We start from the raw sequence: 72089 nt of genomic DNA, 5'->3' as shown, positions 1-72089 counted from the left end.
AGGTGTACTGTATTTTCCAATAATACTATAGAGATAGGTGTACTGTATTTTCCAATAATACTAGAGATAAGTGTACTGTATTTTCCAATAATACTGTATTTTCCAATAGTACTGGAGATAAGTGAACTGTATTTTCCAATAATACTAGAGATAAGTGTACAGTATTTTCCAATAATACTAGAGATAAGTGTACTGTATTTTCCAATAATACTAGAGATAAGTGTACTGTATTTTCCAATAATACTGGAGATAAATGTACTGTATTTTTAAATAATACTTGAGATAAGTGTACTGTATTTCCAATAATACTGGAGATAAGTGTACTGTATTTCCCAATAATACTGGAGATAAGTGTACTGTATTTTCCATTAATACTGCAGGGATAAGTGTACTGTATTTTCCATTAATATTGGAGATAAGTGTACTGTATTTTCCAATAATACTAGAGATAAGTGTACTGTATTTTCCAATAATATTGGAGATATAAAGTGAATTGTATTTTCCAATGTGGAAAGCATATTTGAAGTCTATTATTTTGCTTTCCCAATTATATATTAGCAATAAGTGCTACTACTAAAATGACAACGAACCACTCTGACTACTGATAAAAAGAGTTTTGATGTCTGTATAGACTTATCAGGTGGCCTTTTTAATGATCCAGATATGGCAATATCTGGTCTCTGAAAACCACAAATATTGACTTATCCGCGGGCGCGGAACGTTTTGAGTGAACTTTGCTAGTAGGCAGAACATGTGGTTCGCCGGTGCTAAATTATCACAGATAACTAACGCGCATTTAGGAGACGCGCAAAAGTTGAAATTGTTATTACGGTTTGGGCGAGCGATTTAGTAAGAGCCTTCCTTTTGCCTCCTTCGGACAGGAAGATGGTCACACCGTGACTATCAGTTCCTCTAGTTATGTATCCGCCTAACTGATCGTTGCTTGAGGTGAAAATGCGGTCACCGTACTTAATCCTTGAATCTCTTCTCAAGTTTGAGATGAAGGATGATAGACGATCATTGACGATTTGGATCGTCTCGTTAAGGTTAGGATAACCAGGGACAGGGATAATAAGGGATATACAGATCGAATCTTTGCTTCTGTTGTTTCCAGGAGTTTGTATATGACTTGTTTGTATTTAGAAAGCAAATCATCGGCACTAGTCCTCTGCCAGAAGATGTCCTGGTGTCCTACATGTAGGAGTACAATCTCAGGTTTTAAGTTCCGCACTTTGGATAGTAGACTGCCCTTTGAAAGGATGTCGTCAACTGAGAACGCTCTGTACTTGTTTATGTCAAACTGTCCACTGAATCTATCGCTATCGAAATCATCGAAGAGGTCGTCGTATACAATTAATTAATTAATGTATATGATGTAATGTATAATATTAGGTTATGATCAGCCCAATTTGTACGTGGCACGCGTAGTGTATTGATGTGTACACGAGTATAGTTTACCTTTGCTTACAATTTCTTGAATTACAGATACAAGTTAAGTTCTACGGCAATTGAATTGAATTCCAAGTGTTTCCCGTATTTAATGCATAATTTATCAATTGAAATATTATTATCATGAAGATTGAAGTGAGCTGATTGGATCTTATATGTTATACTTAAATTTATAGTAAATGTGGAATGGAAATCTAGCGTCCGCCAAAACGAAACAACGGGCGCAATTCTTGTTATAACGAAATTATGGTAGCAACAGCCAATAAAGTTACAGCCCTCCATCCACTGCTTCGAAAGTCTTCTCTAGCACATATGAGACTTCAAGTAAAATATGATGATCACCACCCCCTTGGAACCCCATAATCTGAGTCGGCGGGTTTTATTATGACTGGTAAAATTTTTGACCGGGAAAAATATGGCGGAATTTTCCAAAACCCACCACTATATCCCAGTCATAAGATTCCCGAGTAAGGTAGCTTAAAATTAAACACATCAGAAATGTCAGTAAAACGATTTTAATTAGCTGCAGTGATGCATTACAACATTCATACGGCATTTGAGAATTATTTTGTATTGTGAAGCAATAAAATTATCCATTCATAATCATCCACTATTTAGAATTTGTAAAGTCCCAGCTAAGTTGCTTTTCTATAATGTTTGTCACTATTATAATACTGAGCGTCTATCGAAGGGGGAGCAATGTAAAATCTGATCAACGTGAATTGTTGACTACCAGCGAAGAACGTTTCTCAACAAACTGATCACAAAAACAACAAAACTGATTTGAACTTTGTATCCATCAGCTGTATCATCTTCTGCATCTTCTTCTTTTACGGCGGCATCATCGCCTGCACCATCGACTACTCCTGCACCATCGTCTGCACCATCGACTACTTCTGCACCATCGCCTGCACCATCGACTACTCCTGCACCATCGCCTGCACCATCGACTACTCCTGCACCATCGCCTGCACCATCGACTACTCCTGCACCATCGCCTGCACCATCGACTACTCCTGCACCATCGCCTGCACCATCGACTACTCCTGCACCATCATCTGTTGTTGAAGAAGTCGATGCAGAAGAAGTCGATGCAGAAGAAGTCGATGTAGAAGGAGTCGAATCGGCGGCACTATCGACTACTCCTGCACCATCGCCTGCACCATCGACTACTCCTGCACCATCGCCTGCACCATCGACTACTCCTGCACCATCGCCTGCACCATCGACTACTTCTGCACCATCGCCTGCACCATCGACTACTCCTGCACCATCGCCTGCACCATCGACTACTCCTGCACCATCGCCTGCACCATCGACTACTCCTGCACCATCGCCTGCACCATCGACTACTCCTGCACCATCGCCTGCACCATCGACTACTCCTGCACCATCGCCTGCACCATCGACTACTCCTGCACCATCGCCTGCACCATCGACTACTCCTGCACCATCGCCTGCACCATCGACTACTCCTGCACCATCGCCTGCACCATCGACTACTCCTGCACCATCGCCTGCACCATCGACTACTCCTGCACCATCGCCTGCACCATCGACTACTCCTGCACCATCGCCTGCACCATCGACTACTCCTGCACCATCGCCTGCACCATCGACTACTCCTGCACCATCGCCTGCACCATCGACTACTCCTGCACCATCGCCTGCACCATCGACTACTCCTGCACCATCGCCTGCACCATCGACTACTCCTGCACCATCGCCTGCACCATCGACTACTCCTGCACCATCGCCTGCACCATCGACTACTCCTGCACCATCGCCTGCACCATCGACTACTCCTGCACCATCGCCTGCACCATCGACTACTCCTGCACCATCGCCTGCACCATCGACTACTCCTGCACCATCGCCTGCACCATCGACTACTTCTGCACCATCGCCTGCACCATCGACTACTCCTGCACCATCGCCTGCACCATCGACTACTCCTGCACCATCGCCTGCACCATCGACTACTCCTGCACCATCGCCTGCACCATCGACTACTCCTGCACCATCGCCTGCACCATCGACTACTCCTGCACCATCGCCTGCACCATCGACTACTCCTGCACCATCGCCTGCACCATCGACTACTCCTGCACCATCGCCTGCACCATCGCCTGCACCATCGACTACTCCTGCACCATCGCCTGCACCATCGACTACTCCTGCACCATCGCCTGCACCATCCTGAGCCCTCAGCAGGGCTACAAGAAGTGTGAGAAGGAGTATTGACCACAGCTTCATGACTGACCTACAATGTTGATCCGTTAGATTGAATTATAAAAAGATATAATTTAAATAGCGCCACGTTAATAGGATGACTGCAGATAACTGTGAAAGCAACAAGAATTGCGCCGGTTAGCGGACGCTAGATTTCCATAGCCTGTGCGGTGATATGCAGTTAAAAGGACATCTGTCCGATAGCGACTCTTGTCCGACTCATGTTACCAGAATATATAGAAAAAACTTGTCCGAAATTTCTGAGTTTGAAATTACATTTAAATATTTCAAATATTTCAAATATAAAAATGAATAAAATATTATATTTTCGTGATAATTAATAATAAGTGATTATGCTCATATTCAATATGCTATCGGTTACTGATTATTAAAAGAAATGTCGGTAGAGACTATCAAAAGTTTAAAACCATAAACGTTAAAATGAATATTCAGAAATGGGAAATAACTTAATAAGGTTGGGGACATAAAATGAGATTGAGATAGAAAATAATTTATATACCAAGTGCCGTACGTGACGTCGACTAAGTGCAACTTTGGAATTTACAAAAAAGACCCACCCCCTTCGCGGTACTACTACTAACTGTTTTTTCGGAAAATATTTAGGACACCCACCCCTTTTGCGGTACTAACTGTTGAGAAATCACGGACTAACTTTGTCTTGGTATATAAAATAAGATACCCACCCATAAATTGCTTTAAACAGTTCATTAAACATTGGGAAATGGGAAAATTATACCCATTTTTTAGGTAGAGGTTTTGTTTTAAATGTAGTCAAATAAAATGAAAAGTTTTTAAACAAGGAACCAATTTTTTTTAAACCCAAAAAAACCCATTCCCAAAATTGAAATTTGAGGTAAAATGGGTTTTTTGGGGTTGGACACAGGTTGTCAGAATTATTGGCGTGTTTGAAATTTTATGTGTATTTTATGATGAAATCAATATTTTTCGACGGGTCATAACTTTACTTCTGAATATCGAAATTACAAAATTCAAAAACTGGTCTGTAGACAATCGTTTGACCATTTTCTTAATTTCAAAATTTTGAGTTGATGTACCTCAAAACCCATAATTTAGGCCGTTATTTAAAGGGTCGATTCCATACTTGGTTAGATTTACGAAGGAGTAAGGAATTTATGTGTAATTTGATTTCGGTGAATTTTTTCTGAAATTATTCTTTAGACTAAAGTGCAAAGCTCTTCAGGCGATAGCGAAACATATTATAGAAAACTATAGATTTTATAAAAGCTCTCTTTCTCCTCTAACTGACGCAATAATATATAGTCGGGCGGACTCATCACCTTAGATGGTGAGAGGTTCTTTAATAAGACCTAATGATTAAATGAGACCCACTAAAGGTACTAAATTAACCGGACTGCTAGCGAGGAGTCGAGAGTGGGAATAAAATAAAAGCGGAATAAATTCTAAGATAACGAAAAAAACACTTTCTTAGGACTTAGAGGGTGAGAGGTTCTTTAATAAGACCTAATGATTAAATTTGACCCACTAAAGGTACTAAATTAACCGGACTGCTAGCGAGGAGTCAAAAGTGGGAATAAAATAAAAGCGGAATAAATTCTAAGATAACGAAAAACTGGTACAGAAAGCTAAAGTCCTAACACGGAGTCTAGGAAAAACCTGTGAACCAAATAAGCAGAATGGCACCCGTGCATGAAGTGTTAAAATATATACCGTTCTAGAATGCCTCCGCAAGCTTTTGCTCCTTTGTAATGCACGTGTTAAAGAGTGTAGTAAAAAGATAAAAAGAATAAAGCTATAAAAATGAACGAAGCGGTGAAAATCTTAGAGGGTGAGAGGTTCTTTAATAAGACCTAATGATTAAATGAGACCCACTAAAGGTACTAAATTAACCGGACTGCTAGCGAGGAGTCGAGAGTGGGAATAAAATAAAAGCGGAATAAATTCTAATATAACGAAAAACACCCTTTCTTAGAGGGTGAGAGGTTCTTTAATAACACCTAATCATTAAATTTGACCCACTAAAGGTACTAAATTAACCGGACTGCTAGCGAGGAGTCGAGAGTAGGAATCAAATAAAAGCGGAATAAATTCTAAGATAACGGAAAAACACCCTTTCTTAGAGGGTGAGAGGTTCTTTAATAAGACCTAATGATTAAATGAGACCCACTAAAGGTACTAAATTAACCGGACTGCTAGCGAGGAGTCGAGAGTGGGAATAAAATAAAAGCGGAATAAATTCTAATATAACGAAAAAAACACTTTCTTAGAGGGTGAGAGGTTCTTTAATAAGACCTAATAATTAAATGAGACCCACTAAAGGTACTAAATTAACCGGACTGCAAGCGAGGAGTCGAGAGTGGGAATAAAATAAAATCGGAATAAACTCTAAGATAACGAAAAACTGGTACATAAAGCTAAAGTCCTAACACGGAGTCTAGGAAAAACCTGTGAACCAAATAAGCAGAATGGCACCCGTGCATGAAGTGTTAAAATATATACCGTTCTAGAATGCCTCCGCAAGCTTTTGCTCCTTTGTAATGCACGTGTTAGTAAGTGTACAGCAGGGTGTCAGAATTATTGGCGTGTTTGAAATTTTATGTGTATTTTATGATGAAATCAATATTTTTTGACGGGTCATAACTTTACTTCTGAATATCAGAATTACAAAATTCAAAAACTGGCCTGTAGACAATCGTTTGAACTTTTTCTTAATTTCAGAATTTTATGTTGATGTACCTAAAAACCCATAATTTAGGCCGTTATTTAAAGGGTCGATTCCATACTTGGTTAGATTTACGAAGGAGTAATATAAGGGATTTATGTGTGATTTTTTTTCGGTGAATTTTTTCTGAATTTATTCTTCAGACTAAAGTGCACAGCTCTTCAGGCGATAGCGAAACATATAGAAAACTATAGATTTTATAAAAGCTCTCTTTCTCCTCTAACTGACGCAATAAAATATAGTCGGGCGGACTCATCCCGGAATTCAGGGGAAGCAGCCGAAGGCTTCAAGTCCAATAATCCAAGATTTTCTCTTTTGTCGTGATTTTCGACGAAATTTAACTTCTTTCGGACTTTGTTTTTAAACTGAATTGTAGTATGAAGGATTATCTCTCGAATGATCAAGACATCATAGGAAACTGACCCTCAGAAGTCAAGTAATGATCGTTTCTAAAAGCTTGGGTAAGCTAAAATTTTACGCAAAATTGTCTACGCGCCAATAATTATGACACCCTGCTGTAGTAAAATGATAAAAAGAATAAAGTTATAAAAATGAACGAAGCGGTGAAAATCTTAGAGGGTGAGAGGTTCTTTAATAAGACCTAATGATTAAATGAGACCCACTAAAGGTACTAAATTAACCGGACTGCTAGCGAGGAGTCGAGAGTGGGAATAAAATAAAAGCGGAATAAATTCTAATATAACGAAAAAAACACTTTCTTAGAGGGTGAGAGGTTCTTTAATAAGACCTAATGATTAAGTGAGACCCACTAAAGGTACTAAATTAACCGGACTGCTAGCGAGGAGTCGAGAGTGGGAATAAAATAAAAGCGGAATAAATTCTAATATAACGAAAAAAACACTTTCTTAGAGGGTGAGAGGTTCTTTAATAAGACCTAATAATTAAATGAGACCCACTAAAGGTACTAAATTAACCGGACTGCTAGCGAGGAGTCGAGAGTGGGAATAAAATAAAAGCGGAATAAATTCTAATATAACGAAAAAAACACTTTCTTAGAGGGTGAGAGGTTCTTTAATAAGACCTAATAATTAAATGAGACCCACTAAAGGTACTAAATTAACCGGACTGCTGCTAGCGAGGAGTCGAGAGTGGGAATAAAATAAAATCGGAATAAATTCTAAGATAACGAAAAACTGGTACATAAAGCTAAAGTCCTAACACAGAGTCTAGGAAAAACCTGTGAACCAAGTAAGCAGAATGGCACCCGTGCATGAAGTGTTAACATATATACCGTTCTAGAATGCCTCCGCAAACTTTTGCTCCTTTGTAATGCACGTGTTAGTAAGTGTAGTAAAAAGATAAAAAGAATAAAGCTATAAAAATGTACGAAGCGGTGAAAATCTTAGAGGGTGAGAGGTTCTTTAATAAGACCTAATGATTAAATGAGACCCACTTAAGGTACTAAATTAACCATACTGCTAGCGAGGAGTCGAGAGTGGGAATAAAATAAAAGCGGAATAAATTCTGAGATAACGAAAAACTGGTACAGAAAGCTAAAGTCCTAACACGGAGTCTAGGAAAAACCTGTGAACCAAATAAAGAAATAAGCAGAATGGCACCCGTGCATGAAGTGTTAAAATATATACCGTTCTAGAATGCCTCCGCAAACTTTTGCTCCTTAATTGTAATTATAATGCAAGTGTTAGTAAGTGTAGTAAAAAGATAAAAAGAATAAAGCTATAAAAATGAACGAAGCGGTGAAAATCTTAGAGGGTGAGAGGTTCTTTAATAAGACCTAATGATTAAATGAGACCCACTAAAGGTACTAATTTAACCGGACTGCTAGCGAAGAGTCGAGAGTGGGAATAAAATAAAAGCGGAATAAATTCTAAGATAACGAAAAACTAGTACAGAAAGCTTAAGTCCTAACACGGAGTCTAAGAAAAACCTGTTAACCAAATAAGCAGAATGCGCGGGGCCAGGAAGAGTTTTAGCAGAGTTTTAGCGCGTCTTAGAATTCAATAATGCACGCGCTAATTCTGCACGTGTGAAATTAAAATGTATGTTCCATGCCAACGTTTAATGTCATTGGATTTGTTTACCTAATTTGCTCGTGGGCGGTCGTACATTGTACATGCAAAGAGAATTTTCTGAATTATAAGTAAGATGGCACATGCCACCCAGCACCTCAACTACTGGCAGAGATTAAAGGCCCTTATAGATCTGATGTCATTGCAAAGAAGAAGAGAACGGTATATTTATATTACAGTTCGTTTACCCAACGTAACAAATTACGATCGTGGGAAGCAAAAGTTGCAACTATTGTTTTTGCATACACGTGGCAGCGAAGGATGTCAATATATGTGAGGTGTGGTCTTCCCCTTCGACGATGTCCTTGAAGGGGTTCCCAGAAGAGAAGTTGATGACTCAGAAGTTCTTCATGTCTGGCTAGATGACCTGCGAGTCTCATCCTCCGTTCAGCTATCTTATCAGATGCTCTGATGAGGTGTCCATATATACCTTGGCGTTAGTCTGCCGCTCTTTAAGTTATAGAATTCGTGACAAAACTCGTGCCTTCGGCACTCGTTTGGTCAGGAGTTCTATAACTTAATACCTTATATAATAGCGTCTATTAAAATCGAGAAGAAACAATGAGAAACGAAATAAATATTTTGTTCCTTATTGCCATTTCTACACCATACCTACTACCTAGCTATTTTATAATTTCAGTCACGAATTCATGTACGCAGGGGCCTCTGTGAATACACGGTGTAACGATATTAATTGCACCGGTTTTTTCCTATCCAGGGAGTGCGATTACAAAAATAATTCCACTGTTTTGAGAGCAACCGAAAACATATTCGGTGCGATCACAAAACTAATCGCACTGATTTTCTGAAAGACACTATGAATATGATATATTAATAGCTTAAAGGCCCTAGATCTGAATTCTGATGTCATTGCACAGAAGAAGAGAACGGTATATTTATATTAATAATCAACATGTTGAAAGTTCTGCATTGCAAATGCAAGTGCCCTTATGATATTGGTATCCAGTTCTCGGTGACATCTCAGACGGGTGGGCGACAATTGACATTTGACCCCCGTCAATTACAAATTAACCCCCCGATAATTTACCCCCCAACAATTGACCCTCCGAAAATTGACCCCCCGACAATTGAGTCTTGACCCCCCCGACAATTAACCCCCCGACAATTGAGTCTTGACCCCCCCGACAATTGACCCCCCGACAATTGACCCCCCGACAATTGAGTCTTGACCCCCGTCAATTACAAATTAACCCCCCGATAATTTACCCCCCAACAATTGACCCTCCGAAAATTGACCCCCCGACAATTGAGTCTTGACCCCCCCGACAATTAACCCCCCGACAATTGAGTCTTGACCCCCCCCCCCCCCGACAATTGACCCCCAGATAATTGACCCCCGACAATTGCACCCCCGAAAATATAATTTAATACAATTAACCCTAACCATAACCCTAACCCTAACCCTAACCCTAACCCTAACCCTAACCCTAACCCTAACCCTAACCCTAACCCTAACCCTAACCCTAACCCTAACCCTAACCCTAACCCTAACCCTAACCCTAACCCTAACCCTAACCCTAACCCTAACCCTAACCCTAACCCTAACCCTAACCCTAACCCTAACCCTAACCCTAACCCTAACCCTAACCCTAACCCTAACCCTAACCCTAACCCTAACCCTAACCCTAACCCTAACCCTAACCCTAACCCTAACCCTAACCCTAACCCTAACCCTAACCCTAACCCTAACCCTAACCCTAACCCTAACCCTAACCCTAACCCTAACCCTAACCCTAACCCTAACCCTAACCCTAACCCTAACCCTAACCCTAACCCTAACCCTAACCCTAACCCTAACCCTAACCCTAACCCTAACCCTAACCCTAACCCTAACCCTAACCCTAACCCTAACCCTAACCCTAACCCTAACCCTAACCCTAACCCTAACCCTAACCCTAACCCTAACCCTAACCCTAACTAGGTAGTGCGCCATCGACAGTGAGCCGCGCGTGCCGACTGTAGGATGGTTTTTTAGCGCTAATTTCGGCCAGCACAATTTTCTTCAAACAAATAAATATTGAGTATCCTTCCCGACCTCCAATTGCAACAAAAATTGGTAAGCTTACTCATAGACTTACAAGGAAAGTGTCCGAAAAATTTAAAGCATATCCAATTAACAGACATTATGTTACAGCTAAAAGCAGCGTATTTTGCCCCATTTTGATCACTGTATCAACTCCGATATCCACCAAATTTTTCGGACAGTTGTAAAAGCCCTATTGCATATTGGAAGGTCGTCGCCAATTTTCAGAACTGGATCTTCTTTAGGATGACCATAAAAATAATACGACAAAAATGTAATTTTGTACGATTGGTTCAAGATTCGCAGAATTGTCACAATACATTTGTCAAACCTCCCTTGCAAATACATTGCAATTCATGTTTTGCCTAAAAGGTGCCAATTTGTATGTGTCCCGCTCTCTGAGAAAAACTGTACAAAAATTTTAAAATTCGAGCAAGTTTTTTTTGATCGTGCATTATTTCGTATACTCATTCCTGAACTAATCATATCTAACAATCACAAACCTTCCCCAATTAGGGCTTTAATTGTCGCGTACAAATTGGTGGACGGAGTCAATTAGTGATCAAATGGGGACTAAATACGCTGCTTTTCTCAGAAACATAATGTCTGATGTTGCCATTCTTAAACTTTGCGACCTTTTTCCTTGTAGGTTATATAAGCTTACATTTTTGTGAATCGAGTCGACGTAGAGTTACATAATTATCTATTTTTTGCAAAAAATTGTGCGTCGCTTAGATATAACCATTTATATGCCAAATAATCGAACTTATTTTTCATACTGGATGGACTTACTGCCTTTTCTGAGAAAACGTGGACTTACTTCCTTTTCTGAGAAAAATCTCTGTTCAATATTTTTCTGAGAAGGAAGTAAGTCCAAGCTTTTTACTAAATTTTTGAGGTTGGGATCTATGTATTTTGGATTATATTGTAAAATATAAACAATTAGGTAAATATAAATTGCTCCATATCATATAATAAATGTTTTTGAATAATAGTATGCCCTTATTTAGGCAAACTTGCCAATTTTGAACGATTTCAGTGCATTAAATGATATCTTATCGATATTTTGATGAAAATGAACTTGATCTAAAAGATATACCTAAACTAAACATTCTCTGCGATTATAACAGCTCAATAACTGCTCCAATGTTTATGTTTTGCAACTAAAATACATCCGGCGTTTTTGAAAATCGGCCACCAAATTTTTTTTGGAGGCCTAAATGAAAATTTGTATCACGTACGTAAGGTTGAAATGTAATTATACATCGATTCTGAAAATTTCAAGCGAAAATATCAATCGGCAGTATTAGTAACTGTAAAGTTATGTTCTTTTTGGGAAATCGCTTTCTAAAATTCCGTTTTTAGCATGCTTTTATAGGAAGTAAGTCCAGCTACTTCTTCCTGTCACAGATAATTTATCTCAGAAAAGGCAGTAAGTCCACGGAATTACTTCCTTATCTCAGAAAATTTTCAAGATTTTCTCAGAAAAGGCAGTAAGTCCGGACTTACGTCCTTCTCTCAGAAAATAATTGGCCAAAACCGAACATAATGTTTCTCAACAGGGACTTACTTCCTTAGGAATTGCATGCAACAATGTTTCTATACATTAATATGTAGCTCATGTTGTAGAGAATTTTCTACTGAAAGTTTTGATACCAATATTGTCATATTTCGAAAATTTGGACTTACTGCCTTTTCTGAGAAAACGGCAGCATGGTCAAAAGGCAGTTGTGCCCAGTAATAGTATAGCTAAGTCCAGCAGTCAACGTAATTAAGCACTACATGACAACTCATTGCATTTGCAGTCACTGGCACTGGGAGACTTTGGGACCGGATCCGGCCCCCAAAGAGGGGTCAGATCACGTCACCAATTAGTGACGTATAATTAGTGATGTGATCCATGGATTGAATTTAATTGACATAGAAATGGGCTAGATCTGGGGTAGAGTTCACATGTCAATTCTGCCATATAATAGCCTGACTGACAATTTTCTCGACTGACTGACAATGTTTCTTCTTTTCCCCATTTAGATTTATTATTGAAGCTTGTAATTACAATAACTAATGCTCCTGTAAATACTTTAATTAATTGTTTGTTCCGTTATTCTTTTTCCTTCCTCTTTTCCTTGTCATCCCCTTTAGTTTTAAGATTCTTGCTATAAATGGCTACAGCTAACACTATTAATGCTAAGTACCAAACAACAAGTGGGAGGTGGATCGTTGGTATACCTTTAAATCGATTTAACACCGCAATTCCAGTCGCAAGCCTGGGACCACTACTAGCATAGTCACAACATCTACAAAGCTGCCATATAGCCTGACTGACAATTTTCTCGACTGACTGACAATGTTTCTTCTTTTTCCCCATTTAGAATACAAAGATTAGTACATTTTAGCTTATGATTAATATTATATTTTTACCTATAGTTTACCTAGATTCTGTAATTCATAGCTGTACATTAAGAAGTAAACATGATCTGACTGCTCGACTCGTAGATCACATAAGGGACGGGAGCTCTTGCTAAAGGGGGGGGGGGGGGGGGGGGGGGGGGGGGGTTCTCGTATCAAGGATGTGAGACGTACGTGTCAAAGGCATGCAAGGGGAGTGAGCCGATTTAGTGTTCTAGGTATAAATATTGGGCGATAGAAGGTAGTAGTATCGCATTCTATCACCAGTCATGCCTACCTACTTAGGGTCAGCCATTGTAGACAGTGAGGTGAGGGTTCCTCCCACATCCTTTAGAGTTCTGGAATCATTTCGCCAGTATTCTTCAGGATCCGGAGTTCCCTCGGACCTCTAACATGGTGGAGGGGTTTCACAGAGGTTTCAAAACCCGAGTGAATCGCCCAAAGCCCTCTGTTCAAGAATATTTTCGTGCTATCAAGGAGCAACAGGTTGTTACAGATTATCATCTGGATCGGCTTGCTGTTGGAAAGACTCCTTCCAAAAAGAAGAGGATTTCCAGCAGTATTCTGTACGACCTTTGTTCCTTCTACACGACATACCCAACAAAGATTGAGTACTTGTTCGCTGTTGCGAAATACTTTGGTAATAATATTGAGTAATTTGTTGTATTCTGAAGTATTATATTATTAATCGATTTAACATTTTATAACCAGCCAATACATTGTCTCAATTTAAAACATGTTCACTTCTTAATTTGTAGCTTCTATGTACAGAGTTGTCATATGAACTCTACCCCAGATCTAGCCCATTTCTAGGTCAATTATATTCAATCCATGGATCACATCACTAATTATACGCCACAAGCTTCAAGCTTGCATGTTAATTACTTGATGACGTATATGGTGGATCATATCACTCCGGCCCCAAAGTCTGGCAGCCGTCACTGGACCTCGATCATGGAATGTAATCCAAACACATATGCACACCATCGAGGATCCTATGCAATTCAAAACAGTTTTAACGAACTTTGTCAAGTCATTTCCGGACGAGCCTCCATGCTCCAGCTCCAGGATACAGCCGTCGGAATGGAAACTCCTTGCTGGATTGGAGTGGTGATAAAACAGTTTCTATACTGTCCGGGGGGTCGACTTCTTCGATGTATGTAATGTCCCGATAGAGGATTCTATGAAGCCAAACAAAGTAACAAACTCAAAGTAAGTATATGGCCCAAGCATATGAACTTGTTATCCCAATTCCTAGTCAGAGATACTGATAATGCGTTTGACGGATGTTACTCGTCTAAATTTCTTCGAAGTAGCGCGCGCCGCTTTCTTCTCGAAATGTTCTCTCGACAAAATCTGAGAGAAATAAAATTCTAGGAGGAATGGAACAGATGTGAACAGCAAATAAGATTGGTCAGTTATATGCAATATGGCACATGTTTCAGCTCAATTATGTTACGGCATTTAGCATTGGCAAAGATACAACTACAAGCAAGCGACATCTATCAAAATCGAGTATTGAACTAATGCATAATGAGTAATGCCAATAAGAAATGGCTGCGAATTCACCAAAGTTTGCTAGAATCTATTCAGCGCGTTAATAGATATACCATGTGATATATGCGTCATCTCAGATGATGCAATTCTGACGTCGTAATTGGCTTAAAAATATATCACGTGGCAAATCACGTGGGGCAGTTTTGGCCAATTGTAATCGCGTGTCTTGGAGTACAGCGCTCACTTTGAGCGTGATCAAATTCTGGCCTTGTAATTGGTTGCGCGTGTACGTCACGTGACGTAGCTCGTAGCCAATGTCATTCTACTGCACAAATTTGACACACGCTGCAACCCCTTTTGCTTCGCGTGCACGAGAGGTATACAACGTGTAGCAAGCACAAATCTGCAGGAAAACTCCTCGTTTTTCTATGGTCTGGCCCGATGGCACGTGCTACGAAGTAGCGCGCGCCGGGCCAGACCGTTAACAATGGTCAAAAGAAGCGTGTGATATGAATTAGGATACCTTACAAGACATATTTATAACGTACGAAATGTGGCGGTTTTCCGAAAATTTCGCCATATTTTCGGACCGCCAAAATTTCGGTCGTCGTAATAGAATCCGTCGCATTATCTTTTAGCTTATTTCAATGACTGTGCCTTCACTGCTTTATTTTGTTTCTAAAAAGTAATATCAAGTAAAATAAATAAATAAATTCTGGCATCTTGGGACAAATTATTACCACACCAATGACGAATTGAATGTCAAGCAATACAGTTTAAATTTGCATTAAAATACATGTATGTGCTAACATGAAAGTCTTACAGTCTTAATACAGACTATAAGTTTGAACATGATTTTAACGAATTTCAGAAATTTCCTTACTGCTTACTGTCACAAAAAATGATGAAAAATACCCTTATTTTCTGTGACGTCCGAAATTTGACGGTTTTTGTTCAATTTCGCCATATTTTCGGACCGCCAAAATTTCGGTCGTCGCAAATTAGGCCGCCATAAATATGTCTTGTAAGGTAATCTGCTGCTTGATGATCACTTCGCACTTCGACATACGTGACGTGAACCGACCCGACGAATCACTTAAGACTCGCGCTACTGACACCCGGGAATGGTAATGCACGGATACAGTTAACGCCGTGTAGCAAGAGCTTTAGAGGATCCTGCCCGCTGCAGGTATGCTGAGTGGCAGATGCGACAAGCGCACTTCTTCCAGCGGACATCAAGATGGCAGTCTGGCCATCAGAGTTATTCAGGACACTCTCCCTTTTAACTAGAAACATGTTGATGTCACAGTTTCTAGCCTACTTCTGCTGTAAGAACCTTCTCACAGCTTAATGACTTACGGTTCTGTGTACTGGGGCACAAAACCCCCCTATTTCACTCTCCCTCACTGTCTGTGTGTGGCTGCAGACCCTCAGTGCTCTTATCAGTCATTTTTGGTTGCTTGAGACCTTGGACTTGTTGCTAGTGGGCTACCAACCCCTAGCTTTACTCTGGTACTCGCAAAGTTTTTTGCCACGCACCTGTTTATCAACATTACAACGAACTAAACAACTACAGCACTAGGGTTTCAGCCCCTACCTGTCCTTCTGATAGTCCAGCTCATGATGATGCTGCACCTTTAAACCCTTCGGGGAGAGATGCAGCTGATGGTATCTGTGTTAAAAGAAGGACCATCAAAAAACCAAAAATCAACAAAAAAAATCTCAGAATCCTTTTACCTTTCTATTTACAATGTAAGATCTCTCACTGAAAAATGGAAGCAATGGGAACTTGTGTGCAAAGCCAAAGCCTTCGACATACCTGTGATTGCACTTCAAGAGCATCGTATTAAGAAGACTCCTTATATAATGCGTGATGGCTACAAGTTCCTCCTAGCATCTCCTCCCCCTAAAAGTAGAACGCTCCTCGGACTTGGCTTCCTTCTTTCCCCTTGGGCCCAACGCTGCTACATCGACCATAACGTCTTCTCAGACAGGATAATGTCTGTTTCTTTTACCGGTGAAGTTTGCACACACTTAGTTACTTGTCATTCACCTACTATAATGTGTCTACAGACCTTGAAGTTGAACAGTTCTATGCAGAGTTTACTTCTTGTGTCCGATCTTTTCCACCTCATGACGTAGTAGCTATAGCTGGCGACCTGAATGCTCACCTTGGAAAAGACACCTGCAACACCAACGCGTTTTATGAATGTACTAACCGAAACGGGTACAGCATCTTCTCGACTTTGCAAAAGAAAACGCGTTCAACATCGGTGCGCTAAAGTTTAACAAAAAGCATTCTAAAAAGGTGACTTGGACAGCACCAAATGGTCAACTGCATCAGAATGACCACATCCTCATTCGCTCAAAATGGCAGAATTCACTTAAAAACTGTGAGTCATACATTAATCCTTCGGTTCAATCTGACCATCGGATTTTCACAGCGACTATCAAGCTGTCAATAAGGACCAACATCGTCCGACCTAAGGTTATCAAATATGACTGGGAGGAGTTAAAAAGTAACATTGCAACTTCAACAGCCTTCCAACTCCAGCTCCAGAACAGGTTCACTGCCTTAATGGATGAAGAGAACGAGACTGATGACCTCGTCCAACACAACCAGTATGCATACACCAACATGATAAGTGCTATTAATGACACAGCAGAGAGAGTACTTCCCAAAAGGAAGAAGACTAGTCTAACTGATCAGATTTCATCTAATCCTGAGTACCGGGCTGCTGTCAAGGCACGTGATGCTGCGTTGAAACATAGTCACGAAAGGAAGACACGAGCTGCTACTAAAGCCCTACGTGATGCCACCCTTGAAGTCAGGAAGGTCGAAACCAGCATAATACAAGAAGCGTTTGTTAATAAGACAATTGATCAAGTAGATCAGCTGTTTATTCCGCAACCCGCAAACCACTCAGGGTATGCAGCATGGCAGACGAAGTCAAACAGCTCTGGTATTGCGTGGAAGCTTATAAATGACCTTACCAATCGTAAGCCTAAATCTATGTCTCCATTACCTGGATACAGAAACAAGGCAGATCGAGCAAAGGCGTGGACTGACCACTACAGCAAACTGCTTTACAATCCTGCTGACAACATCAGAATGGGTAGCTTCGAAGTCCAAAAGCCAGAACTCCCAATTGAAACGTCACCGTTCTCAGCAGATGAACTATCTACAGCTCTCAAGCAGACAAAGGACACGTACGGTCATAACGGAATTCCTTCTCTGCTGTACAAGTGTGTTGACTTGGACACTACTTTACTATCTCTGTTCAACAACATGCTAGCTACTGGTAAAGCCCCAGAAGAGCTTCTTGTCACTGCCATTCTTCCTATACCCAAAGGAGCTAAAAAGTTCTGTCCTGAAAACAGCAGAGGAATCTCCATCCTCCCTGTTGCCACGAAAATCTACAACAGGCTGCTTCTAAACCGAATCAGGAGCCACATAGAACCTCGCCTCCGATACAACCAGAATGGTTTCCGGCCTGGAAGAGGGACTCGTTAACAGATTCTGGCTCTTAGACGTATCATCGAAGGGGTTGTGAACTTCCAGCTTTCTTGTGTCATCTCCTTCATTGATTTCTCAAAGGCCTTTGACTGCATCTTCAGATCTCACCTTCCCGACATCCTGGCTTCCTACGGCTTTCCTAAAAAAATCATAAAAGCCATTATGTCACTCTACATCAACACTAAGGCTAAAATCATGACCCTTGAAGGTATAACCTTAGAAATAGAATTCCTTACCAACCTCGGAATTCTCCAGGGCGATGTTCTTGCGCCTCTCATTTTTATCATCGTCCTGGATTTCATACTAAGACTGGCAATAGGGCCACGTGATGGGTTAAAAGTTGGCAGTAACTACATTGCTGATTTGGACTTCGCCGATGACCTAGCAACAATTACTGACAGCTTCAACGAAAATGGCCGCCTTTGCCAAAGCATTTCTGACATAGCAGCCCGTTATGGTCTCCTCATTAACATCGAAAAGACCAAATACATGTCCTACAACATCCCGCGACCTGTCAACTCAGACGAAAGAGTCTTTATTAACGGCATCCCTTTAGAAGAAGTTCATGACTTTAAGTACCAAGGATCCTTTATAGCATCAACAAGCAGAGACATCAATGTCAGGAAAGGCCTCGCATGGAAAGCTTTACAGAGCCTGGATGCTTTTTGGAAATCTAATATGTCCAGGAAGATCAAGACTAAGATTTTTCGAACTGCAGTAGAACCTGTTCTGCCATGTATGGCGCAGAAACCTGGACTCTTAAAAAGGCTGATATTAGAGCACTAGACGGTGTTTATACTAGAATGCTACGAAGGGTCTTTGGTATCTCATGGAAATCACATACACCTAACTCCGTTCTTTACAGAAAGATTCCATCGGTGACAGATACTATAAAGACACGAAGACTTCGTTCTGCAGGACATGTCTACCGTCTACACTCTACAGGACCAACCTGCTCAACAACTTCTTTTTTGGCAACCATCCTATGGCCAGCGTTATCGAGGACGACCACATAAGACCTTCCCGGACTTTCTACTTGAAGACACTGGAATGGAACCTGACCAGCTGCGTTTGCTCATGTGTGATAGAGATAAATGGAGAGAATTGTTGACACGAAACTCGTTCCAGATTTCATCTGGATCGACCTAGGCAGGTAGGCAAGAAGGATAGGAACTGACCTTAACTTGGAAATATGACAGGATCTGGTGTCGCACTACAGTACCTGGACAGTACGGCGACACGAACTCAAGTGCGAAAGAGGGAGTACGTGTCGGAGTACGTGTCGCACTACAGAGTCGTTTACCCAACGTAACAAATTACAATCGTGGGAAGAAAAAGTTGCAACTATTGTTTTTGCATACACGTGGCAGCGAAGGATGTCAATATATGTGAGGTGTGGTCTTTCCCTTCGACGATGTCCTTGAAGGGGTTCCCAGAAGAAAAGTTGATGACTCAGAAGTTCTTCATGTCTGGCTAGATGACCTGCGAGTCTCATCCTCCGTTCAGCTATCTTATCAGATGCTCTGATGAGGTGTCCATATAGTCTGCCGCTCTTTAAGTTATAGAATTCGTGACAAAACTCGTGCCTTCGGCACTCGTTTGGTCAGGAGTTCTATAACTTAATACCTTATATAATAGCGTCTATTAAAATCGAGAAAAAAAAAAAAAGAAACGAAATAAATATTTTGTTCCTTATTGCCATTTCTACACCATACCTACTACCTAGCTATTTTATAATTTCAGTCACGAATTCATGTACGCAGCTAGGGGCCTCTGTGAATACACGGTGTAACGATATTAATTGCACCGGTTTTTTCCAGGGAGTGCGATTACAAAACTAATTCCACTGTTTTAGGAGCAACCGAAAACATATTCGGTGCGATCACAAAACTAATCGCACTGATTTTCTGAAAGATACTATGATATATTAATACCTTTCAGAGGTGATTTAACGGGTGATACTTGGGTGGTCTGAAAATCCACAGCAGGCAAGCAAAACATTCAAACAATCATCACAACTGTAGTTTATTATAGGGACGGGCTGATTCTTGGTCCATCCCATCCTAGCGATTAAATATCATCTTACTTATAATTCAAAAGATTCTTTTTGTATGTATGTATGTACGACCGCCCACGTACATACAATTACATATGCAATTACATATTTCTCATCTATTTGCACGTGGCCACGTGCAAATAGATGAGAAATATGTAATTGCAAAGTAACCATGGTGACGAGGGTTGTTAAACGCACGTGCACGTGCAATGATTGTTTTAACGTCATTTTGATCGGTTTTGTGGTAATTACGTTGTGTTTAGTGCGAGCTACATTTTAATCGGCTGTATCTTCGGTTGTAACGGATATTTTTTATGCAATTTAAACTTACTAACAAAAAATACTATTAGCTTCCTCCCTGTGACCAGGATGATGATTAATCACTCTACACTCGACTGTCACGTGACTTTTTCAAACCGTTCTCTAGCTGGTCCTGATTCCAGATTCGGAATGACCAAGATTACCGTTACTTAGACACCTAAAAGTAAATGGCTGTCAATAAAATAATAAATAAAAATGGTATAAATTTCAAGAAACCAGGGTAGAAAATAAAACCATTTGCACTCATAGTAAGGGGAAAAGTGGTCGATTTAAGGGTTCCGTTGGATTTAAATGTTCACAAGGATTTAGCAACGGAATATGGTATTTAGAACCCCTACGAACATAATTAGACTTGTCACCAATTTTGTATCTCGACAGAAACACCACTTTTTACCACTTTTTACCACCTTTGTACCACCTTTCTAGTTTGCCAAATATCTTTAGTTGTGAACGTCGTAGAAGGCTGGAAATTAACCTAGAATGTTTATCTTATTAAGGAGTAAAACTTTTGTACCAAAAATTTGTACATTGGACAATCAGCTAATTGGATAATTACTAATTAGTTAATTACCAAAAAAAGTGAAAATTTTGTATTGGCTCAAAATGATTAAAATCGTTTGAAACACGGAGAAATGTAGTTTTTAGAAAAACTTCAAAACTTTTTCACTTACAAATTTTTTTCGAGACTTGGAAAAATTTCGAAAATTTGAAAAAAAAAATTTCCGCCAAAAGTGATCGAATTGCATGAAACGTGGATAAAAATGCTTTGCAGAAAAACTTCGAACATTTTTAGATTGGGGAATACTAAAAACAAAAGGACCGTTTAAGATCGAACCGATTTTACCTGCTGTATACTATCATTTTATTGATTTCAATGATCAAAACCTCTCTGTACCGTCAATCTTGCCAATCTACACCGGGTATCTGAATGTACCGGACCTCTTCTTTGCCTCTATAATAATTAGACCCAGTTGTGCAAGAAATGCGATTTCTCACAGGGGCTTCTTTTAACTGTGCACCTTTTGTCACTCTCGCAAGAGGCCTGGTATAATTATAGGGGGGTATAGGAAGTGTAAATATACCTTCCATCATCCACTGTGGCTTTTTTGTGTTGTGAATGCACATGCCACTTCGTTTGCTATGCAAGATACCTCGAATAACCCCCATATGTCATTGCCAGGCCAGGGTCGGGATAGAGCTGGAGATAGCATTGAGAGGTTGCTAGAAATAGCTAGACTTAGAATAAAGTCTAGCTATCAGATTATGATGAAAGGCTGTTAAGCTTAGGGGTTAAGCTTAGGGGTAGGCGACAATTGACCCCCCGACAATTGACCTCCGACAATTGACCCCCGGAAATATAATTTAATACAATTAACCCTGACCCTGACCCTGACCCTGACCCTGACCCTGACCCTGACCCTGACCCTGACCCTGACCCTGACCCTGACCCTGACCCTGACCCTGACCCTGACCCTGACCCTGACCCAGGACCCTAACCCAGGACCCTAACCCTAACCCTAACCCTAACCCTAACCCTAACCCTAACCCTAACCCTAACCCTAACCCTAACCCTAACCCTGACCCTGACCCAGGACCCTGACCCTAACCCGATCAATTGAGTGTAATTACATGGGGGGTCAATTGTCGTACTAAGCCCTAGATTTTGCGACATTTGACGCCAGTGTAATTACATAGGGGGTCAATTGTCGGGGGGTCAATTGTTAGGGGGTCAATTGTCGCGGTACAAAGCTCAGGACGGTGATCTTGATAGGTCGGATAGCTGTACCTGATTGGTTCCAGCCCACCGTGTCGCTTGGAATTAAGTTCTCACCCCACCTCTTCCAAAAATGCGGTTACCAGAGCAGGAAACTCTTCTTCCTCCTCTTCTTTCAACCCAAACACAATCAGGTTCCTGCTCCTCTCCTCCTCTGCAGCCAGAAATCTTATCTCCTTCTTCGGCGTTTTACTGTTGCAGACTGTATCACTTGCACTGTTCTTTTGCAGTACTCCTGCACTGTAGCTCTGTGTCCCTGACTCCACCGTGGTTTGCACTGCCCCTAAACTGCAATCTTAAGTAACTTTAGTTCCGGCACTCTTTGGCCATTAAAATAACCAACTCCAATGAAACCCCGTTCTGCTACCTCCATGCTAGCACCACCCAGCTACCACCAGTTTATTCTAAGTCTAGCTATTTCTAGCAACCTCTCAATGCTATCTCCAGCTCTATCCCGACCCTGGCAATGACATATGGGGGTTATTCGAGGTATCTTGCATAGCAAACGAAGCGGCATGTGCATTCACAACACAAAAAAGCCACAGTGGATGATGGAAGGTATATTTACACTTCCTATACCCCCCTATAATTATACCAGGCCTCTTGCGAGAGTGACAAAAGGTGCACAGTTAAAAGAAGCCCCTGTGAGAAATCGCATTTCTTGCACAACTGGGTCTAATTATTATAGAGGCAAAGAAGAGGTCCGGTACATTCAGATACCCGGTGTAGATTGGCAAGATTGACGGTACAGAGAGGTTTTGATCATTGAAATCAATAAAATGATAGTATACAGCAGGTAAAATCGGTTCGATCTTAAACGGTCCTTTTGTGCTGTTTCTTTATGTGGAATTTGATAAAGCTGTATTGTAATTAGTTATGAAACTCTAATATTGTGTGGTTAACGTTTTTCAGGTTCAGCCCTTTCCGCTAAGCTATTCCTAATTACTAAAATATGCCGAGATTTACTGAACTCCAACTTCAAATATTGATGATTTTAGTATTCCCCAATCTAAAAAGGTTCGAAGATTTTCTGCAAAGCATTTTTATCCACGTTTCATGCAATTCGATCACTTTTGGCGGAAATTTTTTTTTTCAAATTTTCGAAATTTTTCCAAGTCTCGAAAAAAATTTGTAAGTGAAAAAGTTTTGAAGTTTTTCTAAAAACTACATTTCTCCGTGTTTCAAACGATTTTAATCATTTTGAGCCAATAAAAATTTTTCACTTTTTTTGGTAATTAACTAATTGGTAATTATCCAATTAGCTGATTGTCCAATGTACACATTTTTCTTATAAAAGTTTTACTCCTTGATAAGATAAACATTCTAGGTTAATTTCCAGCCTTCTACGACGTTCACAACTAAAGATATTCGGCAAACCAGAAAAGTGGTACAAAGGTGGTAAAAAGTGGTAAAAAGTGGTGTTTCTGTCGAGATACAAAATTGGTGACAAGTCTAATTATGTTCGTAGGGGTTTTAACTACCATATTCCGTTGCTAAATCCTTGTGAACATTTAAATCCAACGGAATGCCACTTTTCCCCTTACTATCATAAAATGGTCAACTGAAAATAATAATCCACAAATTCACATCACTACAACGTTCAGACCCTCGCCCATCAAACAATCCCTCACCTTTAAAGATAAAAGCGTGTTGACGATCAGGTTAATTAGGTCCAAATCACTAATTATCGCCGTTACTTCATGATTTTCAATCACTAGAATTGCAGATCGCCTGATTGCAGATCACCTGATTGCATGTTGCCTGACCGCAGGAATTGTTCGTCGTGTAATTGTATTCGTATTCTCTAAAATTCGCTGTATTTACCAAGATCGGGTAAATTGGACCGTCACCAGTGCTACATTTTTCCAAACAAAAAGAAATGACATATTGATATATTTAAAGTAAATTAAAGTGCAAAATGATACCGAGAATAAAATGGTCGCTCGCTTTTACCATTCATTCACGGCCAGCAAATTGTAACGAATTTAAATTTACTATGTTCATCAATCCCACTATGTAGAAACATTTTTGGGTTGCTTTCGGACCAATATCTTAAACATACAGACCGATCAAGTGCAGGTTCGACGAGCATTACCGTAGTGCGGCAAATCCAACAGCAAAATCTTACGAAGATAAGCCACTAGCAAAGCACTACAGGGAAAGTCACCCTCAGCACAAAGGCCCCCCAAAGCTAAAACTTCAAATCGTAGATAGAGGAACATCACTCATCAACAGAAAGATTAAAGAAGCCCGATTTTTAGTTGAAAATAAACCAACACTCAACGATAAAATAGAGTTGAACAATCTAACACAGTTTTTAGTTGAGTGACGTGTGAATAGTAATATTCTCGTTTTAATTTCACTCCTCTGCTGTCCATTAATTCTTTTATCTCTTTTAATCTTTTATCTCCTATACACGTCACGCTATTCGTTAATTTTCAGATGAGCCCTATTTGATAAATTTTGTCAGTTTTATGTTCATATTTGCTATGATTTCGTTAAAAACTATTTTACGGTTGATAACTATTTTACAGTTATATATTTTGTTTGAAATAAATTTCGTCGTCAAATTTTTAATGTGAATATTGATCGTTTTAATTGAATTAATACTATTTCAGAATATGAGTATGACGTAGAAATGTCGATACGTTATTCAGCTATTTATTTCCATTATTTCCATTATTTCCATTAGAATCTGTCTTCACTGAGTCTATTCAGAAACAATCAGAAATTTGAATAAAAGAACTATCAAATCATGAGACTCAAAAACACTACACGAATCCACCAAATATCTTAACCTATAAACGTAGTGTGTCCGCAGTCCGATCGGCTAGGAGGTTTATTGTTAGATTCGAGTACTGCCAGTGTTCCTCAATGTATTATCAATTGTGAATGAATCTCTACATGCTCATGTTAACTTCACATTAATTTATTCTCAGGGGTGGAATCGTCAGGTAAAGTTGTCTACTTCACCGCTACCTTCCCCTACCTATTGCTTGTTGTTCTGTTCTTCAGAGGAGTCACTTTGCCCGGAGCCAGAGAAGGCATCCTCTACTACCTTACCCCAAAGGTATGCGTTATATCTTAAGTTAGGAAATGTATCCTTGTGTTTGAATGGAGGTTTAAGTCTGTGATACATCAGCAGTCATTGCAGTTGTGCTTAAAAATAAATATGTTTTCTAGTTTAAGTTACAGCTTCAGCTCGTATACCATTGCAAATTCAACCTGCAACGATTTCTCAGAATAAATATCACATTGCTAGTTTGAACTACTATAACATAATTTTAAGTTAAAGTTTCTAACAATAATCACCCTTACAGTGGGAGCACCTAGCGGACCCCACAGTCTGGAGAACCGCAGCTACCCAGATATTCTACTCGCGGGGAATATCATTTGGCAGTGTGGTCACTTACTCTTCATACAACAAGAGCAACAACGACTGTATCAGAGGTACAGTAGTTTAAAGTGTTAACAGTGAAAACACGGGTACAACAAGCAAAATGTCCCCTCTGATCGGCATGTTGGTTATATAATAGAACGTGAATTAATACTTTGAGTATTCAAAATGTTGACAGCAGGCAGGGTTATCGCATCTAGGGTTTTATTTTCATCAAAATTATAGAATAGATGTGATTTTTTCTTCAAATATAGGTTTCTTCAAATTAAGCTTTCTTAGTAGAAGTGACACTGATATAATGTTTAAACTTCCCCCCAGATGGAATAGTAGTTACGCTAATAAAATGTGGTACCAGCGTGTTCGGCGGATTCGTTATCTTCACAAGACCAGTAAATCTCAACGATGGTGTTAGAAAACTTATATATAAGCATCTTTTATTCTTTTGCTTTAGTAGCATTAATGCCATAATTGTCATAATTAATGAAATAATTGTCATAACTGAATCTAATAACCAATCATTGTACTACCAGGAGTGAAGTTTGAGGAGCTGATCAGGGCCAGGTCTAGCGTTCATAGCAATAACAGATGCCATCAGTGAGATGTCAGTGGGACCCCTTTGGTCCATCCTCTTCTTCTTCATGCTCTTCCTCCTTGGTCTGGACTCTCAGTTTGGCATGTTGGAAAGTCTCCTCACCTCACTTAAGGATGAGTTTACTTATCTGAATAAAATTAGGAAGGAGTTTGTTTCAGGTTTGTTTTGGATGGTTGTGAATAAAATATAAACTGACTAATGTTTTGTTCTGAAATTTGAAGAATGATAAAATGTCGTATGATAATGCCAGAAAGTTGTTGAAATATTATAAATTCCCCAACGTGTGAACATTTTCAGGAGGTATCTGTCTGGTGCTGTGTATCCTTGCTATTCCCATGTCCTTCGAAGGAGGCCTCTACATCGTGGACCTCCTTGATAACTGGTCCTTGTCATATCCTCTCCTCATCGTCGCTTTTTTAGAGATTGTTGTCGTGGCTTGGGTATATGGTGTTAACAAGTTAGTATTTTTTCAATTAAATACTTCTCCAACTTCACAGAGTACAGCAATAAATGAATATAAAATACAAATAGAATCGTTCTAAATATCGGCCTATATCGATATTTTTCTTATTTCAAGCTTTCATATATTTTTCTAGCTTTCATATTTCATGTCTTTTCCCTCATAGGAGATATTGTGGTCTTTTGTAAAGGTAACTGTAATACATTGATGTAAAGTTTATTTGAATTTTGAAATTAAAAATGACATGAAGTACTGAATTACAGACTGATTAAACTTAGAAAGTTTACTTCACCTCAATGTATATTGTATAACCCTGCGACGTATGGTTTGATTTAGGGCTGAGATTTTATAAGCTTAAACTCGGGAGTATAATAAGTTGGGAGTCAAATAACTATGTCGAGGAAAAAGAAGTCGTAGGGGTATGGAAAGTAACTTGATAAAACACGCTTTGTGAAAATATCAATATCGCTCATTAATTCCGCAGGTTCTGCAAAGATATCAAGGCTATGATAGGATATGAACCGAATATCTACTTCAATGCCTGCTGGCTGGTGATATGTCATCTCGTTATAGCAGTCCTGATACTTTCAGGATTGGTCTGTCCATCATTGAGGGGTATCCACTGTATGATAAGTTTGTCGGGTGTGACAACAGCACCTTGGAAGCCCAGGTTAATTGATAAATTATTTGTCATCTTCTGATGGGGAAAATATAATTGACATTGATATAAAATGGTTTGACAGTATCACTATTTGATGCCGGTATTTAAATCCCTAGGAAAGGGCTTCATCAACATTATAATGCTATCAGTAAAGAGAAGTAATAATGATATTCTTAACAATTCAGGGTCTTCCTTTGGAGGCGAACCCGACGTGGGTAGTGAAGGATCAGTATCCTGGAGTCTTCGTCTTCATCATCGTCCTGTTAAATGCTTTTTAAGTTTCTCTTTCTTCACCATCGTCCTGTTAAATGCTTTGTAAGTTTCTATTTCTTCATCAACGTCCTGTTAAATGCTTTGTAAGTTTCTATTTCTTCATCAACGTCCTGTTAGATGCTTTGTTAGTTTACATTTCTTCATCATCGTCCTGTTAAATGCTTTGTAAGTTTATCTTTCTTCATCAACGTCCTCTTAAATCCTCTATAATTTTCTCCTTGCTAAAACCCAATATTTTCAGTTCGTGTTTCATGATTCCCGGTTACATGATCTTCTACTACAAAGAGAAGATTGTCTCCCTCTGGAGAAGTAAATTTTAATGAAGCTCTGTGATAGCACTATGATGTCTACACTCTACTTCTTATTTAGTGACTTTATTAATATATGATAATGCGAAGTTCCTTATATGCAGCTCTTCGTTATGAAACTTAATCAATAATTATGCTGTTACCAAACATTTTTAGGATCATTTTCAGATGTTACTGTTGACTATTAGTATAAGTGTTACTTATCAGTATTTGTGACCTTAGGATGCTGTTAAAAATGAAAAACGAAAAACAGCTATATTTTCTTGTGGAATTGGAGCTGATAAATCACTTACAGATGTCTATAATCTACATTTATTAACATTAATAAATGGACTTGTTGATGATCAGCTAGGACTAATGGTGAAAATTTAAATTCATCTAGACATTTTAAATGAATTTCCACCCCCAATCTCTTCGATTTCAACATAACACCGTGATTTAAATTCGAGTATTTACGACACAAATTAATTTAGCAGTGGTGGAATTGCTACTCATGTTCTTCTCTTAAGTAAAGTGTAAAGTAAATGTAATCCGAAACTTAGATGTTACATTATACAGTCAGATGTAACATTACAGTCAGATGTAACATTGCAGTCAGATTTATCTATTGAGAATTTGCACACAAATCTAAAAAATAAAAACAGGCCTCAATAAATTTCGGTCTACTCTGCGATAAAATTGATTTTTAAGTCAACTTTTTCAAAGATCATCATAAATGCATTTTGTTACGTCTTGGTTGTAAAAAAAATCGGAATATATTGCCACCTCCTGCCTGCAATGAAACTGTTCATAGAGTAGTTCGAATTCAAAGGCTAGTATTTTGTGTGGATTTTAGGATCTCGCAGTTCCCAGTTCTTTTTGCCTGGGGATATTTATCCTTAACATTTTTATGGCACCACTTTCTGTTGAATTTTCCGTTTCTGTATTTGTAGCAACATCTTGTCAGATAATATTCTTTAAATTGTTGACCATCACTACAATTAAATTTAAAATTGACTATCTGCCTACAATGATTGCAGTACATGTATCGTTAATTTATGAAGTAATAGACAGTAGACTTCATCATTAATTGTTTTTATTCGTACATTTTTGAAGATAATTTAATTTCACGAAGCTGAAAATAAGGGTGTTTAACTTTGTATAGAACGGGAGCAGGAATTAAGCTGAATCATTTGGTAGAAACTTGTAGTGTGGAAATTATCAGGTTAACTTTAAAAATGTTGGCGTAACTCCCTATATACACGAATTATAATCGCTTAGACTTAATTTCATTCTTCATCGTATCAAAAAATTGCTGAAATATTGTTATTTATAAACTAAACCAAACGTGTTAAAATTAAAATGGATCAGAGTGAATTGCGAACCCTTAATAAAATTAAAAAGAGCTGGTCTCACCTGATATTATAATATTACCAGTGTTAAATACTCCCTTACATTTACCACCTCACATTTCACTTTTTGATAGCCTTCAGGAAGCAGACATTTTTTAAAACGTCATTTTTCTCAGATACGTTGTATTTATTTTTATAGTCTGTAGCCTTCAGGTACTTTAACACTATGCGGATTATTCGGGAAAGGGAGAAAGGCCATGGTACAAATAGGTACAATGCAATGAAGTTGAATAAAAATAATTAAAATGAATAAGTGAGCCCTATTTTATCTCCCAATCCTAGTCACACCTTTAAAGATCTCGCCTGGTGTGACCAGTCACTTGTAAACATGAGCATGAGTTGCAGACAAAGAGTGCAGCATTTTCTTATCTTATAATTTAATACACACATCTTTAAAGCACGGCCCTTAATAAGATTTAAGACAGGTCACATACCAGTAGACTTCAACAGACTTTTTGATTGGATGAAATGAAGATCAAATCAAAATGGTTAGATACCTTGCGCCTAAAACCTGCACACATGATGACAATGAATTATTCAAGTAACATGAACCCAGTAATATTCTAAAAACGTCGTCAAAGTTCGATTGCACAATTGGATCTACAAATTTGTCAGTTGTCTTGTGACTTTTGTTAGGCCTTACAGCGGAACAAAGAATTCCGGACTGCCTGCAGCCTTTTCTAGATCATGTTTCTTCTGGATTTAAAATCCAGAATTCAATTTTTGAGACAAGTGACGATAGCATACGTGTTTTGAGAATTCAATTTGGAAAGATTTTTTGTCAAAAAAATATTGATTATTTCGGTGTTATCAAAGAAATTGTTGGTTTGGAGTTCAAATTTTCATTGTTTCTCAAATTACCCTAGGAATTTTCAATTTATTGTAAATTCGATCATAACCTAATAAATATCGATGACCCCTTTAACATTTTGATAACATTTCTTTCAAATGTTTGCAACTCCCGCTCTATGATTGTTTCTATTTTTGCATTTTAGGGACAAAAACTTTTAAAATTAGACAAATATTATTATTAAGCACTTCAATTTTGTAGATATGAATACTCATGATAACACATAACCTTAAGCTGTATAACTGTTAGAAGGATGGGTGAACCCTGCAGCCACGAAACTAAAGAAAAGATAGATGACCCCGATACATCAGCCGAAGCACCCCCTCCTAAATGGGATATAAAGAGTTATTCTCCAAACAAGAAAAGGATCCTATTTGGTGCAATGTGTATCTTCCATATCTTTACCTTTGTCTTCTTTAATCTGCCCTACTCCTACTTGCCGGTCTATAATGAGAATAGAGAAATTTCAACCTACTGGACAGGATTGATTCTTGGGGCAGCTTCTTTTGGACTGATGCTATCCTGTGTTTTTATTGCCCCGATCGTAATTACCAAGTTTTCAACCAGATTCGTCCTTTCGGGCTGTTTTAGTGGCCTTGCAACTTCTGTTTTCCTTTTTGCTATGCTTGATTTCATCAAAAATTCGAGTGCCTATGAAACTTTTGCCTTAATAGTTCGATTTATAGCAGGAATTTTCGGCGGTATAATCAACGTCGCAACATTTGCAGCATATGTTGCAATATATCCTGAATATGTCGCCACTGTCACATCGATAGGTGAGGCTGTTCTCAATGGAGCAGTGGCTTTTGGACCCTTTTTAGGCGGGGTCCTCTACGATGCTAGTGGTTACATTGCTGCTGCTATGGTTCCAGGTTCTCTAATACTCATAAGTGCTGTCCCAGCCTTCTTTCTACCAAGTCTAAACAGCAAAAAGAGGCGTACAGGCGAAGACCCTTCAAGCTTGAAGACTATCTTGGATCCCTGGGTGCTCTTTCCATTGTGGCACCTTGCCTCATCTCAAATCCTCATCACCTACCACATGCCTTTGCTTTCCACCTATGTAAAAGAGGCATTCGATGCGGGAGTGGTTTGGTCTGGGACCGCACTTTTGGTCAGCACTGCAGTAATTTGTGTCTCTTCTCCCTTCCTAGGTCTTCTCATCGACAAGTTTGGTCCGTGTAAGATGATGATTGCGTCCAGTATGTCCTTGCCATTGGTGTACGTGTTTGTGGGCCCTCTCCCTCTACTCAGATTCGTCACCCCCTCCAGAACACAGCTACTTCTTTCTCTTGCCTTCTTGGGGTTAGCAGTTCCAATGGCTTGCATCTCAGCGCTGCCGGTTATGTTTCAAGTTTACCAATCTAGGAATCAAGGTAAGCTGCCGATCCTGGTTATCAATACATTGGTTTCCCTCTACTGTGCGGCGTATCCTCTCGGTATCTTCATTGGGACAATAACGTCCGGATTCATCGAACCATACGCTTCCTTTGGCTGGTCTACAGGTACCCTCGGCTTGATTTACATAGCGCAATCACTGCTTTGTATCGCCTACTGCATCAATGTCATGCGATCATCATCAAAGAACGCAGACGTGGAACAGGAAGGATATGTAATGGACAACCCTGTTGCTGATTCTAATATGTGACAATTGTAAAAACTGTCGCAGAAGATGAGTGTCAATGGTTTGTCTTGGTGAGAATTTTAATTTAATTTACAGCGGCTCCATAATTCAAAATTTGTAATTTAACTATTTAGAAAGTCGAACTCTTGAGAAACTTAGAAATATATCCCAAATTGAAAATACGATCCACGACCTATTTTTATGGCTGCATGTAATAGTATTAGTATTACAAATACTTTATTTTTACGACGTAATGATAATGTTATGATGTATTTTACTGAGACGTTGCGACTATGAATAACATTAATACATGATTATTAATCACATATTTTTGTTTTCCTGAGAACCGGTTGTGCCAAATGCATTTTCAGTTTAAACTAGAATTTGATAACAACATACCGTCTCCGTCCACGTCATCATGATCGGGGACATTATCAATTACGTCGCCACTGTTACGTGCAGGGGTGTAAGAGGACGACGAAGGATATGTAATGGACAACCCTGTTGCTGATTCTAATATGTGACAATTGTAAAAACTGTCGCAGAAGATTAGTGTCAATGTTTTGTCATGGTGAGAATTTTAATTTTCATAACAGCTTCTAAATATTTAATTGTTATACTCTTTAAACTATTGATTCTAGTCTTCTATATATTTATTATCTATATATGATTTTGAGTTTATACCTACATGATTCTTGGATAGTATCATGTGAAGTCACAGCTACAATTAGTTTCACTTTCTATCTTCAGTTATTTTCACTTTTCTTCTTCAGTAAGTTTGACCTTAAATTGCTATTTTCAGTGAGATGGCAGTTCATTGTGGTTTCATCATTGATGAAGGCTACACAGTTTATATCATTTGGTCACAAATTAATATTTGGGTTAGAAATTAATGAGAAACTGTCTTATGATTGTATCAATCAACTAATTGTATCACACAAAACAGCATTTACACAATGGAATGAGATAAAACTACGAAATAGCCTCAATATGTTATCAGATTGTTCTAGTTTTCCTATAACGTAGGTTCTCTTCAAGCAAAAATAAAATCCATAAACAATACCTTGAAACATTGAACTGGAATAGAATAAGTATGTAACTATGCATGTAAATGAATTAGTTTAACAGTATAGTCAGTAAAGTTATTTCATCGTTATCCCTTGAAAAACAGTTAACAGTTTAATATTTTTAATAAGTTACAGGAAGCTTATAATGGTTCCGGTACGGGAGACATATCTTTTGTTGAGTTGTCAAATAGTGTCAGAGTCTTGAATGACAGGAATTGCATTTCAAATTGATGATACAAATTCATTATACGCACGTGACAGCGTTCTGATAATTTAATTGGCTTTACCGCCCGGTTGTCAGAATTCATAAGTTCACAAAACTGGCAAATAGATTACAAGTTTTGATTATAAAGGGTAATGGAACTTCAAACAGCATATCATTTTCGAAGTTTCTTGTAATCAAATATGACAATTTAAAGTTTCTAGGTTGTTTCTAGGTTGTTTTGGATAAACAGTAGAATGTCGGCCAAATATTTCTTTTGACACGCAACAATTTCGACAGTAATGTTTACTACCATATAAGGTCGTAATTCCAAATATGGTAGTAATTCTTGGTACCGCAAATCAATATAAGAGGAGGGTTAAATCTAATTAATATAAAACATTAACTTTATTGACATGTAAACATTAAAAAGAATTATACATTACAATGAGAATGTCACAATTAAAAACACTTTCTAATACATTAGTTTAATTTAAAATAGCAAGCCTTAATGTAATGGTGTAACGGTAAGGTGTAATGAGCTGACATGTAATTTGTATCTATAGAATTAAGACTTCAAAATTTTAGCGTTCGAGATGAAAATTTATTAACCAACGAAGAGCTTATCTTTTAAGTTAAGTAATTGCTTATAAAATCGATTCGAAGACATAATGGCACTCAAAATTCAGCAGCAAGACACTGTTTCAATCTAGCGTTTAAAAAGGATATTAGCATTATTTGCTAGTCTGGATATCATATAATACTTATAGATGTTCAATATGGAAGTATAACAGTATAACATACCATTTAACATCAGTATCGCTTGATACTGTAATTTGTAACTGTCAGTTTTATGATAATACTGTCCTATGATAATACCGAATCCTTAAAAATTAAAGCCTTTAAGTATGAATTATAGCTGTATAGTATGCGGTGATATAATTGTACCATAAAATACCAATATCTCTGAATGAGATATTTTCTGCATCATTTCCCCAAAAAAAACTGGTAAAACTTGCAAAAGCATATTTCAAAACCAATTTGATTACGATTTATCGATTACGTAATCAAAAAATATCAAAATAAATTTGATTATTAAAATAAAATTGAGTATTGTGTTAAAAACATATATTCGCATGCCTTTGTCACGGAATTTTACAATTATAGCGTCATTTAAATATATCAAAATATTGGCATGGTAAAATCAAATTCATTAAACAATAAACACATGAAAATTAAACAAAAACAAGCACAAATAAATCATTACGTTCAATTAGAAAATAGTAAACCTGTCCTTATAATTGTTGCGATTGACTTTTTGTTTGCTAATTGTCTACTCTGAGGTCCATAGTAACTGAACCTGGTAACGAAGGTTACCAAGTCAGGGTTACCGTCTAGATACTTTGTTCAACTGTATATCCCGACTGCAGCTCTCGCATTTAGACACGACAGAATTTTCCATTCATGAAAACTTTTATTGGTATAAAATATGATGATCATTGTTGGCACTGCGCAAAAATATTTTTGGCCATGTTTTTGATCAGAATTTTAATATTTCTGCCTCATAAAATAAAGTTCTGAATCAATAATGTCCTCATTTAATCCAATTGGTAAACTCCAGGCTGGCTAAAGAGGGTCTTCAAGCGACGTTAATTCCATCTAACTGTCCACCAACCTTAGTGACAATTAAATGATTTCAAAAAGTGATTAATCGATTTATTATTCGGCTTGAACCTTTTTATTATGATGATAAATCAAACATTTCGTGCTCATAAATTTTTTTTAAGTGAACCAAAACGTCTGAAATACTTAATTAAATTTAAACCGCTTATAAAAGTTTAAATATCCATTTTTCACCATAAACTGCATACCATTCTAAGATACTCTGATGCAGCTGTCAGAATTTAGTTGCCTTGGCAACTACAAGTAACGTTCTGACACACCGCCACAATGTCTGAACTAGAAGTTGAACACTCGCATTTAATAACATATGTCAAATTCAATACAACACCCACCATCCCCCTCAATCTCTTGGCAATTAAATAATGAAGGCTACCCGAGAATTTAATAGGAGATTGAAGGAGCTTTATATATACTTTGCGAGCTCTATTTGTAGAGGTAAGACTCTGCGTTCCTGGTAACAGTGTTATCCCGGGTTCTCTTAGTCATAATATACCTCAGACTGTTAAAGAATTTGAGATAAGCCCGTCGGAAAGGAGGGTTCATCAGTCCGTATATGACGGGATCAGCGGCACTGTTCAGCAGTAAGAGCCAGTGAAGTAATATGTCTATGTAGTCCGGCAAGTGAATCCGTGATTTGGAGTCGTCCCCGAACAAGAAATAGTTGATACCATACACAAAACAGACTGGTATCTGTGTGATCATGGTCATGCCGATGATAACAATTATCATAATGGTGGTTCTGTCCAGTCTCCCTGAGGCCCGTGCTGACCGTCGGGGAGGAGGCTTTCTCCCGTGCTGAGAAGACGTTTGGAGCATATCCTCGGTGTGGTTCGGGTAGGAGACAGCTTCAGCAGAGGGCATGTCCTCTGAAGACCTTCCGGGCATCTCCTCGGGGATTCTGTTGGGCTCTTCTTTGAGGTTGCTGGTCGTGGCGAAGTGGTTCATTTTCCGGGCTTTCGAGGCTTTTTTCCTGTTAGTTATTGGGATCAGGTGAGGCTACGAAATTATATATCACGGCTTGATCACTCTTTTCATTTCTTTAATTTGTCATTGTAGTTATCCATTTCATTTATTTCTGCAGGCTTTATCTTAAATTTCACTGCAGTGGGGTACTTCTCTAAATTTTTTACGAATCATTAGATCATCAAAAAAACTCAAAACGAATTCTCATAATGATAAGACCATAACGCATCATCATAATAAATAATAACTAAACTTACTGGCGTCTAGCTGTCAGGAAGATGTGAGTGTAGGAGAATAGTATAAGACATAGTGGTACTGGTAAGTACATGGCTGTCAGGTAGATAAAATACCTTCCTGCTAAACTCGTCCTGGGATATTCAGGTATCAGGATTGAGTTCATCGTGTCAAAAAAAGAAAAAAAATCATCGTGTGAGTCGACGTATCACTCAAAATATTAATTGTAATACAGACACATTTAATTTTCGATAACTGTCGTCTGATCAAGATATTATGTCAAATTTATCAATGTCGGAATATAGACATTAGGTAATCAAACCGTAATGTTTCTCAGAGACAGACAACTTAAACTCTATACGCGAAACTAAAGAGTGGAGACAGCATATTAATTTTAGAATTAAAGTCAAACTCAGTTTACTGAAATTGATTGATAACACAAAAATTAGCTATAGGTGGTAAAATATATTCAATATTAAGTTACCTACGTCCTACATTACAATATCCTACATGTCATCCTACATGTCAATATCCTACATGTCAATATCCTACATTACAATATCCTACATGTCATCCCACATTACAATATCCTACATGTCATCCTACATTACAATATCCTACATGTCATCCTACATTACAATATCCTACATGTCATCCTACATGTCAATATCCTACATGTCAACATCCTACATTACAATATCCTACATGTCATCCTACATGTCAATATCCTAGGTTATAACCTACATGTTTATAGTGTGGATACCGCAGCTGAGGGATCCGTTGAACTTGTAAGAGTTCCAGCCCACAAGAGGAGGACCTGAGGGTAGGTTAGAACAATTGAGTAAAGAATTAGGCATCTTACTTGGTAAACTGGCCTCCTGAGATGAATAAATTTCACCTTTTTTTCCTTAAATCAATCTTAGCAGAGAAAATAGTTTGTGTAAGATGGGCCGCAAAAGTTTAAAGTTTGCACTCGTTTATTTCAATTAATTCGAGATGTGTTCGAGATGTGCGTGACAAGAAAACGCTACTCCATGGATTCCAGGAACAGTTATTATTACAATATTCATATCAAAGTATTCATAATGAATACATAATGAATTTCATTAAACTAACATGATTTCCGACATTCGATGTTTGATAATGATTTGTGTCAAATAATGTCCCTCACTAGGGTCTGTATCTAGGGTTAAATAAGTTTAACTTCTATGCCGGGATTTTGTATTTATAGGGCATTTAGAGGTTTAGGCAGTTCTTCCTCAATATATTCGACCATTTAAAATTACTCTCAAAGTCTTATAGCTGTTTACAAATATAAAGGCCCGTGGCAATAATATACCGTCTGCAAGTTCAGCAATTATATAAGTCAATTAGCAAAGCTTTGAAGAGTTACTTTTTATGAATTCCTCGCTAAATGCAGAGACATTTAGGATCTACAAAAATTGTGATATCATATTTATAAACGTAGAAAATACCATAAAGGTTTTTACATGACAGGTTGTTAATAAAACAGTTCTGAGTTCTTGATTGCAGCTGATGATGGTGCAGAACAAATATTACATTGTCGCAGGAGACCTGGTGTAATCTCAAAATTTAGCATCCGGTATCAACTTTAAAGCTCTAATGATCTTATAACAGTCTAGTCACTCTTCATAATAAGACCTTAAAATTGGATTGATTCGTGAACTTTGATTTCAAGCGATATACATGCATTAACCCCAACTCGCCAGAGATCGTAATTATGCAGTTTAAGGAGAGTTTGTGAGGGAGGCACCCTTCGTGTTTGGTCCCTGGTATCTGTTAATTAACAAAAACTGTAAGGTCAATGCCTTTAAAAGATCTAATTACAGTTTTAAACTTTACCACGGGTAAATCGGACTGACAGCTCGAAACCGTGGCTGACGCAAGTACTGTTTAGCTGACAGCTCGCTCCATAAGCAAGTTTCACAATGCAAGGGAATGACAGATCTTAGATTCAAGTACTAAGTAGGTCAGCTGTTGTATTAAACAGTTTGAGTTTGTGCCAGGCAGCTCCTTCGTGAAACAGTGTAAAATGATATGAAATTTATAAATGTTTCAACAATCAGAGAAATTGATGAAGCCAAGAAAGGGTATAAATGGTATCATTCAATCTTACCCGTGGGAAAGTTGCAAGATCATTATAAATTCTTAAATTGTAGAGTATGAACTATATATTATATAAGGATATGTTGATTGCTCAAAAATAAGTAGTCTGTGTCTTTAAAATAACATTCAAATTTAACCTTATTAAGTTATCACCTGAAATTTTTTCAATGAATGAACATCAAAACAAAAATAAACTCTGAAAAACAAACCAGCAGTAAGAATGGCAATGATCCAGATTGCAGAAATGATAAGATTGCTGTTCCTTTGGTTCATGAAGCTGGCGTACTGGAAGGGTTTGGTGATCTTGAAGTACCTGTTGAGAGAGGAGAATCCGAGTGTCCAAACGGAGGCTGTGAGCATCACGTTGTCAATAAACCCTCCGATCTCACACGCTGTAAACAGATATTGGGTTAGGGGCTGTTTAATGTATATAATTTAGTTTCTTATCATTTTGTTGGATAAACACAACATGGAAATCACATCCTAAATTTCTTCACTCGATTTTTCTAGTTCATTTACAACCACTCATTTTCTTTTGCAATCCCTAAAAGTCTGTTCCCATAAATATGTTCGTTGGTGTTTGTTAGTGCACGAGTTATTTTCTCAATATTCTTGACAACGGCTCTTACAACTACTCTTACAACTACTCTTACAAGGCTCTACTAAGGGTCAAAATCAATGTAGAGAGGTGCATACCAGCACTCCACCGGCACTCAAATTATAGCTTACATGGTATGTTAAAAAATAGAATTTAGCTAATTGTCTGTCACTACCTCATACTTCGGCTTTGCTACAGTGGCAAACTATATTTCCGATGATTAAACCGTTAATTTTTCTAGCGGAGAAATTTTAGTTATACTGGTAGACCCATCTCAATATGGTGTTGTTTAATTTGATCTGCTCTTAATTCAGGTTTAACTGGAGACCCAGGTGCGGAGACGAATCTACCTGTTATTTATCATTATATCTGTAAGTATGACTGTGCATGTACTGTCATGGTGACTGCATGTGCTGCCATAGTGACTGCGTGGTCAATGGTTATAGGCGTGACATTATAAATTCATGAAACCTCGAATTATAAGTGATTTTTTGACAGATCAGATGCTCACGGCGCTGTGAGTTATAAATGTGACAATTTGACGATCAATATTTTTGCAATATCTTTGCAGGTTAACTGTTTAGTTGCACGTCATGTTATACTACATATAAGCGACATATAAGCGACACCAGGCCCTGGAGTTGAAAACAAGGCTCCATGTTAAGTAATGAGGGAAAGTCTGAGTAGGAATATAGTGACCACACCTCAGTAGGAATACAGTGACCACACCTCAGTAGGAATATAGTGACCACACCTCAGTAAGAATACAGTGACCACACCTCAGTAGGAATATAGTGACCACACCTCAGTAAGAATATAGTGACCACACCTCAGTAGGAATATAGTGACCACACCTCAGTAAGAATATAGTGACCACACCTCAGTAGGAATATAGTGACCACACCTCAGTAGGAATACAGTGACCACACCTCAGTAGGAATATAGTGACCACACCTCAGTAGGAATACAGTGACCACACCTCAGTAGGAATATAGTGACCACACCTCAGTAGGAATATAGTGTCACACCTCAGTAAGGATATAGTGACCACAACTCAGTAGGAATAATGAATATAGTGACCACACCTCAGTAGGAATACAGTGACCACACCTCAGTAGGAATATAGTGACCACACCTCAGTAGGAATACAGTGTCCACACCTCAGTAAGAATATAGTGACCACACCTCAGTAGGAATATAGTGACCAGACCTCAGTAGGAATATAGTGTCCACACCCCAGTAAGGATATAGTGACCACAACTCAGTAGGAATAATGAATATAGTGACCACACCTCAGTAGGAATACAGTGACCACACCTCAGTAGGAATACAGTGACCACACCTCAGTAGGAATATAGTGTCCACACCTCAGTAGGAATATAGTGTCCACACCTCAGTAGGAATATAGTGACCACACCTCAGTAGGAATATAGTGTCCACACCTCAGTAGGAATATAGTGACCACACCTCAGTAGGAATATAGTGACCACACCTCAGTAGGAATATAGTGTCCACACCTCAGTAGGAATATAGTGTCCACACCTCAGTAGGAATATAGTGACCACACCTCAGTAGGAATATAGTGTCCACACCTCAGTAAGGATATAGTGACCACAACTCAGTAGGAATAATGAATATAGTGACCACACCTCAGTAGGAATACAGTGACCACACCTCAGTAGTCAGTAGGAATACAGTGACCACACCTCAGTAGGAATACAGTGACCACACCTCAGTAGGAATACAGTGTCCACACCTCAGTAGGAATATAGTGTCCACACCTCAGTAGGAATACAGTGACCACACCTCAGTAGGAATATAGTGTTCACACCTCAGTAGGAATATAGTGACCACTCCTCAGTAGGAATATAGTGACCACACCTCAGTAGGAATATAGTGACCACACCTCAGTAAGAATATAGTGACCACACCTCAGTAGGAATATAGTGACCACACCTCAGTAGGAATATAGTGACCACACCTCAGTAGGAATATAGTGACCACACCTCAGTAGGAATACAGAGTCCACACCTCAGTAGGAATATAGCATGACCACACCTCAGTAGGAATATAGTGACCACACCTCAGTAGGAATACAGTGACCACACCTCAGTAGGAATATAGTGACCACACTTCAGTTCAGCAGGACTCACTAATTGACACTCGAGACAGATTAAAGATGGAGTGTGTGACGTCACGTGGTGAGATGTGTGACGTCACGTGGTGATGATATTAATGGACGGATAATTTGTTATAATAATGACCGGCAAGGTATATTTTTTATACAAGATAAGAACAGATATGTTCAGTTAAAAAAGCCTACTGGGGTTATTTCTAATGAGGCACTCAATGCTCGTTGTTATGTCACTCCCTTGTCTGTGAGAGTCTCTAAGTTTCAATGGAGAATGTTAGGACATATCTTAAGAGGACAGGAAGACTCACCAGCATACACCTCTATGTTATTTGCTATAAATTCTGATATTTTTATGGAAGGGAGACGGGGTAGACCATGTTTAAACTTATTAAATGTTATTAGAAAAGACTTGACTAGTAGAAATCTTGATATTAGACTTAAGAATTTGACTGATTTCGAAGACCTTAGATTTTTAGCTTTAGATAGGGAGGAGTGGAAGAAGTTAGAAGATGGTTGATGTTTTTGTTTTCTTTTTATGCGTTTTGATATCTATAAGGTGCCTAGGATGCTCTTTTAAAGAGATATTTCGTACTTTGAAAGATTTACTACTAATTCTTTAGTCTCAAGCAACTGTGAGTGTATTGACAGCAAACTGGAGCAGATCAATGAATCCGGCAAACAATCTAGAGTATTTATGTATATACTGTAATACTTTTTTACTGTACTTATACTTATAATATTTATATATATATTCATAGCTATCAGATATCTGTAGTTCCCCGCGGTTTTCAGGGTAAATATTTGTAACCATCTAACTACACATCTAACATAGTTAAGACCGCAGTAGTAATGACAATCCGACAAAGATACTTAACCTTTTTTAATAACTCAACATCGTCTGAGGGCTATAAATTATACGGACCCCCACGACCGGGCAAGTGATGTGAAGGGTTTAATCTTAGACAACTCTGACGTGCGACAGAAAGTGCGTAGTACTTTCACCGAGAGTCAAGTTAGGGTATACCTATAGGTCTCAAAAAGTCATGTTAGTACATACCTAGGTCACCAAGAGTCCACTCTCGTCGTATCACGCAGAGGGCAACAGTTGGCATTGTCCATGTGCAGATGAAAAAGTCTGAAACCGCCAGGTTGAGGATGAACTTGTTTCCAACCGTCCGGAGAGCGGGATTTTTTGTAGCACAGATCAATGCTAGAATATTACCTGAAATTGTTATGTCACTAAAACTACATAAAATCTCATTTTCAGACAAGTTTTTCAGTTTTTCTGTTTAAACACTCACGATTCAAAAGTACGACCTTTTTTTGGTAAATCGAACACCGAGTCAATTTAGTTATTCAGATCATGTTAAAAACTATAAATTACATTTATCCAATAAAAAGGTCGGTATAAATAAAAGTGCTAAAAATATTAGAACTATTTAATTTAAAACAATCCAGGTCAAAAATAAACAGCTGATTTGAGTAAAACATACCGAGAGTGCCGATGGCGCAAAACAGGACAAGGGTGGAAGATAGGAATATCATGAAATAGGGGTTGTCCAGTATTTGGGTCATTGTACGTTCCAGTTATTCTGCCATAATAAGATAGTACAGCTAATGATTTGATAGATGTATGTATCATGCAAACAGATATCGCTAAATCAAAATGTATTTAATAACGCTAATGTATCGAGTTTAGAGTTATAGATTAAAATGTATTTAATAACGCTAATGTATAGAGTGTAAAATGTATTTAATAACGCTAATGTATAGAGAGTAAAATGTATTTAATAACGCTAATGTATAGAAGTATAGAGTTGTCAAGTGATAACATTTTATACTGCATCTCTCAGTTGGGATACATTTAACCAAACTGGAAAATAACAACTTCCGCAATGCTTTAAATAACAGCGAAATAAAATGATTTAAGTTGCACAATCAGATATTAAATTATACGTCAAAACAAATGTTTACTAAATTTAACTCTTTAGAAGTTATTTTATCCCAGACGAAAACTAACCAAACGAATTAACCTGCCGACGACATTAAACTGTCTCGATTTTATAAACAACACTTCTAATTAGTTGTACTTTAAAGTTATGCATAAATTCAACAAAATGCTCATGCTTGAAGCAGTTGCCACTACTTTATAAACAAAGTCAAACACGTATCCAAATGCTTCAAATTAATCAAACTCGAACTGACAAATTCGTGAATGCAGCAGCGCGCGTCACCCTTATTCAGTGCATGCCCCCACAACGTATAGCTCTAGTCAAACTATTTAACCGTAGTAAATCTAGTCAACAGTCATCTCCCTAATTAATGATCCCCTAAACTGGATAACCACCAGTATGATCATTCCCGGGCACTGTACTGAGTGTAGATAATGGTTTAGAGTTTTCAATTATAAATTAATAATTTAGAGTTTTCAATCCTAAATCATTATATCTGAAAAACAAACATTAAAATGAACGCTAGGGCCTCCAGCCGGTAAGTCCAGCCGGTAAGTCCAGCCGGTAAAGTCCGGTAAGGTATATGGAAGTTTGGAAGCCGCTCTTATTACAGAGTTAGACTTAGAGCTATAAAAGCCGTTTATAGCCGTTTATAATTGTAAGGGCCTAGCGATGTGAAAAAAGCTGTTATCTGTTGTCTGCAGGCTACAAAAATGTGAAATTTATTGAACAAGTTACGAAACACTCGAATCGAGTCTCTAATAGTGGATTTAGACAAATATAATTATAACGAATAAAAAATGCGCATTAAGGTTAAGATTTGTAACGTTTATGAGCTGGACAAGAATGATCAAACTAATTAATTCACAAACTAATCCACAAATTAAATAATTTGAACCACTTGTATATTATAAAGAAACAGCTTTCAATCTTTAAGTCCTGGATGTAGGTAATCGTACTGTAGTGCGACACGTACTCTAGTGCGACACGTACTCTAGTGCGAAGTCCGACAAAAACACCCTCTGTCGCACTACAGTACGTGTCGCACTACGATCCAGGTAGCGTACTCTAGTGCGACAAAATATCCTGCCTTATTTCCAAGTTCAGGTCACATCCTATCCTTCTTATGGACCATTAAGTGACTCGTCGGGTCGGTTCACGTCACTTATTTCGAATTGATCTTGCGAATACGATTCGTCGGTTCACATCACGTGTTTCGAAGTTATCCACTGATCATAATTCCTTCGGGTCAGTTCAAGCCACGTATGCAGTGTGTGATCCACTGGGTAACTCTTAAGCAGCATATGATCCTCATTCCTATCACACGCATCGTATGAAGGTATATCTCCGATTGGGATAACAAGTTCATATGCTTGGGCCATAAATAAGGTCACGATGATTCTACCAAAGCATCGAACAACATCAACATGTCTTCTTCAATCACCTTCATTCCTGGACGCACTACTGGTTCAAGAAACGTTATCTACGACGGATACCGCTACTGCCTGGATAAGAATCGCGACGACAAGACCTACTTGCGATGCACTGAGAAGACCTGCTCCGGACGTCTCAGTCTGACGAACAACACTACTGTGACCTGGACGCAGCTGAAAGCAACCCTTCCTTCGGAGATGGATTCCTTTGCTGCCTAGTGACTACTACGAACGTACCTGGGTCGGAACACAAACCTCCTCTCCCCCTTGATGGGCTGCACCAACCCTACTATCTGGCGATTTATCGACGTCCTGAAGAAGGAGCAGGATCTAACCCAATGGAAGATCAACCAGAAGAATGAAGATGCTTCTTCGCCGACTGAAGAAGTGGACTGATTACGACCGTCGCTTGAACGCTGTGATTGACAGCTACGATGATTATTACAGAATGGATTAGTTGAAGTGTGTTGGAACAATGATTTGAATATTGTGATTGCAATCTTTGATTTTATATTTAACCCCATTACTCATACACGACTACACTCTCGTCATTAAAAATGGAAAGTAAAATTTTTATTGAATGTTTAAAGTGTTTTGTCGCACTTTAGTTCGTGTCGCACTATAACAGTCCAGGTAGCGCACTGTAGTGCGACAGTGTCGGCCTTGAAAGTTCTCTGTCGCACTAGGGTACGTGTCGCACTACGATCCAGGTAGCGTACTCTACTGCGACATTGTCGATCTTGGAGGTTTCGCACTAGGGTACGTGTCGCACTAGAGTACGTGTCGCACTACAGTACGTGAACCTGGATGTATAATCAACAATAAAAGATTCTCTCACCAATATAATATATATAAATATCACATCCTTGCAGGAATATGTCTGTTAACTGAAACTCTCAACGCAAAGCTTCACTCTCTTGCTGACAGTGGAGTTTTGAGGTTCCTCCGAGAAGTACCTTCGAAATAGCACTATTTAAACTCATTGGAAAGCTCTGAGATCATCTCTCAAACACGTTTATAATAATAACTATGATATCATCTATAAATGAATGTAATGGCATCAATCAAGAAATTTCAAACATGGAAATTTACCAACTTTTAAAAATCAATGACAGCTGCATCGCGCATCCTTAAACTTGTAAATGGTATGCCTCTTCTCCATATTTGAACTTCCTCTTGATATATCATTACTTCATTCTTGAAACGATTTATAAATGATATAACAGCTACTAAACGAGTTTGAGAGATGATCTCAGAGCTATTCTGTCTGGTTACTTGATGTCGCTGTGTCGTTAAATAGTTGACGCAAGTCTTGTCTCTCAGGCTCTCACGTGACATCTTTTTAAGCGGTTCTATAATGGAATATTTGCCTCAGAGTCAACTTCTGAGTCATACAACCTTGCGAAACCAAGCAAATATAAATCCAGTAATTCCTCAATCCTTCTATAAGTATAATTAGAATTATGCGTTTCATATTTCATATCATGTATTCCTTCTTTAAGTAGCCTTGAACAGTTTGATCATGGCCCTCCTTCATCGAGATTAAAGCTCACTATAGCAGTATCATTGTCATAATAACGTCATTACTACAATACTATTACTACAATCATATCAGCAAACTGAAACAACAGGGCACCTAAGCTTGGGCCATCCCAAAGTAGCATTAAAATGCTGTGACTATATAAAGTAATCTCAAATTATGTTTACCGCAACAATAGTGTTACTGTTAGGCTTGTGATGGAGAGTGCTGGAGGAGACGGTGCATAGCTGACGATCACCATGAGCTTAATAAATCAGGCATCAAGAATCGCGCCCCCCATTTCTTAAAGGATAAACAATAGTTCCCTCTAAGTCTATGACGCTCACTAAAAGAAAACGGGAGAGGGATAACAGATAATCATTGTTAACCCCTATCAGGGACAAAGGAAATCGCGGCATGTACGGAATCACGATTTTTCCCATTATTTGCGACAAATTTTATGTATTATAGTTTAACACCCCTGCGCGCAGCGTAGTGACCTCTAATCGTCGTATTTTACACATAATATGTAAATAAGTCACCTCCTATGGGCAGATGACCTGGTCCTCTTAGCGCTGGATGCGGACAGCTTACAAAAACTGCTTAATTGCTTGCATGACTATACTGAAAAGTGGGAGCTGTCTGTGAATATCAACAAAACCAGTTTGATGGTCTTTAACACAAGCTCACGAATACTGAAATGTGCTTACGGCTTCAAACTAGGCAACTTGGACATCGCACCAGTCAGAAAATGCTGCTATCTAGGAATCCAATTCTCTCTGAACGGTTCCTTCAAACAAGCAATCGATGAACTTAGGAAGAAAGCTCTTCGCTCATTCTTCTCTTTGAGACGAACTATTGACACGAGAGCCCTTACCACTAGCACGATGCTAAAACTCATTGATAGCTTTATAGTCAAGCCAGTGGCCATATATGGTTGCCCTATTTGCAGCTGCCATCAACCAACATCATGAAAGCTATCCTCTCAAAAAATCAATAAGCGAGTCTTCCCATAGCAGCAGCAAAAGATGCTCTTGGAACTACTCACTTGAAAATTCTTAAATGAATATTGGGTGTCCACAACAAGGCAAATAACAACTTCTGCTACGGCGATACAGGTAGAACCCCCTGGACAGTGACCGTCCTCCCTCAATGTATTGCCTACTTCTGTAGAGCATCACAAGCGGTATTAGGTAACGTGAACACCCTCTTGCACCATACATTTCAGGAACAGAAACAATTGAACCTTACCTGGTATGATGCATGGTCTACTATCATCAAGACGAGCACTGTCGCTAAGCCACACCTACCCCACACCCTTCCGGCTCGTGAACACATACACGAAACTTTTGTTAACCACTGGAAGAAGGATCTTCACAACCAGCCTAAAATGTCATTCTACACTGCGGTCAAAGCTGAGTTTGGTGAAGAACCGTACTTACAGCTCCCATGCAGGGTTAAAAGAGCTAACATTGCGAAACTTCGATCTAGCAGTCACGATCTGAGGATAGAGAAAGGTCGCTACACTGGAGATCGCTACAACACAGCACTGAAAACATGTCGCTTTTGCTGCTCCTCAGACACCGACGTCATGCGGTTCTTCGAAGAACTACCATTCTTTGAAACACCAATCCTTGAAACCGAGGACCACGTCATAAATGAATGCCCCAACTACACAACTCCCTCCGGTCCAACCTCTCAGACAACCTTAAAAGCCTCATAATGCTCAAAGAATATGGGGCCATCATGAACTCATTCCATGCAACAGAATTTGGTAAGTACCTCACAGAAACCTTTCACCTTCGAAATCCTCCTGAAAAGAAGTCTTATAGTCATCACCTTCCGTCTCCTACTCATCGTCATTAACTCATCTCCATGACTTTTTTACTCGTATTTAAATTATTATATTCGATTTTTTTTTCGTGAAATTGTATCGCGGTCAATTTTTAAGATTTTATTTTTATAGCATTCTCTCGATTTTTAGAGTTCTGATCGTCTTTATGAATTGCTGTATTACCAAGACGAGTTCGTTAGTGTTCTCCTTGGTCATTTCATGTTTAATTCCTGCTTAATTCCTGTTTAATTCATATTTAGAGGTCGGCAATTTATTCCATTGATAATTTAAAAGTTTCAATATTTTTATATTAAATTCTTTTTCAATACAGTTGTGAATCGATTAAGTTTGCTTTCCGTGAAAATTTGATATGCTTTCGTAAAATAGTTTTGACGTGGCAGCGATTTGAAAACATTTAATGTATACCTAGTCTGTTAAAAATCGCGGTATCGCGAATTTTGGCCAAAATAATCGCGAAATCCTTTTGTCCCTGACCCCTATTCAGAACAGAAACTGACTGACATGACTCTCTAGCATCTTTGTTGCTTTGAATAGCGATCTTTTAAAGAAAGATCTCCGGGCCGCGACAACTCAAACCAATGTGAGACTGTCACATTGGTTTGAGTTGTCGAGGAATTGCATTACTTTGTATTAATGCTCTCGCTGAGAGCATTAATACAAAGTAATGCAATTTTAGTAAGTGTAACCTAAAATTCACCATGATTAATGAAATTTTGATTTGCAAGCAAATGTTATATCCCTCGATTAATCAAATTACTCAGTGCATGTATAATATGTGACGAATACAAATGCAGAGTATGTCTTTATCATCTATAAAATGCATAATAAGTAATAACTCCCACGTACATGTCTGGCGAACGTCAGAGCTGATTTTAGCGCGAAAATATAAGTGACCCCCTGTACAACACGGTTATTCTACAATAAATCTTTCATCCCAAAAACCATGGTATAGAAGTGGACTATACTTACTGCAACATAATTTGAGTCTGGTTGACTATAATAGTTTGACCACTCTATTCACAAAACTTTACTCGTATTGTAATTTGTAAAACATGTTGAAGTGAGGTCCTTAAGTATTAAGCTCTGGTTGACTTATAAAAGGCTGCCCACTCTATTAACAACATTAACAACATTGACAACATTAACAACATCATTTTCGTTACCTGGGGGACCTGATCACTTAGCCGTTAGCTTCCTTGTTTTATACTGACAGATCTAAGATCTAGCGGAGAGAGAGAGGCTGATTCAGTCCAGGAATCAACCCAGTAATCAATATACTCATGAACGGGTCTCAACCTTTATCTCAGACTATATATCCCCATTTTGCCCTACAAAAGCTACAACGCTACAATACTGACTGTAGCTGCAGACTGCATATTTTATAAGTACGATCGGGATGAAGTTAAATGGTCGTGGAACTAGGCTTGGAATGTGCAGACAGACTAGTCTTTCTTCCACCTCCACTTCCAGTTGCTTATAGTAATTCTATAATACGATCACAATTTGGTAAATATTGGTTTAAAAAACGGTGTCCTTGCTTTATAAAAGATGTAATATTATAAAATGACTCGGTTTTAACGTTAAATGATTCAAATAAATGTTTCGAAAAATGCAGTTTTTTGTTTCAATATCTTTTCTCCCTCAATAACGAGGGATTATGACATTTTTAAATTTATGATTATCAATACAATAGTTTACGAAGACAGGATGACAAATTAGAAATAGATCTAAAAAGCGTTGCGCATAGACTCTCCATTGTATACACACAAATGTCTAATAGAATTGCTTGTATTGCAGTAAAGGGGGGTATTATAACTTTATAACGGACCCACTGCGGTCGTCATATTGCCTTGTACACATTGTGGGACACTGTATCACAGACAAAGTTAACCGTGTCATGTGCAACCATGAAAGTGACAGGGTGAGATCAAGCAACGGTTGTGATTCCCTAAACTCAAATTCCTTACTTTGCTCAAATCTTTGACACGAAATTCAATCAAATTCCAGCAGGAATTATTAAGCCCTGACAGCTCTATAATCTATATAAACTGGTCTTATTAGGACACTGGAAAAGGTTTTTCATTAAGATTGTATAATGTTGATCGTATTATTAAGGACCCCTAAGAGATTAGCACTTAGTAGACATTAGATTTTTTGATAAAACAGTCAACATCATCTTGTGATGCTGACAAGTAATCCAATCGCTGGAGCTGTGAGTGAGATTAGATGGGACACCTGCATTTCATCATTTAATGTCTCAATAAGATTTTATAATTCGTCTGCACAGACTTTAGATCATTAATACTTTAATAGATATTAGATAACGAAACAGCGATCAGCTACTGCACATGAGATTATGCGTCAACACAGGTGTATCCCTTTCTAGCCATTATTACCTTTTTAGAAGCAAAGAACAGTGTGTTGGATCAAAGGATAAGAAAACAGTGACCATGTAATTTAACACTTTAAGTGCAGGTAAAACCAAATGAATTCAGGGGGTATAAAGACCCTAGCTAGACGCATCACGTGATGTTAAGGCGCCTGGTGGCTGGTAGTGATTAAGTTTGACAGCTTAAGCTAGCTTGTATAAATGAGATGGACGGCTGAGACGGCTAAGAGGGGTACAAATATGTCCTGACACAGACAGAAACTGACGGAACCGAACTAACTAAAGAGCCTGTCAGTCTGACTCGGCTCAAATGATCCTTACTGCTTTACTACTTTACTACTGTTGTCATTTTAACTTGACATGTTACTAAGACTGACATTCCAACGGAAATTTGGAAAGGCAGTTGAAGTACGTCTTTTAAAGGGAAGCTATAGTCAAAACAACACATCCTCTCCGGACCCATTTCTGTGAAGATCATTGAAATATTTTCTGATATTAAAAAGTTAAAAATGGTAAGAATTATACCGAAAATATTTTTTAACATTTACAATATTTGAAGCTTGTTGCGTCATTTTAGTAGAGCAGTAGGCTAATTTATCACCAGAGAGGAGCGGTTAAATTTTTCTAATGAACTCATTACTATTAGGTGACCTTTTGGTGGTTAAGGGGTTTTCCAAACTCCAGGGGCTCGTGAAGTGTCTTACACAACCTCTCCGAGCCCAAGATCCGTAGTGCGTGGTGAAGAGCCACACCCTTCTCGAGGTGCCACTGTTAAGCTTAGTAGCCTGTTCTGGGTGATTCCAGTTAAAACAGGTGAACGGTAACAGAACACTGCGGCTCTAGACCAGTACAGGTCGAAAAATATAACCGGGACATCTGTCTCGTTAGGACTGCATGCAGTTCATCGGGTGCGAAGGGCCAGCATCCCTTCCACCTCAAATAACAACGCTACTGAAACAACACACACATCAAATGGACGGAGTGCTACTTCCAATTCAAGGACGGATGGTTCCAGCATGACGGAGGCTGGGCAAAGCCTACGGGACCCCAGTCGCCTGATGAGAAGAGGGGGTACTCGTCATCCGACCAGATTTATTAGTCAACAGATCATCCATGTTGACCCTGCTTCCAACAAATCCAATCCAGTAAATTATTGCAAACAGTTTTTACGTTTTGGAACATGGAACGTTCTATCTCTTGTCAGCTCATCTACACAGCTCTACCAACTTAGTAAAAACATTGATCAGTACAGATTGGATCTTTTGGGGATCACCGAGACTCACATGCCTGGATCTGGCACCACTCTACTGGACAATGGCAGTCTACTCATCCATTCCGGTAGAGTCGACGGGATCAAGAGACAGGGAGTCGGTCTCAGTCTTTCAAAACGAATCAGAAACTCCCTGATATCGTTCACTCCCACATCGGAGCGGGTTTTAACTGCTAGGCTGCATAGTAAGCAAATCAACATCTCTGTTGTTGTGGCCTATGCTCCAACTGAGGGTGCAGAGGAGAGTGAGAAAGATAAGTTTTATAGGACACTCACAGATACATTTGATGGGCTACCTCGTCACGATATCAAGTTACTGCTCGGCGATTTTAATGCAAAAGTAACATCAGGCAGATATGGAAGTGAAGCGGTCATCGGTGGGGAATCACTCCATAGCTCATCAAATGACAACGGGGCAAGACTTGTGGATTTCTGTGCGACGAACCAGCTTGTCATCGGGGGAACTCTCTTCGAGCACAAGAACATTCACAAGGGAACATGGCGGTCCCCCAACGGGCTCACCGTCAATCAGATAGATCATATCTGCATTGGAAAGCGGTTTCGTCAGTCACTTTTTGATGTTAGGGTATGTCGCGGGGCAGACATCGGCTCCGATCATTATCTGGTTCTAGGACTGCTGAAAATCAAACTTCAGTCAGTGACAAAGATCAACGCCAACAGGCCCAATGTGCCTGCCATTGAGCGCCTGAGGGATAGTACTACGGTTTTAGAGTACAATGTGGCTCTTCAAAACCGATTTGCAAGTCTGGATAGTGAGGTCGACCTCGAGGATATGTGGCGTAATCTCAGTCAGACCGTCACTGATGTCTCACTGGAGGTACTAGGCAAAAGACCCCGGAAGGCAAAGGAGCAACACCTGTCACCGAAGACCAAGGATTTATTGACTCAGCGGGCACAGTTTAAGCGCAAAGACCCAAACTCGGACACTAACAGGTCAGAGTATTCTAAACTTAATAAGTTAGTCAAGAAAAGCAGCAAGCTAGACGACAATAACTGGGCAGTTAGAGTAGCTACTGATCTTGAGGAAGCAGCGAGCAAAGGTCAGCAGCGTGAGGTATGGGCAAAGATCAAGAAGATCTCTGGTAAGAACAAGAAGCCTCAAGCATCTTGTGTCCGGGACAAGGACGGTAGGAAGATCACGGATCCCCAACAGCAGAGGGATAGGTGGAAGGAGCACTTTACTGAACTTTTGAACCCCCCATCATCAAGTGTCAACCTTGCCGACCTTGATACAGTACCACCCCGACCCCACTTTAACTCTCTCTCTTGTTCGGATGGACCACCCACCAGAGACGAGATTAGTTATTCCCTGACAAAGCTTAAGAACAACAAAAGCCCAGGAGTGGACGGGATAACTAACGAGCAACTGAAGTATGGTGCGAGTGCTCTAGTTGATCAACTAGAGTGTCTATTCAAGAAAGTGTGGGAAGAAGAGACTGTTCCTGAAGATTGGTTAAAGGGTGTGATCATTGTTATTGGGAAGAAAGGAGACACTTCAGTCTGCGGGAACAACAGAGGGATCACCTTAAGGTCTACAGCATCCAAGCTTTTTCAGATGATTCTTCTTAAGCGGTTACATGCTGGTATGGAGTGTCTCCTCAGGGAGAATCAGTGCGGATTTAGACAGAACCGCTCATGTATTGATCAGATTTATTCTCTCCGAACTATTATTCATAACTGTCTTGAGTTTAACATTCCTCTTTACATTAATTTTGTGGATTTCAAGGCAGCGTTCGATTCTATCTGAAGGGACTTTATTTGGTGCAGTATGAGACACTATGGGCTGCCTGAAAAATATGTCAGAATATTTCAGTCATTTTTTGGGGGTACCATGAGTGCCGTGAGGGTTAATGGGGAGCTGACAGACTGGTTTGATGTTAACTCAGGCACAGGTCAGGGTGACATTCAAGCACCTCCTGTCTTTAATTTCTGCCTAAACTTTTCTGCATTTCTGGCTGAGACCAACAAGATCATCAGTCAAGGCGCAGTGCTGCAGAAAGAGATGAAGACGGTCGAGGAAAAGGTCATTCTGGACACCGATTATGCTGATGACATGGCTATTATGGACAACTCAGGGGAAGGCCTACAGGAATCAACTGATCTATTAGTTCATTACAGCTCCTACGCTGGGCTCAGAATAAATGCAAAGAAGACCCAATGCATGGCTGTAAGCAAGTGCGCCTCCCAGCGACCTTTCATCAAGGATGATTGTATTGAGCTGTCGGTTGAGGGTGAACCCGTCGAGCAGGTTAGCAACTTTGTCTACCTGGGTGCAACTATTAGTGGGGATGGGACAATCAACAGAGACCTGGATGTCCGTATCCAGAAGGCTAATGGCGCCTTTCATCAGCTCTGGAACATTTGGAATAGCAGAACTATAAAGACTCCAACCAAGATCAGGATCTATAGGGCTGCTGTCCTCACCATCTTGTTGTATGGAGCTGAAGTCTGGAACACCACCAAAAAGCAGATGAAACGTTTCGAGGTTTTCCATCAAACCTCCTTGAGAAGGATCCTTAGGATTAAATGGTTCTTTCATGTAACCAACGACGAAGTTCTTAGGAGGGCTGGCATCAAGTCAGTTGAGACTTTCATCAGTGCTGCCAGGCTACGTTGGTATGGACATGTAGTTAGAATGCCAGACTCTAGACTACCGAGGTTTCTGTTGAACTGGAAGCCAAACTATGGAAAGAGGTCAAGGGGCAGACCCCGTAAGAACTGGAAGTCCTGCGTACTCGAAGATGCTGCTAAGTTTACAGGTGTTGAAAACATCGACAACGACACAACAGAAGCTTTGGCTACCAACCGAGTACAGTGGAGACATATGTTACGCCGCCAACGCGATGTGTGTGATGCAGGCCACTCCAACGACTAGGAGGAGACCTTACCATGTAACATGTATGTATGACCTTTAAACATAAATTTTTCGGGAAAAGTGCATTGATTTTTTTATATAATATTGAGTAGCTTACAAATTAACGATTTGATGAAAATCCTGAGTTTGACTCTCTCAGATCAAGTTAACCGTCGATTACTATCAGTCATGCCTCAAACACAATTTTGCAATGAAAATGTTTGCAATGAAAATATTGTAGTTAAAGTTTTATTTGGCCTTAGATTTAGAACGGCCTTTAGACCACACAAGTTGTAGTTAGGTAGTTATATTGTTGATTTGTTGATGCTGCAGATTCCATGGGTTAAAATGCGACCCTGCAGAGTTATGGTTTTTAAAACGCTATCTCATCTCCCAAGGTGCGGAATAGGATGCTAGACAATTAAATTTGATTAATATATCTGGTATAATGGTTCGATTAAGGATCAAAAACGTTGTTAAATGATTTCCTGCCCGAAGAAACCGAATTTTTAATAGCAAAATTTCAATATATATTCTTTAAAGTGTTAAATTAAATGCCCTAGTACGTTAAGATATGAGCCGATTGGGAGACTCAAATTAAACATATTTAACTACTTTACACAGTTTAACTTTTAAAGCAACATCAAATACTTCGAAATACACATTTATAATCATGATTGCATGACTCTATCAGGTGGTTGAAAGCTCGTGTCGATGGAATATTATAAATTTCGATCTCATTATACATAATTTAAGGCATAAATTTGTAAATATTTCTTTGGAATTTCGCAGACGAAAGCGATTTGTTCATTTTATGAAACATAATCATCGAAACTCCAAAGAAATATTTTCATAATGTATTCTTTGTCGTCAAATTGAAGGTTTTTACAAATTTCATATTACCCAGGAATCTTTATATAACTGGCTTACGAAAACAAATGGAAACTTTAAGAATTGAAGATACAGTTACACATGATACTGAAAGCCTGAAACGGCTTTTTGAGCTGGATTGATGACAGAAGGTTAGAGCTCTGCATGCATTTGTTACTCGTGATAACGCACTTAAAAAGCTTTATAAATTTTGACAAATCCTTCATTTTGAGACACTGTATGCTTCATGTATGGTGTTTAATGATTTAAAGACCTATAAAGCTATAACTTGACTGCCTACCACTTTAAAGATTGCTTTCTAGACATGACTCCATATTATGCTCTTTTATAACAAAGAAAATAATGTTAGGTTTATTTAGTGCTGACGATATTTTTGTTTTTTAGTTTCCTCAAAGGCTCTGAGAAGATGCGAAATGTTGCTCAAACTTTTCTCCCAAACAAACCTGAGTTTAATTTTGTTTGGCTCTGATCACGACTGCATTTGAGTCTTACTTTCTGAACAATTGTTCATAAAGCTATAAAGTAAAACTCAAATTAAGCCACCAGTCACCACGTCATGTCTGGTTTTATAGATGAGCACCAATACCTATAATACATATATTTACATAACCATCTTGATAAGCTCTGATATACAACAAATTGTACAAAATTGAAACTTTAATAACGAATATCTTTAAAATTACAGTCGCAGTAAACATTTGCATTTTAAACGCAACCGTTTATTAACTAATTTGGCTGAACATCTATAATACAAGGTTTAGCATAATCACGTCTTTTTGCAGGTTTTCATGTGAGAAATTATCGAAATATTTTGTTTATTTATAATTGAGCTGGATGAAGTAGACCACACCTTGATGCAACAATTGGAGAATCCCGCAATTGCAATTGTACGTCAATATTACAGTAAGTATAATATTGGACAAATTTAAATTAATCGAATAATCAGTAATAGGAATGAAAAATAAAAAGTAACCGCTGAGTTGAGAGTTAATAAGCATTATGCAAAATGGTAACATGAAGCTGACCTAGAAAAAAATAAAATAAAATAACCAAATAAATTAAGTAAACTGTTCCGGGAACCACAGTCATTGCATGAAAGTAATGTAACAACATCGGATACCGGGCAGCTTATGGTAAAACGTTTTCCCATTTTGAGATTATACTAGCTTCCTTACAAGTTTACAATAGGCCCAGACTTATATACTGCATCAAAGGATTGTCTAGCCCTAAGTGTGGACAAAAGAGCTAAAGTTAGCTAAATGAGGGTTGATCAGCTCCATGGTTTAACAAATTCTTCTGTCCACTTGCAAGAATTCGTAGTGTGCACACATATTGTCAAACCCCCAAGAAAACTTATTATACCAGGTTATTATTTTCTGTGTGCACGTTTGTTCGAAAACCGATAAAAAATGACCTTACCATTACTGCAGTAAGTGAGTTAAAATACTATCTCCTCTTGTGAGGTCCATGGTCCTATGGTAGTTCACAATAGAGATAATTATTTTCACAGTATTAAATTCAAACAAAAGGAAAAGAAAGGCACATCCGTTGCAAGGAATATATCATCGTTTACTGGTGACGAGCACTTTTGATATCAATAAATGTGGGGTTGCTTGTTAGCACGATATCGCTACAAGCAATCAAGCAAATGAAGATGAAGATTTAACGATCTATTCTTTCAAAATGGTAAGTCGTGGTTTTCATTACAGTCATCCAATATTCATTTACGTTGTTACAAATAACTGTTATTGAATTTAACGCGGCTGAGAACCCAATTTGATTGTAGGAGGAGGGTCACGTGTTAGAGGGTCACGTTTTCATCTAAAGAAACAATTTCATTATTTCATTGTAACCGGCCCCCTAGAGCTGTGGAGTTCACAAAAGGTTTTTATTTAAACCAGCTTTTAAGAATCCACGACGTTCTTGGGCTGGTAAGGGAGAAAGCCTTTTTTAATTCATTGTCATGGCCCGTTTATAAAACTCCTTGGTTGCATAAGAGACTCGGAAAATGTGAACAGTGTAAGGAAGTCACGTGCTTTTTTAACGGCAGAAGAAAGACACATGCTTTTTGATCTTTGCTTGACAAAATGCTCACATGAAGACTAAAGAGTGCCATTGGTTATTGCGATGAAACTGAAAGAAATTGAATGAAACGTTTGAGCTTTGGCGAACAGCGACTGACTTACTGACTTACTGACTTAAGTCGGCTTCTTGGTCCGAGCAACTACAATTCCTCGCCACACGTCGCGGTCAAGCATAACAGATCTTATCTCTTCAACACAGGAAAGGCTGGTGTCCTTCTTTAGCATGTCCAGAAACGTAAGGTGGGGCCTCCCCGGTCTCCTGTATCCATGCTGAGGGTCCCAGAACAGAAGTTGGTTTGCCAGAAGGTCGTCATGCCTGGCTACATGTCCAGCCAGTCTCATTCTTCTGGAGGCTATCATCGCTGATGGCTTGGGGATGTTGCCGTATAAATCACTGTTGTTGATGATTTGTGGCCAACGTATGTTCAAGGCCATCCGGAGCATTCTAGTGTAGCATCCATTGATCCGCTTAGTCATGGATTGGCTTATCGTCCAAGCTTCAGAGCCGTACAGGAGTACGGGCTCAACCGTTGCTCGAAAGACACGGATCTTTAAGTCCCTGCGCATTCCAGACTTCCAGGTTGTCTTTAACTGATGACAGGCCCCCCATGCCTTTGCTTTCCTAACATCAAAGTCCTTCTCCGCACTCATTATTCTGCTTCCAAGGTAGACAAAGTCATCTACTTGCTCTATCTCCTGCCCACTTGCTGCTTTAATGACGGTAGAGTCAGACTCAGTGAGATTGACTCTAAAAGCGACTGATAGAATATTATTTACAGGAAAAGTGGGTTGGTGCCATTAGCTTGGTATATTGTTAGCTTGTAAAACTTAGAACAGACATCCACAAAAGTAAAAACAGAGGCTTTTTTAAGTTGGCTGATTTTCATCTTTTGTTGAGAAACCGAAAAATAACTTTCAGAAAACAGAAACATTCAATTAAAACGTATTTCAATTTGGAGTATGATCGTACTGGCGTAAGTCATACAACTGAAATAAAAGCAAAAATCAAAAATAGTTTACCTGAGGATTGCAAGAAATCATTCTTTTCGGAGCTGGAACTCTCAACGTAAATAAAATTCTTTCTCTGACATAATCTTAGTCTTACAAAGCATGGTCAACGCTGGCTGCAGAATCTTTATCTCCAGATAAGTACAACTCACCTCATATGCACTGCCGAAGTTGTACGATAAAACTTGTATATGCTGACCATCCCCATCTCTTGTTGACCGCAACCTCAGATTGAGACATCCCAACGAGACAGCAGACACAGTCGGACAGTGCAACTCCAACCAGTACCACAGCATGGCTGCAGATTCTTTACTTAAAGATAAGTACTGTACGATTACTGAGTATGCACTACCGTCGTAGAGTCGTAGCTAACGATGAATTAGGATCCTCTAATTCTTCTTTTCGTTAATTGGCCTCTCACCATCGCAGTGTTCAACAAGCAGTCAGTAACCACGCAGTTAAACGGAATGAGTCTACTGTTAACGTACAGGAGTCCAACAGATCAGGATTATACGGTTTTGATGCGATCAACCTTGCAAAATTAGCAATCATGTATCTCTTAGTTTCTTTCCTTCTTCTTTAAAATTCTTATGCGTCAAAATGAATTTAAAAAAATCAGCATCAATTTGTGATGGTCCAGCAGACCCGTTAGTAAATTTTGCCGCCCTAAATACCATTGTCTCATCTATATTATAAAACAACGATTCTTCTATTTGTTCGATCGGTCCAAAAAATAAACTATTCTCCACTATAAGTATAGGCATTGGTTCTGGATGCTAGCTTCAATAGCTGGTCAATAGTCTCTGTAGACATTTCTAGTATTCCATTATTATCGTTAAACTTAAAAGAGTTTCGATGATTTTTTTAAAATGCGCGCGACAAACTGCTGCGAGTCAAAACGGTTTCGTTTCTCATAAAAGAGTTTCGATATTACAAAAATGCGCGCAACAACTTGCTGCGAAACAACAGTTTCGATTCTCCTAAAAGAGTTTCGATATTAAAAACGCGCACTGCACGACAAGTTGTTGCGAGTCCAAACAGTTTCGATTCTCTAAATCCATAGTCTAAATATATAGTCTCTGTAGACATTTCTAGTATTCCTTTATTATCGTTATCACACAACATGCGCACCGCAGAGCTGACTTTCCCTTCAAAAATGAGGCTGGCAAATGTTCTCGCACATCCTTTTCTTGCTTCCGAGAGCTCCTCGTTAGTTGTCGAAAAGGTTAATAAAAAGACTTCAAGGGTTTTGAAGCAGTTTGACGGTAAAATATTTGCTTAAAATCCGCACATGAACAATAAACAATTCTTCGCGAGGAAACATATTGCGAGCGTGCTAAATCACTCTACAGTCGATATTCGAGATTTTTCTATAAGGGCCCCTGACAGTTAAAATCTACCTGGTTCGATATATTTTCGAACGCTGATTCCGAATCACCACACATGACATAGGGCTAAAATGCTCCCCTAGCGAGATGTCGGCGAAAAACTGTCTCGATCACGTGATATGACTTAACGGGTGATACTCGTAAAAATTAAAGGTTAAGGGGTTTTCCAAACTCCAGGGGCTCGTGAAGTGTCTTACACAACCTCTCCGAGCCCAAGATCCGTAGTGCGTGGTGAAGAGCCACACCCTTCTCGAGGTGCCACTGTTAAGCTTAGTAGCCTGTTCTGGGTGATTCCAGTTAAAACAGGTGAACGGTAACAGAACACTGCGGCTCTAGACCAGTACAGGTCGAAAAATATAACCGGGACATCTGTCTCGTTAGGACTGCATGCAGTTCATCGGGTGCGAAGGGCCAGCATCCCTTCCACCTCAAATAACAACGCTACTGAAACAACACACACATCAAATGGACGGAGTGCTACTTCCAATTCAAGGACGGATGGTTCCAGCATGACGGAGGCTGGGCAAAGCCTACGGGACCCCAGTCGCCTGATGAGAAGAGGGGGTACTCGTCATCCGACCAGATTTATTAGTCAACAGATCATCCATGTTGACCCTGCTTCCAACAAATCCAATCCAGTAAATTATTGCAAACAGTTTTTACGTTTTGGAACATGGAACGTTCTATCTCTTGTCAGCTCATCTACACAGCTCTACCAACTTAGTAAAAACATTGATCAGTACAGATTGGATCTTTTGGGGATCACCGAGACTCACATGCCTGGATCTGGCACCACTCTACTGGACAATGGCAGTCTACTCATCCATTCCGGTAGAGTCGACGGGATCAAGAGACAGGGAGTCGGTCTCAGTCTTTCAAAACGAATCAGAAACTCCCTGATATCGTTCACTCCCACATCGGAGCGGGTTTTAACTGCTAGGCTGCATAGTAAGCAAATCAACATCTCTGTTGTTGTGGCCTATGCTCCAACTGAGGGTGCAGAGGAGAGTGAGAAAGATAAGTTTTATAGGACACTCACAGATACATTTGATGGGCTACCTCGTCACGATATCAAGTTACTGCTCGGCGATTTTAATGCAAAAGTAACATCAGGCAGATATGGAAGTGAAGCGGTCATCGGTGGGGAATCACTCCATAGCTCATCAAATGACAACGGGACAAGACTTGTGGATTTCTGTGCGACGAACCAGCTTGTCATCGGGGGAACTCTCTTCGAGCACAAGAACATTCACAAGGGAACATGGCGGTCCCCCAACGGGCTCACCGTCAATCAGATAGATCATATCTGCATTGGAAAGCGGTTTCGTCAGTCACTTTTTGATGTTAGGGTATGTCGCGGGGCAGACATCGGCTCCGATCATTATCTGGTTCTAGGACTGCTGAAAATCAAACTTCAGTCAGTGACAAAGATCAACGCCAACAGGCCCAATGTGCCTGCCATTGAGCGCCTGAGGGATAGTACTACGGTTTTAGAGTACAATGTGGCTCTTCAAAACCGATTTGCAAGTCTGGATAGTGAGGTCGACCTCGAGGATATGTGGCGTAATCTCAGTCAGACCGTCACTGATGTCTCACTGGAGGTACTAGGCAAAAGACCCCGGAAGGCAAAGGAGCAACACCTGTCACCGAAGACCAAGGATTTATTGACTCAGCGGGCACAGTTTAAGCGCAAAGACCCAAACTCGGACACTAACAGGTCAGAGTATTCTAAACTTAATAAGTTAGTCAAGAAAAGCAGCAAGCTAGACGACAATAACTGGGCAGTTAGAGTAGCTACTGATCTTGAGGAAGCAGCGAGCAAAGGTCAGCAGCGTGAGGTATGGGCAAAGATCAAGAAGATCTCTGGTAAGAACAAGAAGCCTCAAGCATCTTGTGTCCGGGACAAGGACGGTAGGAAGATCACGGATCCCCAACAGCAGAGGGATAGGTGGAAGGAGCACTTTACTGAACTTCTGAACCCCCCATCATCAAGTGTCAACCTTGCCGACCTTGATACAGTACCACCCCAACCCCACTTTAACTCTCTCTCTTGTTCGGATGGACCACCCACCAGAGACGAGATTAGTTATTCCCTGACAAAGCTTAAGAATAACAAAAGCCCAGGAGTGGACGGGATAACTAACGAGCAACTGAAGTATGGTGCGAGTGCTCTAGTTGATCAACTAGAGTGTCTATTCAAGAAAGTGTGGGAAGAAGAGACTGTTCCTGAAGATTGGTTAAAGGGTGTGATCATTGTTATTGGGAAGAAAGGAGACACTTCAGTCTGCGGGAACAACAGAGGGATCACCTTAAGGTCTACAGCATCCAAGCTTTTTCAGATGATTCTTCTTAAGCGGTTACATGCTGGTATGGAGTGTCTCCTCAGGGAGAATCAGTGCGGATTTAGACAGAACCGCTCATGTATTGATCAGATTTATTCTCTCCGAACTATTATTCATAACTGTCTTGAGTTTAACATTCCTCTTTACATTAATTTTGTGGATTTCAAGGCAGCGTTCGATTCTATCAGAAGGGACTTTATTTGGTGCAGTATGAGACACTATGGGCTGCCTGAAAAATATGTCAGAATATTTCAGTCATTTTTTGGGGGTACCATGAGTGCCGTGAGGGTTAATGGGGAGCTGACAGACTGGTTTGATGTTAACTCAGGCACAGGTCAGGGTGACATTCAAGCACCTCCTGTCTTTAATTTCTGCCTAAACTTTTCTGCATTTCTGGCTGAGACCAACAAGACCATCAGTCAAGGCGCAGTGCTGCAGAAAGAGATGAAGACGGTCGAGGAAAAGGTCATTCTGGACACCGATTATGCTGATGACATGGCTATTATGGACAACTCAGGGGAAGGCCTACAGGAATCAACTGATCTATTAGTTCATTACAGCTCCTACGCTGGGCTCAGAATAAATGCAAAGAAGACCCAATGCATGGCTGTAAGCAAGTGCGCCTCCCAGCGACCTTTCATCAAGGATGATTGTATTGAGCTGTCGGTTGAGGGTGAACCCGTCGAGCAGGTTAGCAACTTTGTCTACCTGGGTGCAACTATTAGTGGGGATGGGACAATCAACAGAGACCTGGATGTCCGTATCCAGAAGGCTAATGGCGCCTTTCATCAGCTCTGGAACATTTGGAATAGCAGAACTATAAAGACTCCAACCAAGATCAGGATCTATAGGGCTGCTGTCCTCACCATCTTGTTGTATGGAGCTGAAGTCTGGAACACCACCAAAAAGCAGATGAAACGTTTCGAGGTTTTCCATCAAACCTCCTTGAGAAGGATCCTTAGGATTAAATGGTTCTTTCATGTAACCAACGACGAAGTTCTTAGGAGGGCTGGCATCAAGTCAGTTGAGACTTTCATCAGTGCTGCCAGGCTACGTTGGTATGGACATGTAGTTAGAATGCCAGACTCTAGACTACCGAGGTTTCTGTTGAACTGGAAGCCAAACTATGGAAAGAGGTCAAGGGGCAGACCCCGTAAGAACTGGAAGTCCTGCGTACTCGAAGATGCTGCTAAGTTTACAGGTGTTGAAAACATCGACAACGACACAACAGAAGCTTTGGCTACCAACCGAGTACAGTGGAGACATATGTTACGCCGCCAACGCGATGTGTGTGATGCAGGCCACTCCAACGACTAGGAGGAGACCTTACCATGTAACATGTATGTAACTCGTAAAATATCTGTTCCAGGACCGTCGACGAGTCCAACTCGGCGCGCGTCGGCCTGGTAGGCCGTTGTAAACCTACAATATGACCATATAAGGAAGTAATTAGTCTAATTTCTCGTTAGGGTTAGTGTTTCAGCATATGCTTCAGTTAGGGATTGGGTTAGGGTTAGGGTTGGGATCAGATTAGAGGATTAGGGTTTCGAATAGTCATTCAGAGCCACCTGGAGGAAGTGTTAAAAAAGTCACGTAGACAGTCGAGTGTAGAGTGATTAATCATCATCCAACACAGTGGCGTAACGAAAGGCCCTGCTGACCCCGCTGTGCAGGGGGGCGCCGTCTTAGGGGGGCGCCAAATCGTCGTTTGAATGTGGGACAATTTCGAAAACTTAACTAAAGTACTAGCAAAACTGCGCGTTTTGCTCTAGATACACACTTTTTTAGAGATTTTACCGGCGTATTCTCTAAAATCACCTAATTTGTTCAATTTTAGAGAGGGGCACCAAAAGGGGAGGGGGCGCCAACAGGGGGGCGCTTTTTTCGGCAGGGGGGCGCCAACAGGCAACGTTACGCCACTGATCCAACATATTGCTTTAAGTTTAAAATTATTTCGTTTCTCCTTTTATATATTTAAAAGTTTCGTTATATTATAACTTATAAAAGTTTCGTAATAACAAAAATGCGTGCGTTTCTGCGAGTCAAAAAGGATTCGATTTTTTTAAAAGAGTTTCGATTCTCTTAAAAGAGTTTCGATGATTTTTTTTAAATGCGCGCGACAAACTGCTGCGATCCGAGTCAAAACAGTTTCGTTTCTCCTAAAAGAGTTTCGATATTACAAAAATGCGCGCAACAACTTGCTGCGAGTCAACAGTTTCGATTCTCTTAAAAGAGTTTCGATATTAAAAACGCGCACTGCACGACAAGTTGTTGCGAGTCCAAACAGTTTCGATTCTTTAAATCCATAGTCTAAATCTATAGTCTCTGTAGACATTTCTAGTATTCCTTTATTATCGTTATCACACAACATGCGCACCGCAGAGCTGACTTTCCCTTCAAACATGAGGTTGGCAAATGTTCTCGCACAATCCTTTTCTTGCTTCCGAGAGCTCCTTGCTAGTTGTCGTTGTATAGTTCTCGCTTCCCTCGTAAGTGCAGAAATATTCCCCTGCCTCCATAATTCTAACCGTTTTTTCAACAAGACTTTATGTTCAGCTTTTTTACTTTTTGCGGATGGCTTTTGCAGAAGCAAAGCAGGAAGGACAATAAATGTTTTGATTGATGAACACTGATAAACTGATCCTATATTAAAATGTTCAAGCCACGTAGATAATTCCTTGGTTTTTTTACATTCTGCTGGTATTTCATCATGCTCACTTTTTATTGGAGATGGTAAATACGGAGTCCGTTGATGTATTCGACATGTGTCTGAAACCTGGCACGATTCCAGCATTTAATTCAAAGGAGAGTACTGTCCAATGAATGAAAAAAGCAACTGAAACAAAATTATATTATAAAAAAAGTTATTTTTAACGAGATAGGTAGGTTTAAATACCTCACCATCAACTGTTCTCAGGCTAATTACCTCACCTCATTCTCTACATGACATATTATAACTATAAGGGAAGGTGTTTTTATACTTTTTCCAATAAGATAATAAAATTACTATGCACATTATGCTAAGGTTTCTCACGCTTTCATTCAAGATTACTTCACCACTTTTGATTTAATGTACATATAATGTTGATGTATATTACGAACGGGACAATCACAACCTAATATTTTCTTTTCAGATCAGTTGCTTGCTGTTTTCCAGTCTTCGCACATTCAAAACTGTCAACAGTTCCTTACATTTTTTTTTTTTGGAAAACGAAATTAGATATATACAGAATAGTATTACAGGTTATATATTATGAACATCATCATTGCAAAAATAAAACCCAGTCCATGGGACTGAAAAAAATTAGTTGACTTTCGATTCGAAAGAGTTAAATTCTAAATCATCCATGTTAGATAATTCGTAAGTTTTGTTTGAGGTATTTCTTGATCCTCTAATACACAATAAAATTAATTTCCTAATTAAAAATGATAATTTACACCGATAATAATTTATAATATCGTTGTAATTCTGCTTCTTCTTATAAGCAAGTTTGTTGCAAAGCAGTTTCTCAAATGTCCTGGCTTGAGGTCCCATGCCACCCGTTACTGAATAAATTAATGGAGCGAATGATCCGTGCTCTACATTAAGTATTCTCTCGTTGTAGCATCGTGATTTCTGTTTCTCGGCATTCTCCATAGTCTTCTTTGTCGAATGTTGAAGGTAGGAATTAGAATTGGGATTAATTACCTTAACATCGAAAAAAGCCACTTGGCCCGGCCTATAGAAACCACGAGCTCTAATATCGGGTCTTGCCTGGTCACCCGTTAGTGTTGAGGACCTCTTGAACTGCTCTCCTTCTAGTTCTTGAAGCTGAGGTTCAACTTCCACGTCCGAGCAAACAGTGTTCAGCAAGCCAGCTAAAAAATCCCTAATTTCATTGTGTCTGATAATGATGTAGCCACCAAGATGGCAATTTAGCGAATGGTTCACATCAAACTTTTTTCCGCATGGACATTGTGATGGCAAACGATCCAGATCTAAGTTGTACCGCAATCTGATAGAATCCCTGAATTCAGATTTATTTAGAACGAAACCATGTTTTCTAAGTGGTAAACATGAGAGCCAATTTGAGCTCCCTGGTTCGCTAATCTGCTCCAAAACCCTTGCAGTCTTCTTATCAACCTTTTTAAGTATCTCCTCTTGTTGTTCTTTATATTCCAAAACACGCTGTTTTAACATGTCTTGGAGCTCTTCTGTCAATTCCGTGTCAGTTGCAGCAAGAGATTTGCCTTTCATAGAATTGACCAGTCCCCGGGTTACCAAAAGCGATGCAGCATGTTCTCTTTTCGCTAGATACTCCAACTGTGGCATTCCCATACCTCCGTTCTTTAATGGTAATGACATAAGCTCTCGGTGTATAGGAGATACTAGACAGCCAAATATAGTTGGAATAAGCTCATGAGTAATTATTTTGTCAAGAGGGCCCATATAAGAGCTGATATCTAGTGTCCTCATAAAATATGTAAATTTGTGGCGGACACCATGCGTAAAACAAGCGTAGGCTGCCTGAGGCTGTGATTTGGCAAACTGTACTAACTTTTTTAGCATATCACTCCACTCAACTACAAGGTTGTTAATGTAGGTATCCTTGAATTCAGGAGTCCCCAGCACAGCTCCTAAATGTCTTTGACCATCTATTCTGATATCTATATTGCATTCGGAAAATATTTCCTGAGCTGAATGTAAATGTTCAGGATTTTTCAGGATTAAGCAAGATTTCTCCTGGTTGACGAAGTAGCTATACTTAAGTCCTTCTTCAATGATATCTTTCCACCAGCCTAAAAGTGCGTGAAGAGTACCCACTCCTGTGGCGTCATCTGCTAACCATACTTGTGCCACTTTTTCGTGATCTTCTAATTTCCGTAGTACTGGTAAAGTTGCAATGGCAAAGAGCGACATTGCCAGGTTATCGCCCTGGGTTGTACCCTCCCGACTTGGGATTTCAGCTCCCCCAACAAATAGCCGGCAAGGTTTCCGGTACATGTTGATTGCAATCAAGCTTAACTCCGGGCATAGTACTCTCACGTTGTGTAAGAGAGCTTGTCTGTTAACAGAATTAAAATTTTTTGGAAAACGAAATTAGATATATACAGAATAGTATTACAGGTTATATATTATGAACATCATCATTGCAAAAATAAAACCCAGTCCATGGGACTGAAAAAAATTAGTTGACTTTCGATTCGAAAGAGTTAAATTCTAAATCATCCATGTTAGATAATTCGTAAGTTTTGTTTGAGGTATTTCTTGATCCTCTAATACACAATAAAATTAATTTCCTAATTAAAAATGATAATTTACACCGATAATAATTTATAATATCGTTGTAATTCTGCTTCTTCTTATAAGCAAGTTTGTTGCAAAGCAGTTTCTCAAATGTCCTGGCTTGAGGTCCCATGCCACCCGTTACTGAATAAATTAATGGAGCGAATGATCCGTGCTCTACATTAAGTATTCTCTCGTTGTAGCATCGTGATTTCTGTTTCTCGGCATTCTCCATAGTCTTCTTTGTCGAATGTTGAAGGTAGGAATTAGAATTGGGATTAATTACCTTAACATCGAAAAAAGCCACTTGGCCCGGCCTATAGAAACCACGAGCTCTAATATCGGGTCTTGCCTGGTCACCCGTAAGTGTTGATGACCTCGTGAACTGCTCTCCTTCTAGTTCTTGTAGCTGAGGTTCAACTTCCACGTCCGAGCAAACAGTGTTCAGCAAGCCAGCTAAAAAATCCCTAATCTCGTTGTGTCTGATAATGATGTAGCCACCAAGATGGCAATTTAGAGAATGGTTCACATCAAACGTTTTTCCACATGGACAGTGTGAAGGTAAACGATCCAGATCTAAGTTGTACCGCAATCTGATAGAATCCCTAAATTCAGATTTATTTAGAACGAAACCATGTTTTCTTAGTGGTAGACATGAGAGCCAATTTGAGCTCCCTGGTTCGCTAATCTGCTCCAAAACCCTTGCAGTCTTCTTGTCAACCTTTTTAAGTATCTCCTCTTGTTGTTCTTTATATTCCAAAACACGCTGTTTTAACATATCTTGAAGCTCATCTCTCGATTCCGTGTCAGTTGCAGCAAGAGATTTTCCTTTCATGGAATTTACCAGTCCCCGGGTTACCAAAAGCGATGCTGCATGTTCTCTTTTCGCTCGATACTCCAATTGTGGCATTCCCATACCTCCGTTCTTTAATGGTAATGACATAAGTTCTCGGTGTATAGGAGATACTGGACAACCAAATATAGTTGGAATAAGCTCATGAGTGATTATTTTGTCAAGAGGGCCCATATAAGAGCTGATATCTAGTGTCCTCATAAAATATGTAAATTTGTGGCGGACACCGTGCGTAAAACAAGCGTAGGCTGCCTGAGGCTGTGATTTGGCAAACTGTACTAACTTTTTTAGCATATCACTCCACTCAACTACAAGGTTGTTAATGTAGGTATCCTTGAATTCAGGCGTCCCCAGCACAGCTCCTAAATGCCTTTGACCATCTATTCTGATATCTATATTGCAATCGGAAAATATTTCCTGAGCTGTATGTAAATGTTCAGGATTTTTCAGGATTAAGCAAGATTTCTCCTGGTTCACGAAGTAGCCATACTTAAGTCCTTCTTCAATGATATCTTTCCACCATCCTAAAAGTGCGTGAAGAGTACCCACTCCTGTGGCGTCATCTGCTAACCATACTTGTGCCACTTTTTCGTGATCTTCTAATTTCCGTAGTACTGGTAGAGTTGCAATGGCAAAGAGCGACATTGCCAGGTTATCGCCTTGGGTTGTACCCTCCCGACTTGGGATTTCAGCTCCCCCAACAAATAGCCGGCATGGTTTCCGGTACATGTTGATTGCAATCATGCTCAACTCCGGGCATAGTACTCTCACGTTATGTAAGAGAGCTTGTCTGTTAACAGAATTAAAAGCGTTACTGGCGTCAACTAAAATCACTGCTTCTGCAGATTCTGTTTCGAATTGCTCCCGCATGTAATGTACTGCAGCTTCCGATCCACTTTTCAGTCCTGTACAAACCTGCAGTGGTCCAGCAGCAACTTGGATGGCTGTTTTCAATTCCCAACTCAAACATTTTCCCACTATTCGTCTAAACGTTTCCCCTATTCCTATTGGCCTCACCCCTGGGCACTTGTTAAGCGGGATGAGTCTACTGTTAACGTAGGAGTCCAACAGATCAGGATTATACGGTTTTGATGCGATCAACCTTGCAAACTTAGCAATCATGTATCTCTAGTTTCTTTCCCTCTTCTTTAAAATTCTTATGCGTCAAAATGAATCTAAAAAATTCAGCATCAGTTTGTGATGGTCCAGCAGAACCGTTAGTAAATTTTGCCGCCCTAAATACCATTGTCTCGTCTATATTATAAAACAACGATTCTTCTATTTCTTCGATCGGTCCAAAAAGTAAACTATTCTCCACTATAGGCATTGGTTCTGGATGCTTCTTCAATAGCTGGTCCATAGTCTCTGTAGACATTTCTAGTATTCCTTTATTATCGTTATCACACAACATGCGCACCGCAGAGCTGACTTTCCCTTCAAACATGAGGTTGGCAAATGTTCTCGCACAATCCTTTTCTTGCTTCCGAGAGCTCCTCGCTAGTTGTCGTTGTATAGTTCTTGCTTCCCTCATAAGTGCAGAAATATTCCCCTGCCTCCATAATTCTAACCGTTTTTTCAACAAGACTTTATGTTCAGCTTTTTTACTTTTTGCGGATGGCTTTTGCAGAAGCAGAGCAGGAAGGATAATAAATGTTTTGATTGATGAACACTGATAAACTGATCCTATATTAAAATGTTCAAGCCACGTAGATAATTCCTTTACAAATTCCCTCCCTATCTTACATGTTGGGGGCTCAAAAATATTCTTTTTCCAATGTACAATTTCCTCATAGCAACTGTCAATTTGTTCTTTAAACTCCGTACATTCTGCTGGTATGTCATCATGCTCACTTTTTATTGGAGATGGTAAATACGGAGTCCGTTGATGTATTCGAATCGCTGTGTCTGAAACCTGGCACGATTCCAGCATTTCATTCAAAGGAGAGTACTGTCCAATGAATGAAAAAAAGCATTTAAATCAAAATTAAAAGCGTTACTGGCGTCAACTAAAATCACCGCTTCCGCAGATTCTGTTTCGAATTGCTCCCGCATGTAATGCACTGCAGCTTCCGATCCACTTTTCAGTCCTGTACAAACCTGCAGTGGTCCAGCAGCAACTTGGATGGCTGTTTTCAATTCCCAACTCAAATATTTTCCCACTATTCGTCTAAGGCCTAAGGTCTCCCCAATTCCTATTGGCCTCACCCCTGGGCACTTGTTAAGCGGTATGAGTCTACTGTTAACGTAAGAGTCTAGCAGATCAGGATTATACGGTTTTGATGCGATCAACCTTGCAAACTTAGCAATCTCATCTCTCAGTTTCTTTCCTTCGTCTTTAAAATTCTTATGCGTCAAAATGAATCTAAAAAAATCAGCATCAGTTTGTGATGGTCCAGCAGACCCGTTAGTAAATTTTGCCGCCCTAATTACCATTGTTTCATCTATATTATAAAACAACGATTCTTCTATTTCTTCAATTGGTCCAAAAAGTAAACTATTCTCCACTATAGGCATTGGTTCTGGATGCTTCTTCAATAGCTGGTCCATAGTCTCTGTAGACATTTCTAGTATTCCTTTATTATCGTTATCACACAACATGCGCACCGCAGAGCTGACTTTCCCTTCAAACATGAGGTTGGCAAATGTTCTCGCACAATCCTTTTCTTGCTTCCGAGAGCTCCTCGCTAGTTGTCGTTGTATAGTTCTTGCTTCCCTCATAAGTGCAGAAATATTCCCCTGCCTCCATAATTCTAACCGTTTTTTCAACAAGACTTTATGTTCAGCTTTTTTACTTTTTGCGGATGGCTTTTGCAGAAGCAGAGCAGGAAGGATAATAAATGTTTTGATTGATGAACACTGATAAACTGATCCTATATTAAAATGTTCAAGCCACGTAGATAATTCCTTTACAAATTCCCTCCCTATCTTACATGTTGGGGGCTCAAAAATATTCTTTTTCCAATGTACAATTTCCTCATAGCAACTGTCCATTTGTTCTTTAAACTCCGTACATTCTGCTGGTATTTCATCGTGCTCACTTTTTATTGGAGATGGTAAATACGGAGTCCGTTGATGTATTCGAATCGCTGTGTCTGAAACCTGGCACGATTCCAGCATTTCATTCAAAGGAGAGTACTGTCCAATGAATGAAAAAAGCAACTTAAACAAAAAACGATAGCAGTAACGAACGTTGTAGGTGGGTTTGCAATATAGACCACTCCCCTATAACTCTATAATTATGTGTATATGATAAGGAAGCAGTTCCTTACATGCCATTATAGGCTCACTTATAGAAAAAAAGGTCATCCTCGAAATCGAATCAGCCCTCCTTGACTCTATCATATCACAATCAATGAAATGGTTCGTCAATTAAACATTATCGTTCTAGTAGTGTTAATAGTTATTGGAAAGATTCTCCATTTTTCTCTGTCACCCTATGATTCCGAAGTAATATAATATACCTACCTTATTTGAACCTATATTAGTGTTATAATCTTTCGATCACATGACCAACTAATTGAATAATTAACTGATTTCAGAGCAGCTGTGAACACAATTTTGTCAACACCAATTCAAAACATAACGCACACCATCGGCTGCTGATTCATGATTGAGTGAAATTACTTCCTACTTCACAGATCTCCAAATCTACTACTTTACACTAACCTAGCAAGACAATGCAAATGGAATGAACACTTCATCTTACTGAACTATTTAACGGACTGAACATTGAGATTTGAATTCTAATAATTGGTATCATTGAAGTATGACTACAAAACATCACTCAATCTTGTATAACCACTAATTTGAAAGTGAAACAGAGGGACCAGTTTTAAGCACAACATGAATATGATAATAATATGTTCTCTTCCTTATTTATCCATTTCACCGGAACCTTACCTGGGGACCTGAGGCTATCATGTTTATAAACATATAAAATAGAGATTCGGCGGAATTATGACAGGCTGAGCGCGGCCCAGTAAACCGGAACCTAGATTATATTATAGTGTATCAATTTTCTCAGGTCTAGAATTGCGCGTTGCTATGACAGCTTCGATTTAAACGTTTGCGGAGAACCAACATTCAAAACTACACGCGATAATTCAGAATACAGCCGCGCGGCTTATCAGTAAAATTAATTAAATTACTTTTACGCGCTCTGTGTTGGGACAACATCATGTTGATCTTCGATGCACAAATATTTTACTCCTTTAACAATAACATCCATAACAGACAACTGTAAACTCGCAGCACCTCCAAACTTGAGCTAATTAACAATTACATTAAGCTGGTTCGGTAAACTCTGTTTCTATTTGCATTGTCTGACCTAC

General features: G+C 39.3%; 5 protein-coding genes and 1 long non-coding RNA gene across 6 annotated transcripts; 4 read left to right on the top strand and 2 right to left on the bottom strand.

The window, feature by feature from the left end:
* Positions 1–1948: 1948 nt before the first annotated feature.
* LOC134822242 (fibroin heavy chain-like) lies at positions 1949–26568 on the bottom strand. The gene is made up of 2 exons (XM_063833150.1): positions 26564–26568; positions 1949–3712 (listed from the first exon to the last, which is right to left on the bottom strand). The coding sequence occupies exon 2, from the start codon at positions 3703–3705 to the stop codon at positions 2179–2181; it is 1527 nt and encodes a 508-aa protein (XP_063689220.1). The 5' UTR covers positions 3706–3712; positions 26564–26568; the 3' UTR covers positions 1949–2178.
* A 3689-nt stretch (positions 26569–30257) lies between these two features.
* LOC134821598 (uncharacterized) lies at positions 30258–31649 on the top strand. The gene has a single exon (XM_063832299.1). It carries the CDS (start codon positions 30258–30260, stop codon positions 31647–31649), a length of 1392 nt encoding a protein of 463 aa, XP_063688369.1.
* Positions 31650–35000: 3351 nt separating this feature from the next.
* Positions 35001–42208, bottom strand: LOC134821597 (probable G-protein coupled receptor No18). Its single transcript, XM_063832297.1, has 6 exons — positions 42127–42208; positions 41691–41855; positions 38111–38293; positions 36519–36591; positions 35798–35908; positions 35001–35547 (listed from the first exon to the last, which is right to left on the bottom strand). Exons 1-6 carry the CDS (start codon positions 42206–42208, stop codon positions 35001–35003), a joined length of 1161 nt encoding a protein of 386 aa, XP_063688367.1.
* Positions 42209–50797: 8589 nt separating this feature from the next.
* Positions 50798–52819, top strand: LOC134821596 (uncharacterized). Its single transcript, XM_063832296.1, has one exon. It carries the CDS (start codon positions 50798–50800, stop codon positions 52817–52819), a length of 2022 nt encoding a protein of 673 aa, XP_063688366.1.
* Positions 52820–59806: 6987 nt separating this feature from the next.
* Positions 59807–61383, top strand: LOC134821595 (craniofacial development protein 2-like). The gene is made up of 2 exons (XM_063832295.1): positions 59807–61315; positions 61372–61383. The coding sequence occupies exons 1-2, from the start codon at positions 59807–59809 to the stop codon at positions 61381–61383; spliced, it is 1521 nt and encodes a 506-aa protein (XP_063688365.1).
* Positions 61384–71038: 9655 nt separating this feature from the next.
* On the top strand, positions 71039–71536 carry LOC134822367 (uncharacterized). The gene is made up of 2 exons (XR_010161175.1): positions 71039–71118; positions 71298–71536. It is a non-coding gene; the product is annotated as an uncharacterized LOC134822367 (long non-coding RNA).
* Positions 71537–72089: the final 553 nt, after the last annotated feature.

This window comes from Bolinopsis microptera, chromosome 10, assembly GCF_026151205.1.
Source record: "Bolinopsis microptera isolate Bmic1 chromosome 10, MBARI_Bmic_1.0, whole genome shotgun sequence".
Classification (NCBI taxonomy): Eukaryota; Metazoa; Ctenophora; class Tentaculata; order Lobata; family Bolinopsidae; genus Bolinopsis; species Bolinopsis microptera.
Note: the sequence above shows the minus strand (reverse complement) of the source record. Positions and strands in the feature narration are given on the sequence as shown.

Excerpts from the sequence above, each read along its gene's own strand:
- LOC134822242 (XM_063833150.1), bottom strand. The coding sequence starts at position 3,705 with ATGAAGCTGTGGTCAATACTCCTTCTCACACTTCTTGTAGCCCTGCTG.
- LOC134821598 (XM_063832299.1), top strand. The coding sequence starts at position 30,258 with ATGGGTGAACCCTGCAGCCACGAAACTAAAGAAAAGATAGATGACCCC.
- LOC134821597 (XM_063832297.1), bottom strand. The coding sequence starts at position 42,208 with ATGACCCAAATACTGGACAACCCCTATTTCATGATATTCCTATCTTCC. Across the intron at positions 38,294-41,690 it reads GTGGACTCTTGGTGACCTAG|CGTGTGAGATCGGAGGGTTT; the intron begins GTATGTACTAAC and ends ATCTGTTTACAG. Across the intron at positions 35,909-36,518 it reads GGTATCCACACTATAAACAT|GACGAGTTTAGCAGGAAGGT; the intron begins GTAGGTTATAAC and ends TGAATATCCCAG.
- LOC134821596 (XM_063832296.1), top strand. The coding sequence starts at position 50,798 with ATGACGGAGGCTGGGCAAAGCCTACGGGACCCCAGTCGCCTGATGAGA.
- LOC134821595 (XM_063832295.1), top strand. The coding sequence starts at position 59,807 with ATGACGGAGGCTGGGCAAAGCCTACGGGACCCCAGTCGCCTGATGAGA.